Here is a 53596-nt window from a genome sequence, read left to right on the forward strand (position 1 = left end):
TGTGATATATTTCTCATAACATATTAAATTTTCATATTTACACTATAGTCTGCTATAAATATTTGTTTGGTATGATATTTGCAAGCAATAAAGATATACTTGCAATTTTTCAAGTCAATTGAATTGAATGGAATTTTTCTTTTTAATATGAGAACTTCTTCTATACGAGTATTACGCTCTTTTCAAAGAAGTCATATAATGTTTATTTAACCAGTGAACAACATGTCAAGCATTAAGTTGCAATATCATTTTCCCTGTTCGGGCAGCCATTGAAATTGTATCCAAATGTTTTCCAAATGAGCAATCAAAACTCGCGCCATAATCGCAATCAAATTGCATCAGGCCAAAGAACAAACAATGGCCCGAGGTCACAGGCCATGGTTGCCTTGAGGCTGAAACCGAAGCACAACAAAATCTCAGCTCAGTTGAGCTCAGAGAGAGAGTAAGGAGTGCGAGTTGAATGGCAAATACATAGATTTGTATAAATGGTTAAATCAAAATTTAATAAAACTCAGTCAATTGTATAGTGGGGCGTCGCTGTCAACTGTCGACTGTCGTTGGCTTTGGCTTTGGCTTTGGCTTTTACCAAGGAATTTTAATAATGAGCACGTATCCTGGCAGCGCTGTTGTTTTAGTGCACGTGTGCCAATTGCCAACACTAAAGGGATTCATTTGTGAATTATCCAATGCCAATGCTGCCCCATCAGAATGCTGAAATCAAAACCCAAACTCAAACCCAAACCCAAAAACCGTTTCCGAACTCAATCCCGTACCACGGTTCCTAAGTAAACAACGTGTCCGGGGGTCAGAGTCTGGCCCAGTCCGGCTGACTGGCTGCCTGGGCTGGGAATCAACGAAAACAAATTGCAATTGAGCCTGTAACGGTGACATTGGCGGCGGCTGTTTTGGGTGACAAAGTGGCCACCACATCACACAGACTGAGACTGAGACTGCGACCAGGGTGGGAGGAGTTCAAGGGATGGAGATGCGCGCTGCGCATTTGACAGCTCAAGCGAAATGCACACAGACGCCCAAAGCCAAGGCAACAAGCCGTTACATGGCTGTGGCTGCCACATCGTGAGGCATGATAATCATGTTGATGTTGATGATGATGATGATGTTGATGATGATGATGCTGACGTGGGTGAAGCAACCCTTAAGTCTGCTTTTCAGCTCAATTTGCGGAATTTTTATGAAGTTGCCAAATGTGTTTTTCTCTTTTTCTGTGGTGGGGAGAAGTTCATCAAAGTGACCAAAAACTATCTCTGGCATTAATTGTAAATTAGTTTGCCAGTTTATTGGATTTGCCTTTTGCCCTTCCTTCCTCTCTCTCCACATATTTGTGTAAACACGCGTGTGAAGCAAACAATCGAATTGAATCGCATTCAAATGGAGTGAAAGGGTTTTAACCACAATCGCCCCTCTTTGGTGGCTAATTGAGCTAATCGCCATTGTCAATGCTGATTGTCATTGATTTGCTTAGCGCATTTGTGGTCAAATTCACACTGACCGCAGTCCGGCAGCATCGAGTGTGTGTGGCAGCTGGAACGTGCAACGTGTGCCACATGCAACTGCCACGGCAACTGCAGCTGCATCTGCTGCCTGTTGTTTATCATAAAATGCGCCACTTGGCAGCTAATTTGAGGCAGCGCCTGAAGCATGTGGGGAGGGGAATCGGGGGAATCGGGGGAATAAGTAAATCAGGTCAACCAGGCGCATAAACACCCGTTCTCCTACAACATATCGGAATCCCAATCAGAATTCGATGCCGCATCCAAATTAGAATTTCGATTCGTGGAGAATTGAGTGCACTGCCTCTGGAGATGGTTTCTATTTTTAATTTAGTAAAAGGAACAAAAAAGATAGAGTGTATGTGTGAGAGAAAGGGAGAAGCTAAACATTTTCCAGAGTCTAGCATGGAATATTTTTGAAAGAGCATTCGAGTATCTGAGTTTCATTGTATTCCCATGTTCATATGCTCGGTTTGTTTAGCTAGTTGCTGAAATAATAATAAAATACTCAGATACACACATAGACACATATATCGCATTTCAAATCTCGAACATAAGTATTGTCTGCATACGATTTATTCCCCAATTCAATTGAGTTTTTCAATACGACAAATATTTAGTCATAAATGGATTCACGTGCTGCCTGCAATAATTTAAACCCAAAGCAGACAAGTGGTCATATCGAAGCCAGTGAAAACACACTCAAGAATATGACTATATACCTATATATCTACATATCTATGTATATGTTAAATGCGACGAAAATACAATTCGCATAGCCTATGAATGCCGCACTGTACTACGAGCATTCGACTCCAGAGCGATGAAAATACATTCAAGAACACAAAAAACGAAATACGAAAAAAACAAAAAAAAAATAGAAAACGCATACGAAATAGAGAAGCAACAGAGAAGCAAAGCACTATTTGAAGAGAGAAGGCAAAATGTTGAAATATTTTTATGGCAAATAAGCAGTATACACACGGATCTTTCTATAGATTAGAGTGGGCCTAAGCAAATGGTTCAGCTAAATATTTGAAGCGATTCAAATTCCTAAAGAATATTAGATCATATTATAGGAAAATATAAACAAGTTGTAGGAATATGTTTAATAACAATGAAGATACTTTCATGATTTCATTATGTTTTAATTTTAAAAGCCTTCTTTCATTATACTTAACATTTCAAACAGTCTTTTCGAATAAATATTAAATTTATTATACATAAATATATTTCTGTAAATTTCATCAGTATGATTATTCTTATTATTATTATTTTCAGAAAATTGGTTCAACCTTAGATATAAAATAAAAAGGTATAATCTATTTTATTTATATTAAATTTGTATTTCCATTATTAGAAATATCGCCAACATCATTTGAACAATAAAATAAAAGCGAAAATCTGAATAAATCTTATGAAATTAGTATTGATACTATTCAATTCACAATTTGTTAATGTTTAATTTATAATTAACATATCTTAAATTTTAATAATGAATGCCAAAAATGATATTGGGCCCAACCTAAAGCGTATAATCAGCATATGCTCTCTATAAGCAAAGGAAATAAATGACGCGGACATTTATGGTGTGCGGCCAGAGCAGAATATTTTTCAGTCAGATACATCTATATGTAGGCGAAGATATATCTAATATATAGATATTGTATGTATAGAAAATGCTGTTCGATAATTTGTTGTGTTGTGTTGTGTTGTGCGCTGTTTTGGCGCTGGTTTCATTTCGTGCTGAAGATTTTTATTTTTAACATTGTTATTTTATATACACAACAAGCAGCAAGCGCATAGAACAACAGCAACGCTAACAGCAACAGCAACAGCAAAAATGAAAGAGAAAAAAGAATGAAAGAAATATGAAAAGAAATACCGCCAACGCTTTCATCATCGACCAAACGGGCGCGATCAGCTGTATGTCATCAATATGCGATATATCTTGTGGGCAGCAAAATCGAATACGATCCAATTGTGGATGCGAGTGCAGATGTATGAATTATATATGTGTGTGTGTGTGTCTGTAATGGAATATATGTGTAGAGTACATATTCATGTAGTTGTGCATTTGGCTGGTTGAATCGGAAGTTATATGTTTGAGGGCAGCTGCTTGCTTAGCATTGACTCCCCCTCCCTCCCCTCGTTTGCCTTGGCACAACGGCACTTCCCTCCACCTGCTCTCCACTCTCCTCTCTCCACCCCGCATGGCCATGAGGCGCCATCCATTCGGACTCGGTGGTTTTTGACAATTTCTATTTATAGGCTAAAGAGTGTGAGAGTAATAAAGAGAGAGAGGAGAGTTGATTTTTTTTTCTGTGCATAGCTTCGCATTTTGCTGCATTGAATTGTGGAACACTTGTCGCTGTCTAGTCGTCTGGTCCAAAAGCTGATCCCAATGTTGTTTTGCGCAAAAATGATTCAGGAATTTTAATTCGTCATTTGCTGTTGGCGCGCTCTTTTTCTTGTTTTTCTTGTTTTTTTTTTTTTTGTATTATTTGTCTTTCAAGTTCAATTCACTTGGACTTTGTCTTGCACTTGGCTTCCACTGCAATTTGTATAATGCACTTTATTTTTGGTCCAACGCTGACAAAGCAGACGACTATGTTAAGTGAGAGGGAGCGAGAGGGCGATATCTGCCCATTCCAATTGTGCACATGTGTTTTGCTTCTGCTTGATCTTGGGGGAGGCTGTTTTACTGTATATTCGCCTTATATGGTGCTTGGCACCTACCACAAACATATCTGCTGCTGCTTCTTGAAATTGTTTTCCTTTGTGTGTTGCCCTTTATTTTTGTTTTTCTTTATCACTCAATCAGCGTGCAGCTAATAATAAGTGCACTTATTAGTTGACTGCACATTTCCTTCTCATGGCTCATTTACAGTTTGACAGCTGGGAAATTGAATGTGCACGAAATTGTCTTTTGATTGATTAATGCATATTGAAAGCTCACATGCAGTTTGCAGTTGTGAAAGCTTACAAGTTTTAGAAGCTTTGAACAGTCTAAAATTGCACTGCTTGCTTGTCAAAATTGCAAAATAATTTATAGTATTTTTTAAGCATTTACATATATAAACATAGATTAAAAATTAAATCAAATAATAGTGAAGTCTTTTGTAAAGATAATACTCAAAATTATAAATATAAATATGTATTTGAATGTGTTATACTGCTTGCTGCACTAATTCAAGCAGTGAACATGTAAACTGCTTGCGCTTTGTTTGTTGTCTATACACAATGAGCCATAGATGGCGCCACTAAAACAATTTGCATGATTTCAATTTCAATTTGTTTGAAATTTGTTTAAAATGCTTTTCTACAATATAAACTAAGCAAAGTTAGTAAATGAAAACTCCTCTCTCCAACTGAGTCTAATTCGCAGTAAGCAATTGTTTTGCTGCTTAAATTGATATTACTTTGCATTATTTATGGTTTAATGCACTTCCATTTAGGTGTATAATTTTCCCATGCATTAATTAAGTGTCTCAAATGGATTGCAACGCTGCAATTGCCGCACACAAAATAAACACAACCTAAATTCACCCCTAGCATGTCACAATATCCCTCAACGAGTAAACTACGAGCTCTACTATAACTATAACTAAGTATAACTGTCCCTATGCAACATTTTCCCGTTCATTTCCCCTGGCGATTTACTGCTGTTGTAATTCCCTCTTCCCCCCTCCCCTTTTTATGTGCATTCGAAAGAGATTTTTCCTAGATTTTGTGCGTGTGATAAGCGCCTGGTGTAATTGCCTGCAATTATCATTGTGCACATGTGCGAGTGAGATGGCAATATGCCGAGGTCGAACTACGCGTGTGTGTGTGAGTGTGTGTGTGTGTGTGTGTGTGTGGATTGCGGGAGGTGGTCAGCGTGCTTACATTTTAATTGCCCGCGGCGTTAATCAATTATAATTTATTCATTATTTTATTAGATTCGACTACTGCTTTGTGGCCATGCAAATACTACAAGCAAAGACTAAGACATTCCCTCATTCCCTCCTTTAACCACATTCCCTCCCTCTTACTCCTGTCAATTATGTGTCATTATGCGCCTTTGTTTGCTGTGCATTTAGTCCCTTTTAATTGCATTTAATTGCTGCTTGTCAGCCATTTCAATTTGTCTCCACTCGTGCTTTTGGTTTTACTTTGAGCGCCTGAAGGACTTCAGAACTTGCAGCTTGGGGCTTTGATTATTAATTGAGTCATTAATGAGATTCTGACAAGGCGATTAACAATGCTGATAACGTTTTGATAGGCCTAATTGCAAGATCGAGCTTGCCTCATTACCCAATCACATATTTCACCATTCAATTACGATGTGTGAACAAGTGAAATATTTTAGCTACCCTTTTTTTTTTGGTAGATTTACTCAGCAGCGACAAGTTGCGCCATCTGTCGGACAGTGGAAGCACGTTTACGCAGCTTAGGCGCCTGCACTGCTTGCTTTCTTAATTGATCATTCTAGTTAGCTTTCTTTAGAGGCCTTCAATCACGTAACGTAAGAGATAAGCGATCTAAGATAGTTTTTCTACAAAACACTTGTCAACAATTAAAGAATATTTTTTAAATGAAGTATATTGATATGACTATCATAGTAATTTAAAATTTGCAACCAAAAATAGAAATTAAATAAACAACTTAAGCTAAGTAAATTTCCATGCATCTACTGCTAATGCATCAACACAAATGAAACCCGCAAATCAATACCACTAATCGCATTATATCGCAATCGATTGCTCGCTATGCGAAGCGTTCACAATTTGCGGTGGCCTCATTTGGTGGTCAGACAAAATTGTGCTTTGCATTTGATGCCATTTCACACAAAAATAAAAGTTCATCCCCCAGAAAAGACAGCGTAAATAATTTAGAAATTGATGTGAGCTAAAACTTGTTTATTTATTTTGTGCTAATATGCATTGGGATTAGTTGCAGATTTCGGTCTGTTGTAGGATTTATTCAAATGTTACAAATAATGCTAAGTAGTATCTATTTAGTCGGCGTATTCCGCTTAGCACTAATAATAGAATTGGGGAACATATAAATGGGAGTTTTTAACAAAGACTTAAATAATTACTGGGGAATGTGGAATGGGGAACACGCCGCTGTTTTAGTTATGAGACTGGGGAAACTCTTGGTTCACTGGTTCTTAGCTATACAATGTGAAGGATTCGCTAAACTAAAATACACAATACGATAAACGAATATACGATAATACGATACGATATTAGGACTTTTGATTGGAGTGTGCGGGACTTTGAAACTAGGCTTAAACTAGACCATGGACACAAGTCCCTTGTTCAGATTATCGAGATGTTCCTTCGCCTTGATGCGCAGCGTGGCAATCGAATTGCTTCTCATGTCCACCGACGGAGCACCAACAACGGACTGTGGCGGCGTCGTCGTCGCCGTCGGACGCTTTAGGGCCAGCGAGGAGGGCGGCGGCGGACTCTCGCGTCCCACATCGAGCAGCTCCACTTGGCTGCACTTCTCCAAACCGCCAGCGCCGTTGCTATTACTGCCTCCATCGATGTCGCTGCAGTCGCGCGGATCGCCATTGGAGTCGGCATTGGAGATGCTGAGGTTTTGCGGTGACATGCAGACATCGGGGCCGCTGCACTCCAGCGACGAGGAGGAGGACGAGGTGGTCGAGCAGGCCGTGGTCATTGTGGTGCTGGTGGGCGTGGCACTGGGCGGCAGTGAGGCGGCGGCGGCAAGTGCGGCAGCATGATGCGGCGACAGCGACGTTGCGTGTGGCGACATCCGTGACAGGTGCGGCGAGAGATGCGACGACAGCGACGGCACCGCATGATGTCCTGCTGCATGCGAGTGCGCGTGTGGATGCGAATGCGGTGGCGGTGGTGGCGGCGGATGCGGTGGTCCAGCCACCGAAGAGGGGGGCGCCAGTTGCCCACTGTGCGGACCATGCGGTGGCGGTGGCGGTGGTCCATGATGATGACCCATGGCAGCCAAGCTGCTCATGGTCAGATTTCCGGGCGCCAGACTCAAAGGAGGCGTCAAATAGCTGGGATAAACAGTTTGGGGATGCGACAAGAAGCCTGAAAGAACCAAGTTTATTAATTGCAGTTCAAATTACAATTGTGGATCGTAAGTTTACCTGGCAACGCGCTCAACAGCGGCGGCGAGAGCCAAGGATCAACGGGCAGTCCTGAAGCGCCGCAGCCCAAGCGATGCGGCAGCTGAGTGAAGTGCGTCAAGCCAAGACGCAGACTCTCCGACTTCTCCTGGCGACGCCACTTGGCGCGTCGGTTCTGGAACCAGACCTACAAAAGAGATAGAGAGAGAGAGAGTGGGAAGATAAGTGTCAGTTAATTCCGAGGCGAGCGCAAGGCAATTAAACGCTGCGTAGGGGAATTTGGGCAGCACAAGGAGACGCGCTAATTGAATCAGGCGCAAAATGCGAGAGTCTAAACAGACAACAACAACAACGGTAGAAAGAGAACTGACAGCAGCAACAACAACAAAGAGAACATCAACGAAGGTCATCAAAGATAATTGGAAAACTGAATGAGCTTAATTACACGTGCCAGAGCGAGCAAGACAACGAGAACGACAGCAAAGTGTGGAGCAAAAAAGCAAAATGGCCGCCGCAGCCAAATTGTTAATGAAAACAGCCGCCGCCGCACACAAAAGTCAGAGCGAGACAGCACGAGGAGAGAACGCACAAAGCAGCGCAGCAGCGACGCCAGAAGCGACAGCAGCAGAAGTAAAGAGACAGCCCAAACAAGCAGAAAGACAGACAGACAGATGGACAAACAAAATGGCGTAACAGCAAAAAGCAACAACGATTGACGTGGCCAAATGCTGTAGAAATAAAATTCAATTAGTGCCCGTAGCTCTAATTAGAATTATCGTTACAATGTGTGTGTGTGTGTGTATGTGTGTGTGCAAAGCTTTTGAGCAGCTCTGCCAACCAGCGCGCAGCCCAAGCGTCTGTCTAATTAGTGGCAAACGCAAAGAGAGCAAATCGAAAGCAGAGAGAGCGAGCAAACGAAAGAGAGAGAGCAAGTGCGAGTGGATGGCAAAGAGAGGCAGGGAGAGAGAGTGTGTGTGGTGTGTTTGCGTGTGGGCTGCAAGTGGGTGGCATATTTTGGATTTCCGTTATGCCGCCGGCAACGCTGCCGCTGCGCTCAAAGTAATTAAATGCAATTTGCGCAAATTAATAAGAAATTATTTTTGATGGAAATTTCATTACCATTATGTCGCTCTTGTTGTTGTTGTTCATGTTGTTTTTGCAGTCGTTCGTTGCTGTCGTTTGCTCTGCTTTCAGTTCACACATAAACAAGTCTCTGTGTATTTGTTGGTGTGCGTGTGGAAGTTGTTGTTTGTGTGTGTGTGTGTGTATTCTGTGTGTCGCTTTGGTTGCTGCGGCTGTTTAATTAAACATAATGGCGCGTAAAATTATTTTCGTTGTCAATTTGGTGCTCAGGCAGAAACTGATTTGCATTTCAAATTTGCCAAGCGTGCAGCTAACTGTCTGCCTCCCCCACCCCACCCACTTTTACCCGCTTCTGCTCCATCATGTTGACAAACAGAAAAGCGAAAAGTGAAAATGTTGTGTTGTGCTTTTCCAACGAGCAAATCAACTTTGGCAACTAATTAAGGCTAATAAGTAGTTGAGGCTGCTGAATAATTGCTTATATGTTGTGTATATTCGTGCACACAGCGATGAATGAACAGTTAACAGCTCGTTTAAACGTGACTAATTAAAAATATATTATTGCGCGCCCAAAAGCATGCTATAAAAATTATAAAAGAAACTATTTAGCAGGACTTTCACAAAGAAATTCTCTTCAAAAGAAGTCTTGACTCAAATGTTGTCAATATTCTTGTTTATGAAATCTTTACTTAAGACACAATGTTATGTATGAATGTTGTGTAGCGATTTAAATTAGTATTTTATATCAATGCATGCTAGTTGGAATTATTTTGATTTTAAGATATTTCGAATACTTAAAATATTCGTATTTAAGGTAAATTTATTTATTTGAGGAAAGCTTACTTAACAAAACTATGATCGATCTCTCTTTTTTGCTTTATTTTATTTTATTTTATTTTATAAAAATATGTATTACATATGCAACAAAAAATTACAAATTTCAAATTTAAAGTTGTAAAAAATTTTAATTAATGAATGCTCTAATAAGTCTCTTCACAACTACTTAAATTTTCTTTTGATAATGCACAGAAAATTGTGTTTGATTGATTTGCTTTATCTCGTTAATGAAAAAATGCATAATATTTATTGAATTTGTTAAATATGTTAATGAATTCATTTTGTTTTAAAATATTTTATTGTGTAACTTCATTTATTTAATGAAAATATGAATATTATTTCATCCTTTCATCCTTGTTTTCAAATATTCTAAACAATTCAGTTAAATAAATGTATAAATAATAAATCAGCAATTGCCTTGAAGAAAAGAATTGTGTGATTCGTCAAATATTTATATGCGTATGCAGTTTATTTTGATTAGGCATCAAACAGTTTGTCTTTAGTTTAATTGGCAGCCACATTTTGACTTTAACTTTTGGCTGTTTAGTAAGTTTTGGCTAAGTGGCAAATGAATCTATAACATAGTTCAATTAGCATAGATGAGTGACAGTAATAACAAAGCTCAAGGAGCAAAAACCAACTCAAAGTCTAATTTCCTGTCTCTCAAATCTGTACGAAGAAAATAAATTAAAGTTAGCAGCTTTAGGCCACATACAAACACACACACACCCACACACACACACACATACATAGACAGAGACACACACTAGCCGAGTTTCAAATGTTAAATGAATATTGACATTCGGCAGTGGGAGTCGAGGATGTAGAGAAAAGGAGGGGAAAGGGGAAAGGCGAGGCAACTTTAGTGGGAGGCCACTCAAAAGCCAGCGCCATGTTGCTGTTGCTGTTGCTGCTGCCGGTCGCCGACTGTTATAATTTGAGTTTGTGCTTCTTCATTTTAATTAAATCATCAAAATCAATTTTGTAATTTCCATTCATGGTGCGTCATAAGCTCCCAAAAGAGTGACAGCGACAGAGACATCGACAGTGGAGCGATGAGGAGAGAGGAGAGTAGAGGGAAGGGGGGTGGCAGCATAGTATTGATGGGTGGCACGCCCATCGTCATCGCCAGCGTCATCATCATCATCATCAACGTCCTCGGCATCCACATCATGATGACGATGGCAAATTGTCTGCTTTCATCTTTGGCTCTTGATGCTCGCCTCGCTCTGTTGTGGCAACAGCTCTTCCTCTTTCTCTTTTCCGCCCCCACTCCCCCTTTCACCAACGTGGCACCAAACTCAATTTTCCACCCCATAGACACAAATACAAACACCCGCACACACACACACACACACACACACTCACACACACACAGTCCATTTCAGCCATTTTCAATTTTGCTACATTTTGTGTTGCCCGCCCATCTTCCTCTTCTTCCTCTGCTTCTTCCTCTTCGCCCCCGCCTGCCTGCGGCATTTGGCATTCATGTGGAGCCCGCGCTGATGCTGATGCTGATGTTGTTGTTGCTCTTCCACCAGAGCACGCGCCAGGCCACAACCCCCTCCCCCCCTCACTGTGCCCAGTCAACCACTTTTCAACTTTAATCTTTTTCATAAACTTCACATTGGCAGCAAACAATTTGCGTTGCCGTGTATCCCGAAAAATGGTGACGTTGATGTTGTTGCCTCCTCCCTTCCCCCTTCCCCCTCTCCCCTTCCTCGTTTACCCCCCGCTTAAATGGCGTTCAGCATCATCATCCCCCGAAAACAAGGAGAGCAACAAGAGCAACCCCATGGGCGACCGTTATTCTCATCGTCATCGTCGTCGTCGTCTTCTTTAATTTTGTTCGCAGCAAAGTTTTGCCGTTTTATTGGAAAACTTCTGCCGCAAAGTGTCGTCGCCCAAAAGCATACAAGGCGTATACGCAATTTGGCTTGTACTCTCAGCAGTCGTGCCCTCTCTTTCACTCTCTTTCTCTCGCTGTGTATGTGTGTGTGTGTGTGTGTGCTATGGCACAAATTGCTTTTCGAATGTTTTTGACAGTTTGCAAATTGGAAAATTGACTTTTAACACACAAGAGCTCAGCAGCTTAATAAAACTGTTTGCAACTTGAACTACGCAGTGAGCGAGACAGCAATAAAGATAGAGAGTAAGAGTGAGAGAGAGAGAGGGGAAGTCGAGGCAGACATCTTGTCATTATAATGGTCATTGTTGAGGTTCCGTGCACATATTCTCGTATTCATTGGAATACTTCCGTCTCAGTCTCCGTTAGTTTTTTGTGGCTAACAAATTGGAAAAAGTTTTGTTGCCATTTGCTTAACTAGCTTTTGGCCCAAAGGCTCCGCCATTTATCGTCTATCGTAGCTGGTTTATCGTTTATCGTGTTGAATCTATTCCCATTTGAGTTCGCATGTTCATGCAATTCAATCAATTTGATTGAAGCCGAAGTTGCGATAAGAATTTAATTGCATGGAAAATGCCAGCGAGGCTTCAACTATATAATTAGAGCAAGGGCTGCGCGACAACCCGTTGCGTTCAAGGATATTGATAGCGGCGCCTAAGCTAATGTCCCGTCGAATGCATCTGCATTCACCACTCTCCCTTCTCCCTCTCCCTTCTCCCTCTCCCTTCTCCCTCTCTCTCTTTCACTCTTTCTCAGCTCGTGTGCAAGCTTTAATTCAATTAAAAAACTGCCAGAACCGAACTCAAACTCAATCGCAAACTCGAACTCGACCCTAATTATATGGCTGGCAGGATTTTTACTTTGGCACACACACATACAGACAGACATCAGTCATATCCTTGCCTGTCATAATTTCAGTTGTTCCTTCAGCCCTCGGCGCTGCAAACAAAGACTCAGCGTGGAGTCCGCTTGGCACTAGTTTATGACATGTTTTTTCTTTCTCTTTTGTTGGCTTTTAGTTCCGGCCCTCGATTCGTACCTCAGTCTCAGTCTATCCCCAGTCAGGATCGCTGCTCGGCATCCTGCTTCGACTGATTTACTTCTGTCTTCTACTTTAATTTTCGGGGGCAATTTTACGGAGGCAAACAAAAGCTTTGCTGCGGCCTCAAAGCGCACAAGATGTTTTAATTAGTTTAAGAGCCGACAAGCATATTAATTTACACTTGATGCCGCTTTGTCCTTGCTTCACGAGCGGCAAAAGCTTCTTCAAAAAAGGGATCGAAGATCGTTTCGTTGAAATTCCTCTGACTCTGAAGAGTTTAGTGAAGTTTTAGAGATTGGAACTTGTTTAAGTTTCTGAAGCAATAATTAAAATTTGATCAAACTGACTTCGATACAGTTGTACTTTTATTTTTTATTTTATTTTTTGTGATTGAATTTTTCTATTTAATCTGATCGACAATTTTTAAATGATAGTTAATCTTTAATTTGGTATTTTTTGGAGATTTATGAGCAGTATTTTAAGTATCTTATCGATTTGTAGTCAAACTTTAAGTTTTTAATTCATTAAACCATTTTAAGACTCTATTTACAAGATTTTGAAACAAAATTAATATGAAAGCTGTTCCGATTTGAAAATTGAGAAAAATAAATAATATGATCTGTCTTACTTAAGACTGAGATGATTAAATTACTTTCTTATTTAAACCTGAATCATAATATAAAATTTAACCCATTCTATTCTATATTACAAAAAAAAGTAAGACCGTATAATTTGGCACAACTTCACAGCGCTTATTACGCATTATGCAGAGTTGTAATTTATAATGTGAACAGAGAGGTAGAAAATATAATATATTAAATAGCTGGGTAAACTCGGCTTTCATTCTTCAAAATATAATTACTGTTTATATTTTTGGTATTTGGTGTAATTGAATTTTCACACTCTCTTTGAAAAGTATTTACCCTAATGGCATGGAAATTTTCCCAGGGCTGCTAAGTATGTTTAACCTTAGCTGGCTGGCTCATTAGCCTTAATAATAGTTTAGCTTGCATTTGAATCGCAGTAACACAAAGCGAGACACACGACTTCCTTCCCTCTTCCTGCCCCTCCTCACCCCCCCTCTATATTTGTGACCGCTGCCAGCCGCAGACAAACTTATCGGTTCAAATATCGCATGTGAAAAGTCAAAGGCAAAGGCAAAGGCAGGTCCTTCTGTTTAGTCCTTGGCTTGGCTCATTTAACACCCACTCGATCAACGCGCTCAAATTTCCTTTCAATTTCAATACGAATTTGTGATTGTGGCCTTCTTCTGCTCAACTTGAGCTGACTTTGACTGCTCCAGCGAGAGATTGACGAGGCAAACCAAGAGGGGGGAATTATTCGACTTTAGTCGCTGGCACTGTTTGACAGGGCGTGTTTGCTTGCGCCACGTGTCACCCTGTATTTAATTAGCTATTTATTTACTTGCTGACATGCGGAGCACCCGAAAGAGAGAGAGAGCGGGAGAGAGCGAATGAGATCTGAGGAAGGGGAGGAGCACAACGAACAGTCGCACGCACAGTTAATAAGCAGTTAAATCGGCTACAAAGGACGACAAATATGCCCAGCAGCTGCTTGGCAAATAGTCGACTGGGAATGGGCATTATTAAGAGAGTGGCTAGGGCTTGGAGGGGGGCGTGGAATGTGGGCTGTGGGTCGTGGGTAGCTGGTAGTTGGACTGTCACACGCTCTGCTTGTTTCACATTTTGTTGACACACACACACGACGCATTTTTAATTTGCAACAGTTTCACGGCGGGTGGAGGGGGGGGGGGAAACAGGTACACAGGGTGCACAGGGTGCACTGCAGGGGCAGTATGAAAATGTCGCTGTTTTCGATGTGGCCATTAATTTTTTTGCTTTGATATCAATAATCATACCTTTGTCGAAAATAAATGTTGTTTACTTAAAAGCAAGAGCAAGAAAACAAAATTAACGGTGCTCAGGTTTAAAGTGTGCTAAAGAGACTGAGAGCACTGCAATTAGAATCCACTATGTTACCTAATCACTATAACTTGTTGTTGTGGAAGCTGAGAGCGTAAGTGAGCGCAGTCTGTACTACAGTTATAATTGAGTTCCACACCATCCAAAGAGTGGGAGCCGCACAGTGTGCGTGCAAAGCCAGCCGCAATTAGAGTCCACAATGAGAGCACAACTAAAGCAGCACTAATTGCAGTCCACATTGCGATCCCTATGAGTGCGAGTGCGTGCGCTGCAAAGCTTAGCTCACTTAGCAGAGGAGCAGTTTGTATTTTTCTTCATTCGCTTTGTTGATCACTTTCCTCCTTGCTTCCACTGCATGTGTAACTAAGCTTAACATTTCGGGCCGCCCTCGCAGACAGGTCTAAGCACCCGAAAAATTGCCAGCGGTTATTTTCGCTGGCGTTTGCCACGCTGGCTGATTACGCGCATAATTTGAATAATTCCTTATGACAAAATAAATTAGTGCGCTGTGTAGTGTGTGTATCCTGACTGTGTGTGTGTGCGTGAGTGCAGTGGCTAAAAGTTTGTTGCATATATTAAAAGTTGTTCAAGCTGTTCCCGTTGTTATTCTCCTTGTTGTTCTCGTTGTTGTTATTATTGTTGCTGGCTTTTGATAACTTAATTATGTATTTTGCGTGAGCCAAAAATGTGGCCTACAGTGGGCCAAAAAGCAGCAAAGCGAGGCCGAAAAATTGGTTAGGTGATTAATTAGCACATAATAAAGTGGCAAGCGCACGGAAAATTATTTAAGTGTTTTATGATTTATTCATAGAGGTCGCGCAACCACCAAGAGCAGCAACAACAACCGACCACAAAATTGGAAATAATAATTAAATAATAAACAAGCGATTTGAATACGCGTAAAACGCATAAAACCAATTAGCATGTTACACAAATTAATTAAAAGCGGAAATCAAAAGCCCCAAGAACCATGTCACACATTTCAGCCCCCAACAAAAAAAAATACATACATGTAATTATAATAAGCCGCTTGTTATATGTGTGTGTGTGTGTGGGTTGATATCCAAAAATACTGGGAAAGAAGTTCAAGCTGAGACGTCGTTGTCGTTGTCAAAACAAGCATTTATATAAAGCTGATTAAGTCACATTTCACAGAGTGAGGAAGAGAGAGCGAAAGTGGAGAGTGGTGGAGAATGAGGGAATGGGGGCAACAGGAAGGTAACCCATAAGTATGTAGTACCTGCCTCATTTCGTTGAAAATTTCTTTTGATTGACTCCACTCTCTGAGTTGGCTGAGTCACATGAGCCCAAATTGAAATTGTTCTGTTTTCGGGCCTAATTTGACAACTTAAGCCCAATGCTCATTTAAACTGACAGCGTTTGGTATCAGAGCGTTTTGCTGGGAGTATCTCACAGATTGTGTATCTGCGGCTCTCTTTGATTGAATTGATAAAGATTGTACCAAAACACGCGCACAAACTGAATGTATAATCAATTCCCTATTAGATGCCTATAAGATCAATTTTTGGAATAGTTTCTTAGTGCAGCATGTGTTGTTACTTATATATTTTATAGTAATGAGATGAGAAGTGATTTATTTTTATATATTTTAACATTTTGGGAATTAAATCGCTGCTTTCAACTGTTAAGATTAACAGATTAAAGCATGACATAAAATAATAGTTATTTTAGATTATATCTTTCTTCAAAAATTTTGGTTTTGAAAACTAATACAGTATAATAGACGAGAAATATAAAACCATAACCTCAATAAAGCCATTATTTCCAAAACAAAAATAATACTCTTTATTTCGAATCTAAATTATTTTATCAAGAAATTTTTCAACTTTTCACTATTTTCAAGATTGCTTCTTTCTTTTTAAAGGACTTTTTAGATACCTTTCGATTCCATTAATAAAATGCTTGTTTTTATAAATCTTGTAAAGATAACACAACCACTCTTAAATCTCAGTCAAATCATAACTCTCTTTCAAAGATTTCATTAAATATCTTCTTCATCACACTGCTTAACAAACTTGCATTCAAAGTTAAATACAATTACACGCAATTTCATAACTTCTTACATGCATCTATAGAAAGTATCGTTAAGCTTGATCTAATCAGTTTATTTGACAATTTTCGGCTCGTTAAAAATGAAAGAAAAACAATTTTTGCCGCTTATTCGATTTGTGCACGAATTTAAAGGGATATTCTCCGTGTACACTTGACATCTGACACATGAAAGAATGAAGTGAAATGAAGGCAAGTGCCATAATACGATAATAACAATAATGCGAGCATTTTTGGACAACACAACAGGACTTGATGTTGATGTTTGACTTGTGTCGCACTTGAAACCTTCAGCGCAGCGAACAGATGTGCAACTCATTACACAGCATTTAGGTACTTAAATTGAATAATATTCATAATTTCATTGCAGCGTCGAGGGGTGGCAAATCACCCACCCCTGGCATGGCATCGAATGCCCCGCACTTGACGTCTCAAGTGGACTTTGAGTAGAGTTGAGTTGAGATGAAACTTAGCAGCTGCTTGGTGAAGAGATTTCCCCAAAACAACTTTAGTTACAGCTGCTAAGCTTAAGCGAAAGTCTCTCACTCTCTCCCTTCCTCTCACTATCATTCTCTTCTGCTTTCTTTCTCTTTGCAATTTAGCATAAAAAACGGCATAATTTCATTGTAATTGTAATTGTATTCGCTTGATTACATTTGATCGTATTTTGTTTCAGTTTAAGCCAAACATATTTCGAGTGTTCGCCCTCAGGACAGACGCTGTCAGGGTTGACAGCAAGAGAGGGGAAGGGAGGAAGGTAGGGAGTGGGGGAGAGCATGCAGCGCAATGTTTGTTGCCCTCTTTTTGCGCCGTAACCCCTAATGTCAAGTGAGGTTATGTGCGTGCGTGCCAGGGGTGGAAACAAACACGACTCTCGACTCTCGACTGTCGACTGTCGACCGTTGACGGGGGAGGTAAAATGATTTATAATTTCATTCCTTTTGATTTATACATTTTTATTGAAATGTGTTGACAGGTTACGCCAAATTCGATATGATGCCTAAAACAAATTGTGCCCAGGCTTTGTTTTTGCTTGCTTCACTTGACAAGTGGACATGCCCAGCATGCGGGGTGGACAGCTCTTAGTGGCAACTACTTACTAGTAAACAACTGAGACTAATCCGCAGCACGCGTGTGCGTCTCAATTTGATTTCATTAGCTGGCAAAAAGCGCAATCATTGTCGTTCGACGTGAGTCGAGTTGGCAGGACACGTTTCGCAGCTTAAATTACGCACACGTTGGCAGTGCCAGGCTGCAGTCTGGCAGTCAATGCTCGAGGCATGTGTAAACTTGCTGAGATAAAAGGATGCGGCAAAAGCGCTTTAAAGTTTTGCCCCAAAGGTAAAGACTGCGACGACGACTCGTAGACAACGACGACGACGAGGACGATGACGATGATGACACCCTTCTGGATACCACAAGGACAACGTGGAGCACAGCGTAAACTCAATAAGTCGCATAAAGGAATGAAATTGGATGCCATTGCAGCATCAACAGAGCGGGCAGCATTCGCTCTGCCAAACAAACAAATAACTGAACAAACGATGCCGACGATGAAGACAACGGAGTTGTTGTCCTTGCGGCATCTCCTTCTGCACTTTATTCCCATCTCTCTCTCTCTCTGTCTATGCCTGCCTCTGTCTTGGCATTGCCAACTTAATTAATTGCGACACGCATTTGCTTAGGCGTTCCCGATCTCAGGTAAAGCTCCATCAAGGCGGCATCTCATTCCGTCTCCTTTGTGAAAAGAGCCCCTAATGAGGGTTAATTGAAAGCAGCAGAGCTCTCGGTTCTCTATTCACTGCTCAGTGTTCTCTGTACTCTGGTCTCTGCTCTGTGGCTGCCACAAAAGTGAAAGCTGATAGCTGATAGCAACTACGCTGCGAGCTGTAATAAGCTTGGCTATGCAAATGCCTTAGAGATTGAAGTCGAATTCGATGCTTACAAAAAACATAATCAAAATGAGGGGCAGCTACTACATTGTGTTATTTGACAAAGAAAAAGTTGAAATTTGGAATAAGAAATAGAAAAAGAATACTGATAAAAGAATATATGTAGAAAGAAAATATTAGGCAGGCTGTGAATTCAAAATAAAATGTATAATTTGTATTCTGCCCTTTTATTATTGTAATTTGCGTCTAAGTAGCAACGACTGAAATTCTGTTTTAATTTTGTACTTTTCTATAATTTCAAAGTTTCTTTGATGAATAAATTCAAAGTTTATTAGAATATTTAACAAATTATCTATAGAGTTTATTAAACTTTTCAAAGATACACAATCTATAAACAATAAGGGACAGTCGTCTATTTGAGAATTTATCGTTTGGTACTTACAAATATAATAAAATAAAAATTTTTAGTGCTACCTTATTCTAGGGTAACTCACTCATGATCTAGTAAAATACTATAATATATATATTATATCAATTTTCAATTATTATTCATTTGAAGTTTAGAGAGGTGTAACCCAATAAGCAAAAAGAAATAAGAAAAATCTTACTCCAATTAAATTTAATTATTTCATATGATAACTTTGCATAATGGAGTGAAAATATGATTTTCAAAGTTGAATATAGTAATCTATATTGTATTGTAGTGTTCTTAGGCTATCTTCACTGTAGCTATCGGCTATTTTCGGCCATTTTGCATGCAGATCAAGAGTGAGCTGGAGGAGAATTTTGTTGTGGTTTCATTGTTCGCTGGGCAGACTCGTAATTAGGCAGCTCGCTTCAAGTGTTTGCTGCTTGCTTTGTTTTATTGGACAACTTAAGCAGCAGATGTGCAACAAACACACACACACACAAACATATATCGACTACCCTCATACTTGACTTTGACTGCTTTTATTATTATTTATTATTGTTTACCCTTGCGCTGCGCTTTGTTGTGGCTTTGTTGTGTGTTTGTGTCAAAGGTGGCATAATGTGTTAATTGTTGTGCCCCTGCCACATTCCACACACCACACGCCCACGCCTCACACCACACTCGCCTCAGCGAGCAGCTGTCGTTGGTATTTTGCATTAATTATAAAAATAAGCGCAGTTAACAGTGGGATAACAATCGAAAGCGGCTTCAATTGGATCCACATTTTTGGAGCTGGACAAATCACCGATATTGACCCGATAAATGCTCGGGTATTGAAGGCACATTTCCCCAATGGCAATTTCACAATAACTTGAATAAACTGAAAACTCATTGCCCCCAGAGAGAGAGAGAGGGAGGGGGAGAAAAAGAATGAAAAGCGAGGGAGCAGCAAATGAGCCCATTCATGCAATTGTCAAGCTCAATTTTGAGTATATTTCATTTGATATTCTGGTTTGTTTGATTTTTACGACACAACTTAGCCGTAGTTTGTGTCGTCCTTTTGCTTTTTGATTATTTTCATTATTAGATTTGTATAGGATTTCAATAAAAGCGCACAAAATGAACCTAATATGCATTATTATTATTATGACATGTGAAAACGAAAGCGAAAGCGATTCAAATCGAATCCAATCGAATCGAGTTGAATCGCATCGATTCGATGGACGGAAACATATGAAGAGATAGAGAGAGAGAGAGAGAGAGACTGTGACTGTAAGTATAATAATAATAAAAAACAAAGCGAAAGCAAAAGCAAAGGAGAAACGAACATAAAAAAAAGTAAGCAGCAACAATAACAATAACAAGAATAACAACAAGAACTTGAGGCCAGGCCATGGCAATGTCGCAAGTGGAATGCAATAAAAATCTATTTTATTTGTTAGTGAAATGACATTTTTATTTGTTTGCTTTTTTATGCACACATACGCACACACACATAGAGAAGCACAGAAAAACACGTCTCGCTGTCACGTCACACACGTCGTATGCGCAATATGCAGATAAATAACTATTTTTCTCTCTCGTTTATTATACGAGTACGATTGTTATGCCAGTGCCGTTTGTCCTTTGACATTTTTACGATATTTAATCATTTGACTATGCTAAATAATTGACAGGCATTCATTCACATTCATTCATTTGTTTATTTTTGCTGCTAATAATATTAATAACAATTGCCATGCTCGACAATTTCACTAAAAGCTACTCAAAACGAGATACTCGTATGTTATTCTTTCGATTCTCCCCCATTGTTTTCTTTTCAAAATGTTCTCATATTACTCCAACTCGTACTTGAACATTTGGCATTTGATTTACTTTTGGCAAACAGGCAAGAAGCCAGATCACGCAACGCATGTTCCTTCAAATTCTCTTATTGAACTTCTTGACTTTCGTTTTAATGATTTCTCATAAATAAATCGATTACATGTGTTCTGAATACTTTCACAAAATTAAGTCTCAATGTAAAACTATATTAAATGATCTAAACAAATTAAATATTGTTTTTGATATAACAAATTTTGATAATTTGCATTTTTGGCATTAAGAAATTTAATTAAAAATGTTATTTGGACTACACAACAATGCAAAGTTAGATAATAATTTTTTTCCTTATTTAAAATCAATTAGTCAAATAGTCAGCGGATAATTCTCAACGGAATTTGTCGTGTGCGACACTATTTAAAATGATAAAAAACATAAACTAAAACAATTTTAAAAATATGTAAAGGTTATTCTTATAGCTCAGGGCTATATTTGCAGCTAAGATTAATTTTAGGACCTTTTTCTGTTTTACAAAAATAAATATATGTTATCTATATATAAAATCGTTCATTTTCTGAGAGCTTGAGTACGAATTCGTGTATTTTTACAATTATCTTAAAGAAGAAAAATATTTTGAAAATCAGTTTTAACTCTAATTAAAGTGATAAATAATCAAGAGCTATAAGATTGATGTTATTCTCATAATAAAAATTTTGAAGGTATTTGTTTTGTCATTGTAGATAGTATCGCAAGCGACATTTTCGTCAGAAAATTACCCATATATTGTTTCTTATTTTTATTTCTGACATCAAAACAAGAGAATTATTATTTTGAGTAACCCATAAATGTTATTGAATCAATATTCTATAAATTTATTTTAATTTTCACTCCTGTTTTGTATTCTGTAAATTATTGTTATAGGCTTTTGTTAATTTGTGTATTTGCAATTAAGTTAGAAGTTAAATTAAAAATTGTATTAAAACTATGCATTTTTAGTGAAGCCAATTAATTTCAAAATATTATTTAAACTAACCACAAATGTTAGTGAATCATTTTACCCAAAATCCATCTCAATGCTTACCCCTTTGAGGGACTATCAGTCAGTCATACAGTCAGCCACAAATAGTTGCAAATATCTATTGAGCAAATAGTCGATCAATCAACAACCCCTATTGAAGGGTAATCGTTGTGCTTAAAAGGCTGCAATTAGCTTTGCTTTGCCATGGCAAATTAGGTTTTAATTAAACTCTTTTTTTTCTGAGTCGAATGTGTGAAGTCTTTTGCACTCGATTGTGTTTAATACGGCGTATGATTGGAGCACGTTTAACCCTTAAAAACGGAGCAAAGCACGCTCGAAGTGTAAATGTAAGCGAAACCAATGGCAAAGCCAAAAGACCCTCTCAACGCAAATTGTTGGCTGTCAGCGTGTAATCCAAATAAAATAATTGTCATCTATGAGGCACTTTTCGGGCCATATGTTCTGGCTCACATCATAAAGGAAAAGGAATGGAAAAGGAAGAAAAAACAGAAAAGTGAGGGGAAATGGCAGCTGATGAACTCGCAATGTTTTTGCAGTGTTAATGATGTGCCTGTCTGTCTTTCAGTCTTTGAGTCGCTGAGTTTTGTGTTTTGTATTTTGTGGTTGTTTAGTCCGTTAATCTGTTGTTTAATTTGCCGGGGCTTAACGCGTCTCTGTTTTGGTTACCATCTGAGATAAGCCCTAAGCCGAGGATATACCAAGAGGATATAACTTCTACTTCTCCTCCTCCTTCTGCTGCTTCTTTTAATATTAATTGCTTTGCCAGTGCCAATGCAATATGCTAAAAATAAAAAAAATAACCACAAAATGACACAATTTCAATTTCATTTAGATTTCTTTTTTGCTGGTCGCTGAGTTCAAGCTAAGAGAAGCGGAGCTGCTCCATTACAATGTAAACGAGTGGCAGGCAATATTGCCATTTAAACAACAATCAAACAAGCCACAACAATACAACAATGCGACGACAGTAACAATAACAGCAACAGCAACAACAACAACAACAACACAATGCATCAAATGCAAAATCCAATCAAACTTTTTAAACAAACATTTAGCAAATCTATTACAATGCACGTGGCATAACCAAAACCAATACAGCAACAGCTACAGTAACAGCAACAGCAAATAGCAAAGCAATGCCAATGACAATACAATATGAATACCAAAAGCAAAACCAGAAACCAAATTCAGAAATAGAATCCAAAATGAACTCATCTAAACGAAGAAATTGTATTGCCAGCTGCCTTCTTCCAACCAAACTTAACTGAACTGAACTGAACTGTACTGAACTCAACTGATTGACTGACTCCACGCTTCGGTTGTGGGTTGAGTTCGGTCTCGGATTCGGATTCGGGTTTGAGTTTGAGTTTCAGTTTGAGTTCTGACTGCGCTCTGAGTTGGCCAAGAAACAACTCACTTGGTATAGCTTTTAATGCCCTATGAATGACAAGAGTATTCAACTATTTGTGCGGATCAACAGAATTATATATTTTTTGCTTATGTGAAAATTGATTTTACAATATAAAAAATAAATTGAAGAGAGAGGGAGAGAGAGAGCTTCATATTCTTTCTTTGTTTTAAAAATAATGCAAAATATTAAATGCAAAGAGAAACACACTAATATTATATTTGAGGTACTAGCAATAAACTAAAGCTTAAACTTTACTAGCTTTGTTAGCTATTGAAATATTAGAATGGTTTTCATTTAAGTTCAATATGTCCTATTATATCTAAGGTGTAACAAAGATGAGTATTGTTTTTCTTTTTCGATTTATTTTGAAAATATAAAAGTTCAATAGAGTTTTATCAATACTAATTATATTTTTGATGGGATATTTTGCATTAGTTTCAAGTTTATAAAGTTCCAAAAAAATGGGTTGATGTATTACTTTATGTATCTGTATTATTTATTTTAAGAACTTACAATTTTCTAAGATAAGAAAAGATATCATAAAAGTTGTTTTCTACAATTTTTCTTTTCATTATTTTCTTTTATTTAAAATTTTCTAAGCAAGCATTTTCTCTCTTTTTTCCATCACAAATATATGCATATTTAAAAGCTGTGCTAAATACTAATAAAATTAAATTTTAAGTATGCAATTTAGCAGGTATATTTTTAAAATAAATTTGTGTGTTCAAGAATAATGTTTTTATCTTCTCTGGTCTAATTTATCTCTTAGTCAGTGTATTATATTTTCGTGCTGTGCTTTCTTATTTTTCCTTCATTTTTACTCTCCGACTTCTTCTCAGTTGTTGTTGTGTGTGTGTGTGTGTGTGCAAACTTAATCAAAACAAATTTCCACCTTCAACGAGTTGCACACCAAGCAATTTCCCAGCCCGTAACGATAACTAGAACTTCATGCAAACTAACCGCAAATACGATTACACACATACATTCACACACACACACACACATACACATTTGCAAAGTGGGGGAAGCACCCCAACAAAAATGTGCCCACTAAATCGAAAAAACGAGTTAAACTTTTTTTATTTTGGGGGAAACGCAGCGCAGTTGGAATTCTGAGAGTGCTTTGCCAAAAGGGGTGTAACGAAGGGATGAGAGAAGGGGAGGGGAGGGAGAGGGTAGCTTGGGTGGGTGGCTGGGCTTGTGGCATAATTTGAATTCGTGTCAATTTGACAAAGTGACACATGAGGGCCGTACGACCATCTAGAAAAACGCTGATAAATCGCAGCGCCGTCGGTGCAAGAAATTTGTATGCGATTTTCGTTCATTACTTTTGTATTTCGTTTATATACATATACATATACATATACATATACATATACATTTATATAGTTCTGTATTTGTTTATTTATTTATTTATGTGCATACATTTGTGTTGCCAGGCCGCAGACAGTGTCGCCAACGTTGCAACGTTGCGGCACGATAATGTTTAGTCAATAAAAATGATTTGTCGTCTGAGGAAACGAATTCATGAAATTTGATATTGTCCTCAACCGACGTTCCACCTCCTCCCCTTCCTCTCTACCTTCTCTCTGCACTCTACTGCACTTTATGGCTTAGAATAACACATAAAAACTATGCCAAGTCAGTCTGGTCCACTGCAATTAGATGGTTCATGCCACTCGAACCCTTCAATACAACTCGCGCCTAGTTCTACTTTGTCCTTTAACGCGTTTGCTCCTTTTTAATTTTTTTCGAGTATTTTTTATTGGCTTCTCCGATTGCTTTTCGTGGGGGCCAAACAGGCGTCTTTTATGCTACACCGCTGTGAAAGGAATTTACGAGGCGCCCCGCCCGTTAACGTCGCAATTTGCCACCCGAAACGAATGGCTGCCAGACATGCATCGCCTGCTGCCCCGCCCCGCTCTGCTGTGCTCCAGGCAAAAGGCACACAGTCTCATAAAGTGCATTATTTCCTCAGCATAAATGCCTTTCCCCCCCCTCTTCGTCTTACTCCCTTTCTCTTGCGACTAACTTTTGGCCTGCATTGTCATTTCGCAATTGAGACATAAATTTTAATATGCACTGAAAGAAAGTTATGGCACTTTTTGTCTCTCTGCCTCGGAAAGTTTTTGTGCTGGAGTTTGTTAAACAAATCGAATGGGATTGGAGCTGGTGAAGGGGAAATGGGAATTGGGAAAGGGGAAAGGGGAAACGAGGAGAAAGCAAGCAAGCAAAGCACTTTGCACTGCGAACTGAAAGCGGTTTCTATGATGGCAAGTGACTAAAGTACAATCAGTAGCTAACGATATCAAATCGATAAGGAAAACAAACAGCAGTTACTTATTCTCCCGCTCGCATGTAACCGGATATGATTTAGGATTAATGATACGACTGGGTGTCGAAATTTGAAGCATACTCAATGGATAATTACTTAACTGCAATCGGCTGCTTATGGTTTCAAAGGGAAAATATTTGTTATCTATAATTATCGAATTTCAATTTGATTTATATATAATATATACAAATTCTTATTAACTTCCGCATAATGCGGAAACAAATGGTATTAATTAAGTTTCATAAATTAGAACTAACGATTAAGGTATATAATTGCGGTCTTCTGGAATTAACAATAATTGTTGAGACCATATTCAACAAAAACATTGAATAGAAAATGTATATAACATTTTTATGAAGAGAAGAGAATCAAAACATTTTTGAGAAACTTTCTTGAAGAACCCATATTATATCTGGTATAAAAACATAGTTAAAAACATAGATTGAATATACACGTAAACTTTAGTTTGTTTTCTTCTTTAAGAGATTTTAAAAACACTTTATAATGTTCAAGTAAGTGTTATTAAATTAACACATAATTTGTGATTAAAATAAGATATTACGTATACGTTTCTGTTTTGATTTTTACTAGGAATGAAATGAGTTTGTTCATGCAAAACTAAATTTTTTTTTTTAGAAATATTATGTTGAGGAATTCATATTAACTTAGCTGTAAATAATATTGCAGAATTTTTAAGCTTTCTGTCGAAATATATTATTTTCAGCGAAAGGGAACTAAGGAAGACAAACATGATGCTTAATATCAATGCAAAGTTAATACAGATATGTGGCTAATATTTAGAGAAGAGAATCAAACTATTTTAGTGCAACCTTTTTGAAGAATCACAATTATTTCTGGCATTAAAAACATTGTTTAATACAAAAGTTTTTTATATAACAAATTTATATTATACTATGTTCCTTGATAAATATTTTCAAGCTGCGTTATGATAATATGATGATTAATAAGAGAGGTATGAAGAAGATGAGCCAATAGTTAGTTTTGAGATTTATGATGTTTTTTTTGAAGATATACTTTTCCTTAAAATTGTACATAATATTTCCTAAATGGTTTTGAAGCCAAGAAAAGTAGAACAGATCAAATTCGTCTGTACTTTTATTGTTCTTCTCTATAAACATACATTCGCATACTAAAACGTTCAAAATATTTTTATTATTGTTAATACTTAGTGAAGAAAGCCGTTCACATCGCAAGCGATTAGACAGTTTTGTACTTTATTTAGTAAGTGACGTAAATTGCACAGCAATGTAAATTGCAAGTGACGAAAGCTGCTGGCAAGAAATAAATGCAGCAAATTATTCATGTGAGCACAACGAGTTACAAGCCCTTATCTATGAGTGGTGTGTTACTATATGTTGTGTTGGTTGAGCAGAAATCCTTGTCAAGTTAGCCCAAACATGTTAACAACTGGCAGACAACGGCAGCTGATGGAGGGAGAAGATACTGAGGGGGGGATGTAGGGCGCTTAGTTGGCACAACTTAATTTCGTTAAAATAAATAGCAAAAGGAAATTGTTTAATTTCCGGTTCTGGGGCTCTGTGTGGCTCAGAGACAGACGTGTCCGACACGTTGATTGCACAATTAGCCAATGTCAGGCAACTTTTGCTCGGTTTTGGATTCGGATTCGCATTCGGATTTGGATGTGGATAACTCACCTGAACACGCACTTCGGGCAGATTCACCTTCATGGCGAGCTCCTCGCGTGAATAGACATCGGGATAATGCGATTTCTCAAAGGCACGCTCCAGCTCATGCAGTTGATATGTGGTGAATGTGGTGCGATTGCGTCGATGCTTCTTCTTGGCGCAGTTATCGTCCTGACCTGCTTAGGACGAAGGCAATCCTTGAGTTGAAAAGTGAATGAAGAAAGATTTCTTAGACTCACCTTCATCGTCGCTGCCGGATGTGATCTTCTCGCCCTGTTCGCTGTTGTTGGTCTGATTGAGATCCTCGCTGGAGGCACAGCTGCCGTTGACCAAACTGTCGTTGTCCACATGCTCCGCTTGATTGTTGTTGTTGTTGTTATTGCTGTTGTTGTTATTGCTGTTGCGATAGTCGTGCTGAAAGTGTTGCTGCTGCTGCTGTTGTTGTTGCTGTTGCTGCACTTCGTCCAGACTGCGCGCTCTGATGCTGTAATTGCCCAGCTGCTGCTGCTGCTGTTGTTGTTGCTGGCCGTTGGCTAATTTCGGCTCATTATCATCACAGTAGGCGGAGGCGGCACCCGCTTTTCGCTTGCAGCCAACAACAACAACACTTCCATTGTTATTATTATTATTGTTGTTGTTGGGGGGTCGCGGAGTTGGCGGCGAAGTAACATCAATGTTGCAATCGCTCTGCAGCTTTGCCGCATCATCTTCATCCTCATCTAGTTCGCTATTCGAGGACATTGAACGCTCATCGTAGTCGCGCATTCCTGCCCCTGCCCCTTGGACTCCTCCCGCTGCTCCAGCCGCTGTTGCTGCTGTGGAGCCAGTCGAAGCATCCGGCACGAAATAGTTGCCACCGACAGCGGCAGCAGCCGCAGCAGCAGCGACGGCCGCAGCCGTTGGTGTTGTCGGCGATGACTTGGCATATTTGTTGTGCTGCTCTTGCGCATGCGCAGCCAGCGCCGCCAAATGCTGCTGGTGGCTGCCATAGGCGCCAGGCGGCGGTGGCGCCACCGTCACTCCCTGCACTCCGGCGCCCGCTGCCAGCGACTGCGGCGGCGGCGGCTGCAATTGATTGGCCTCGACCATTTGGTGCATGGAACTCAGGTAATTACCCGCTGCATCCTCCTGTCCATGTCCATAGCCATGTCCATGACCATGACCGTGATTGTGATGACTGTGACCGTGACTGTGAGCGTGACTGTGACTCTGGGTGAATCCAAAGGCATTGTGGTAGCCAAATGGGGGATGCCCCGCCATGCCGCCATGATGATGACCAGCTGGTGGCTGTGTGGGCGGCGGTGGCGCTGCCGGAGTCGGTGGACCGTAGCTCAGCCCGTTCTTGGCGTGCTGCTGCAGCATGCTGGCCATGTGGTTGTCCATGTTGCGCAGCTGCGTCAGCGACATGTTGCATCGCAAGTCGGTGGCATCGTCGTCGACCATCGAGCCATCGCCATCACCTGTAATTAAAGGGAATGAAAGTGAGTCCAAGTTAGTAATGCGCTTGTACTTAAATACATACTAAATATGTAAATAATAAATTGATAATTTAAGTGACTTAGTGATAAAATAACGGACAAGTATAAAACATTCGAAAATCGGCTAATAATTATATGTGACAGGCCTTTATATACTTTCTAAACAAATAAGAAAGCTACAGTCGAGTGTGTTATTTTCTATAAATGCTAAACTATGCGGTATTATTATTATTCTTAAAAAATACTGAAATCTACACTGAATATTATAAGTCATTGCGGTAGACATTATACCAAAGACTTTAATTGGTATATCGATAAAGTAGTTATAATATACCAGATAATATACCAAATAAAATTATTTCTTAAATACCTTTTACAATTTCTCTCTGATTGTAACTAAATTATCTGGAGTCCTTAAGAAATTGGTTATTTTTGTATGTATCAATAATCGACTCTATCTTTGAAATTACGCTTTCTGTTCGCTATATTTCGATTTGAAAGGGGCGAAAATGAGCGTGGCTAAAATCTAAATACTACATAATGAAAGTGCAAAATAATAAAATGCTAAAAATAAACATAAATAAATTCAATACATTGAATTATCGCCATTGGTAAAACTACTATTATTATTATATCTTTGCTTTCCTTAGCTGTCGCAGCTTCATGTCAACCATTATATTGTATTTTAGTTACGGCTCATTAGTTGTATATTAGTTACATAATCGAATCATGTAGCACAGTGTACGCTGACGACTGGTGGAAACTGTCAGCAAAAGCATTGCTGCAGGACTGATTAGATTTTAATTAGACAGTTGGCCAAGTCATAAAGCTGTCGCTGCCCATGTGGTTAAAAGCCTGCCTCGGTAATAACAATGTGTTATTTAAGCGCACCCCATCCAACCCGTTCCCTCAACCCCTCCCTCAAATGAGGAATAACCTCAACTACCCCCCTACCTGTTGGCTGCCCCATTAATAAACGGCTTTCAATTAGTCGCCTCGTATTTACAATGTGCGGCAATAAAAATTCTGAGAAAGGCCCCCAAATGGGGGCGTCTGAAGGCCAAAAGTCTGGGTGTCAACTAGGATGAGTTGAGTTGGAACTAAATAGTAGTGGATAGGGGGGCGTGGCAATAGGTATTTGGCTCTAATGGGCGTACCGACTGCCGACTGCCGTTCGCCGTTCGTTGTTGTTGCTGCCGCTTGCACATATCACGTGACATGCAAGGAAGTCATTAGTTGTCGCCGAGTTGAAGTTGCCAGAGAAGGGGAGGAGTGAGGAGGAAGAGAGGCAAGTGGGTGGTTACTGTTTGCACTGACTTTTGCTGTGTGAACTCGAACTGCTTTTGTTTTTGTGTAACCAAATTCAATTTCTGTGTTAAATTGGCTTTTCCAAGAGAGGCAGGCAGCAATCGAGTTGCCCTCAAAATATCTGAATATCTGTAATTATTTGATAGTCTTTTGTGTAATTGCTTTTTGATGTAGCCCAAGTTGGATTTAATTTGCATGTACACAGCGAGAGAGAGACTGAACTATCAGTTCGATTACATAAACTCCCCATTTGAATCGAAAACGAGAAATCATTCAACTCTGGCGATTGTCTAATGTAATTATGTCTGGCACAAATGGCCAATAATTATGCGGCTAGTGAACTGACTAGAATTTAGTTCTTGTCTCTCTATTGATTTTCTCAGTTCTCTCTCTCTCTCTGTCTCACACAATTTTCCAGACATTAATTGGGTCAAATATTTGGCTAATTAAGCATAAACACATCGGCTGTAAATGGCCTGAATTAACCTCAGCTGCGTTTTGCAGCAATCAATCGAAATTTACACGCACCGCATGCATTTTATTTTGAGCCACTGTGGCGTTAATGAAATTAAACTTGAAAACTTTACACAAAGAAATTCGACAAAACATTAGCGAGCGAGATAGCATCAAGCATCAAGACAGACACAAATGAGGTAGCACAAAGGCAATGGCAAAGGCAATAACAACAACAACAACAATAATAATAATAATAATCATAATAAATAATAGAAAATACCATTTAAAAGGCGTGAAGGCGCCACATGAGGTGCAGAGCCACAGTAGCCGCAATCTCAGACCCAAGACCCGGACTCGAGCTCAGACTGCGAACGAAGCCCACACCGAGTGCGTGAGTTAATTGCGTGAGCTTGAGACCGAAATGAGCAACTTCGAGTACAACAACAACAACAAAAACAAGAACTGCGAAGTGAATGAATGAATGAAGTCGCATGTGAATATCCACACAGCAGCTAAAAAGAAGCCTTCAATTTCAATTTAGCCTAAAACTTTGTTCACACGTGCCAGTTAGCTGTCTTCTCATATTATTCGCATAACCAACAGATTTCTAATGACTTTATTTCTTTTCCTAACTTTACCTTTGGAACACAATTTTCAATAGATAAATAATTGCAACAAGTAAGTCAATATTTTGAGTAATATTTTAGTCATCGTTATACCAAAAAAAGGTGGCTGATATATAAATCATATGTGTATCTAACAAATTTTGAAATTTAAAAATGCAAAGTTAGAAACAAAATTTACAATGCATAAATATTTCTCACAAATAAGGAAGAAATGTAATACATACTAAAAATGTATAAAGTTTCTAAGTAAAACGTTTAAAAAGTTATGAATATGATTCTTTTCTATTCTTTATGATTTCTCAAAGCTTGGATACGATCAGATGAATAACTTAAAAATTGTATAAGATAAAAACCGTCTGCAGGTGTCGGGTATTAATTACTTTAGTTCACAATATAGTATATTTTTTACTCTATGGTATATTTTGATAGCAATAGTAAGCCGCTATAGCTGTTGGTATATTTTAGAATCTTTTTATCATTTTAATGTCGTAAATTAATTTATTATTTTTTGTAAATTGACTGTATTTTTCTTACTTGTTTACAAACAAGTATTAGTGGTATTTCTGGCATTTATAGCTTAAGCTTTTGTAGCTTAAATTATAATTATGAGCTTATTATAAAACCCACATAAATAAGCTGGCCTTGACGCAAAAAGTATTATTAATCTTTGCTTAACAAATTTGCAAAAATTTAATTTGCAATTATTTCAATTAATGAATTTTAATTATGCCATTTTAATATCAATTAAAATATATTATTGACGCACTAAGAGTTGCTCTATTTATAATGAAAAGAAATTGCAGCATAATCGAATAGTGAATGAATTGAATTACACTTAAAATGAAACAACATTCGTTCCGCTATCACATGTGAAAGTCTTCGTTGAATTTTAGATATTCATTCATAGATTCGAAATAAAGAAAAAAAGCAGCAAATTGCCTGATCGACAGTTCAATTAAGAAATGATTTTGAATTTGAATTTAAATATGAAATTGTCTATTGGGCCATTAGCTGTGGCAATTAAAGTTGGCAGCTGGAAATATTGGGTTGTTAACAAATTGTGAACCACGCAACACAACACAAAAACGGGCAAGTTGAAATGTTAAAAGGTTCAAATTAAGCCAGCTACTGACAAGACAAGACAAGACAAGATGAGTTTTTGGTTACGGCTAATTGAGCGTGGTCCGCCTATAAAACAGATGCTTGTTGGCCTAAACAATAGACAAAGTGTTCTGGTTGTGCTCTAATTTGCGGCAATATGAGCTGCGAGTATTTTGTGTAGTAAGAAGTAAAGTTAAGGACAAATTGACGTTAATCGCGTCACTCAGATGATTTGACAGTTTCTCCTCGGTTCAGGCCATTAGGCGGCGGCCTAATTGAAATGTTATTAGCCGAAAACAAGTTCGGCTTATGCTCGTCATTTGTCGGCAACAGGTATAGGAAATGCACAAACTCATGTAAAATGTGCTTAACATCTTCCGGCGCAGGCGCAACGCAGAAAGATACAAAACGAAACGAGATATAAAGATACTGAGATACTCTCAGATGCAAGATACACGAGATATCGAGCTCATATCAAAAAACGAAACAAGCCATAAACAAAACTGTCAATCAAGCGTGTTAAAGTGAAGTGGATTGAGGTGGCTCGCATTGTTGTTGTCGCTCTTGTTGCTGTTGTTACTCTTGTTGTTGTTGTTGTTATATATGTGGCAACAAAAGCGGCTAATAAGCCGCAAGCCGCAATCCACAGGCCGCAACACCGACGCGCGTTTAGCTCGCTTCGGACACGCATTAAAATCATTAAAGCGACTTAATGCTCAATTTAATGCCGCGTCAACTCTGTGAATGTGAATGTGAATGTGAATATGGATGAATCAATCGGGTTCGCTCTCTCTCTCTCTTTCTCTTTTTAGCTCTCGCTCTTTTTGAGCTCTGTTTATCTTGATCTTTAATAATGCAGTTCAACTCAACTCAACTCAGTTCACATCACTTATTGACGCCTAATGCACTTGTGCAGCCAACGCTTTTATGCGTTTAATGAGCACGTCTCTCTTCCCACTCTCCTTCCCCCCCTCTCCACTTCTACCTGCATCTCCTCTCTCCTTCTCTGCTTTGCTCGCTTGACGCCACCTCAGCCAGCTGTCAGTTTAAATGCTTTTTGACAGCTTGTGTCTAGCCGCAGTTTAATTATGATTATGACTTTGTAGGCATCAGTCCGGTTTGGCTGGCTTTAATGCCCCACCTCCTTGCCCCCCTTTTAGCACTCCTCCACCTCCTCTCTCTCTCTCTCCCTGTTAACCACTTGCAACTTAGCCGGTTTATTTGCTTGCCTCTAATTAATTTGCGGCCATTTAACCTGCGCTTTTTTTTTGCACAAAACCATTTTGTTTGCTCACTTTATTGTCGCTTTTATTCCTCTCGTTGTTGTTGTTGATGCTATTATTGCTGTTGCTGCTGTTGTTTTGTTTTTATTATTGCTGTCGCAGGTGTCGTTTCTGTGTTTTGTCTTTCATTGGACAACTTTTTCGACTTGGCGCTTTAATTGAATTAATTGCTACTTATTTAATTGATTTCGTCTTCTTTTTGTCTTCGTTATTTTCAAATCAATAAGGAAACAAGTGGGTTTCAAGGCAAAATAGCAGGAAGATCTTTGTAAGAAACTCATTTACGGATTAGTTAAGCAAACGCTTAAAAATATGTTTTAAGATCCAAAGATAATTTATAATAAATTTCTTGTTAAACTTATATTCCTCAATTGTAATAAAATTAATGTAATTTTTGTATTAATGGTTGAGTTGCCACAACAATTTTCAAGACCATTTAAATTATAATAATATATAATATATAAGAAATAACAATCGTATAATTATATAAAAACTTTTTTTGCATACATCTTTGGGTGACTCTAAAACATTTTATTTTTAAATTTTATTACTCCAAAAAAGTGGGACTTACTAAATAAATGTATTTTTTTTAAATGTTCCAAAACTATTGAATAAATTAAGTTCACTTCTTTGGTGTCAATTATTCCGATTTTATTAATAAATGTATAAAGCTAATGAAATTTAATTTATTTTTAGGTGTCAAATATAAGAAATCTCATATCAATCGACCTAAAATTCTAAATATCACTCGTTTGCTTTTGTTTTCTGCTGCCGCCTCTTCATTCACTCCTTTTCATTTTGCAATCAAGAAATGCACATAAAAAATTATTAAGCTGACGCTTTTGGAAATCAGTTGTCGCAATCATCGCAAAAAATAGAATGTAACCTCCCATTTTTCGCAAGTTGCGAGTTGATGGGTTTTGGGGGCGTGCGACAATCGCTTTTCGGCAATCAAAACAAAAATGAAATAAATTATAAATGGCAAAGAGCCGCCAGAAGAGACAGAATAGACTGAAGAGAGGGGAGGCATTAGGCCATCCATTAGATACAACGTTCATTTTTTCGTTTGGTATTTTTGGGTGCGAATCGTGTGCCTGACGCCGAGTGGCACCGCATTGGCAACGGTGCATAAATCCAACTATAATCCAGTTAAAAAGCCTTCAAGGTAACGAGCTGTTTGGAAGCCAAGCAAGAAATATGTATGCAATAAAAGTTTAAATTGGCCAAAGAATAGGCAAAAGGCAAGACGCCCTCGCATCCATTCTAATCCCCGTTGTTGGCCATGTTAACGATTACCGTTGACTGATTTGAAGCTTATCAGCTGTCGTGCATCGAGCCAAGGCGGCGCTAAAGTGCAGCCCCGGCATTCGTCAGTTCGCCAGTTACAAGTTACAAGTTTTTTTTTTAGCTGCTTCTTGGCCAAATAACAACTTCAAAGGGGGAGTCAGAGAGAGAGAGAGAGAGAGAGTGGAAAGCTATTGTACATAAATGCTAATATAATTTTGCGATTGTGTTTGTTGATTGTTTGGCACAAAAGGTTGCACTGTAATTGAAATCGATTTGCAGTTTTGCTTATCAGCAAAACACTTTGGCAGCCTGCTGAGTTGAGCTGAGCTGAGCTGATGATGTGCCGGCTAATGCGTAAATAATAAAAATAATAATAGAGTATTTGTTTTTGATTTGTGAATAGTCCTAATTTAGTTTATAATATGAAGTCGTAATTTATGCTACAGAAAATAATAACTGCAGAATACACAATATAATTCTTTAAATTTCACTTGCGATCAGTTGAAAATCTTAAATGCTAAGATATATTAATCTGGTATATTTTCTAATCTCTCTCTAATGGATATACCAAATATAGCTTTTTACCTATCATAGTATTTTATTGATAAACTAAGTTTAGTATATTTTAAGGATAATTCTGATTTCACACTGATTCGCTTTGATTGAATATGAATTGTAGGTCACAGAGCTTTCTCACTTGCTCTTCATTCTCCTAAGAACAAAATTTATTAATTTCTTCATAAACTTACCATCGCTGCCCTCCGTTTGCAGCTGGCCCTGCGTCTGTTGGCCATTGCGATTCTTTAGGCCAAGTATCGCGTCGATTGTGTGACGCGGCGTCAAAGTTTGACCGCCAGCGCCAAATTTGCGTGCGTTGTCCTTGAGCGACAATTCGCTGTCTGTAAGAGTGAGAGAGAAAAGGAGCGAGTGAGCTGGATGAATTAAAAGCCTGTTTGCCAACAGTTTGGAAAGTCAATTAGGTGCACGGCAGCAGTAGCTATGCAAATTTGTCAGCTATTTTGAAAGTATTAAAATGCACACACACACACATTCACATGCACGAAGAGCTTTATTTACAGTTTTAACGAGCTAAAAACTGTAATTGCATCTAAGCGACACATGCCACACACACACACATAAGTTGTGTGTATTTATTCTAATGAGAGTTTGTCATGCGCTGAAAAGTAGGCAATGATTTTTTTTTTATTTTGTCGTATGTCGATCGCTTAATATAGTTTTAACGAATTTCGAAATACAAACTGCAAATGTTTTCATATTCGAGAGTTGTTCGCATGCCTTGGCAATTAGTTCATAATTTGCAAATTATTTTAAATGCCGGCTACAGCCACATTGTGCATGTTAATAAGTCAAAACAAACGCGGCCCCAAAATGCAAAACAAGAACGCGAACACGCAGCAATATAAAACATACATTGCAATTGTGTGTGTGTTGCTTTTTCATGTGCAGCAACAATTTGTGTTAATTAAATCGGTAATCCTTAATGGCAAACGCTTTCCGGGAACTAAACATGCACAACAAGAAAATGAAAAAACCGTCGCTTCCCACTCACCCTCTGTAATCACAGTGTTGTTGTTGCCCAGATGCGCATAATGCTCCTGGAACTGCTCCAGATTCTTGAACTTCTCGACAATCAACTGCAGATTCTTGGCATCCCGCACATTGCCGAGAAGATGACGCAAATGGTCGAGCTGCTTCGGGGCCAGCTTGTGATTGCCGCCGCTCTGTTGCACCAGCTGCTCGAAGATGTGCTGGAATGTTTGCTTATTGTGCTGCAGTTGCTCCATGCTGCCCGTCACCAAAGCAGGCGATGCAGGCGAAGCGGCATCCACATTGCCAGCTATGGGCGGTGTCACGGCTGTTGTCTTAATATCCATCTTATAAAACTATTTCTTTATTGTTATTTTGCGATTTAATTGAATATATTTGAAGCTCACTTAACACTCACACACACACTAGCACAGTAAATTGTTGTTTTGTTGTATTGCATATAAATTGTTATTCCACTTTGCGACGGCGTTTAGCTTAGCGAGACTTTTCACTACTCTCAAACACTATGCTCAGTTGCTTGCGAAGGCGAAACCGTAACTCAACCGCAACCGTAGCGCACCGTGCCAAGGCAGAGTTGGCAATAAACAACGCGCCACGTTCAACAGACGCTGACAGCGCTTTGAGCTCGAGTTCGAGAATCAAATTGGAAACCGGTTGCACGTAACCTGGGAATGTCTTTGTGTTAAGGGGCGGAGCTTGCGCAGGATTGCAGAGAGAGAGAGCACAACGGGGAGGAAGTCTATGGAAAGGGATGAGAGACAGAGGGAATGGGAGACAGAGAGAGAGAGGCAAGCGCACGCGCGCTGAGTTATGATGTGGCATGGGGCAGTTGTCGGTTGTCTTCCAGCACGCGTGCCATTGTGTTGTGGAGTTGGCGATAACTTTTGTTTGCCAGCTGTTTGATGTGGCATCAACTAATAGCACAGCACTCTCTCTCTCTCTCGCTCTCTTTGTCGCTCTCTCTCTCTGTACGTGTGCAACAAATTATGATGCAAGATTATTGCCAACAATTACATCACAAACTGATAACTTCCTTCCCCAGTTCTACACTCACTCTCACTCTCTCTCTTCCTCTATCTCTCTCTCTGTCTCTCTATCTACCTCTCTCTTTCACTCTCTCTTCTACCCTCACTCTCTCTCGACATAAGTGGATTTTTGTTAATATCCTGCTATTGTTACAAATTTGCAAACTGATTGCGCCGCAGCAAAACTTGCAACTTGTCGTCAACTGGCAACTTGAGGAAATCAACTTAAATCTGCTGTTACAATGAAGCGAGTGTTAGTTAGTGTTTCTCATATCGAAAGCGTTTACTTACCTGTTGTCATGAGTTGTGGTTTTTTTTGCTGTTCGCCTCGTTTCAGCCCAATTCAATTCACTTCATTTCACTTGACTCGACTCATTTGCTCGTTTACGCTATCTTCCATTACACGTTAAATGAAAATGCCAGGCGATGGCAGAGGCCCACAAACACACAGACACATCGACTTCCAGACAGCCACAGAGACAGACGGACGGACGGACGAAGATATTGACTGGGAGCCAACCAGGCAGACAGTCAACCATTCAACCATTCCGTGCTCTGCTATCCTGGCCAGGTCCTTTTGCCAGCGATTCGATTTGTGCCAACTAATGAGCTCTTAATGTGCGTTTATTCTTACGCATAACGAGCTTGCCAAACGTAATTATGTGCTCCATGTGTGTGTGTGTGTGTATGTGTGAGAGAGCGCAATGTGCTGTTCGTGTGTGTCTGTGTGGCAGAGAGGCTGGGTTCTGCCATGTTGGCGCGCTGCTTAATTGAAGTGGAGCGTCGACTGCCTTTGCTGGGGCGTGTGTATCTGTCTATCTATCTATATATAATATGTATGAAAGTGTGTGTGAGTAAGTGTGGGTGCTAGTGTCTGCGTGTGTGTGTGTGTGTGGCTGACAAGCGCCTTGCGTCATTTTCATTTGCGCTACATCCGCAGCATTTACGTGTTTTATTATACCCAGCAAAAAAGCTGAAAAGGTGTATTAAAATTCATTTTAGTTGTAACGCAATTGAACCAATAAATTCAACATGTATAGAAATAAGTTTTCAATCACTATTCATTTATAATATAAAGTTAGAGATTGTAATAAAATATAGTTTTATGTACTCAAATCAACATAGCACTTAAGTTTTCAAGATTCAGCAATGCAACTTTTACATTGTTAGTTTGAGTATTTTGTTTGCTCATACAAAATTCAATAATGCTATTATATATTTCATTAAATTATTCATCTGTCCAACAAATCTCAAAATACTCATTTGATAAGCAGAGAATATATGCTTTATGATAGAGAAACTTATTTTTAATAACAAGATAATTCCGTATAAAGCAGTGCAAAGTTCAGACCTAAACAACACTGCTTGCTGCTAGTGAATCTAGTACAGAAAGCAGTGCAAGTTGAACACTGCATTAAGAATGCATTAAATTAAAGAAGGGATTCATAAAACACTTATAAATCGATATAATCTAATAAATACACATTCAATGTTGACTGTTCATTGCAACCCGCTAATAAATGCATCGCTATAGAGTATCTGTTAGTCGTCTACCACCACACTTGCCCTTTATTGCTATGTTTTAAATTAATTTGCTTTTAATTTGCTTTATTATGTGGCAATTTCTCCTGCTTCGTACTTTTAATTAGTTTGCTTTTATCGTTAAGCTGTTAAGGGGTTGCCTCAACTGTGCGCTGTGGCATCTTTTTCCCCTCTCGGCTTCCACAGTTTCCTGTTGTTGGACGAGATGTTTGAGTTGGCTTCGCTATCTGCCTGCCCGTCTGTGTGCGCATTTAATGCCAAATTACTCATACGAAGCGTTGGCTGTCGCTTTAGCTGCTGTGGCCATAGTCTCCCTTAAGCCGACAGTAATAATTGTGTAGAATTAATTTAATGTATTTGCAGTAGCTTTGCTTCCAATGCGCTTCCACTGTGCTATTCCATTAGTGATATGATCTCTGCCTCTGTGGCTGTGACAAGCTAAGAGTTGGCTTGAAGGTCTTGCAGCCTTAGCCTGGGAGCACTTAGTGTTATCTTCTGGCTGACATCAAATCGGGCTGCGCATGCGCAGCAAATCAAACCAGTTTTTAAGCAGACTCGTTCTACATCTCTCTCACACCTTACACAATGCTTTCCCTCTCTTTGTCGCACCCCTTCCAGCCGAAATTTAGCGCTCTCTCTCAAGGAAGGCGTGGTCTAAACCAGTCGCTGTTGCTGCTGCTGCATCAGAGAGTCAGACCATCGAGAGAGCAGATTTGTGAGCGCTTCGACGCAGTTTGTCAGTCACACACACACACACACACACACACATACTATCACACACACTCGCACACACGCATACCTTGTGGTAGACCATTGAAAAAGTGATGAAAATAACTCTCTGTCACTTTATTGGCGCTTAACGAGTTTGAGTTGATGAAGAATTTAATTTATGATGCTGCTCACTCCACACTCTCTCTTTTTGGGCATAGCGAGAGAGGAAGGGAAGTGGGCGGTTTAAACGCTCTTAACCGCAGTGAGCACAAGTGCAGATGCAGACCCAAAAGTTGGCGCTGAGCAACAGCAAAAAAAAAGCCCAGAAAAAAAAATAGACTGAGAAATTAATGAACTCGTAACTGTCGCTTTGCCAAATTGGGCCGGCGCTGGCTGGCGCATGTGTGTGTGTGTTTGCTATAATGTGTGAGAGAGAGAGGTAGAGTGTGGGAGAGTGAGAGACAGAGACAGAGAGAGAGGAGACTATGGCAACGGCAGCAGCAGCCGCTGCCGCCAGACGTCAAGCTTTGATGATTTAATTTTCTGGTCTTCTAATTTAATTTTATTATAGAAATACAGAGACGATGTGTGAGTGTGTGTGTGAGCGAGCTAGACACAGCGAGTGAATGAGAAAGAGTGTGAATGGCAAAGAGAGAGAGACAGAGAGTGGGCGAAAGAGAGGAGGCAGACTGTCACACACACATACGAACAAGCATAGACATGCATGCAAATTCGTTAATGGAAAATGGTGGCGTTTAATTGAAAAAGGAAGTGCGCCAGGGGCTGGGAGAAAGGATGAGCGCAAGGACCAAGTACAGAGGAGCTCTGTATTCAGCTCTGCTCGGGATGAGTTCAGTTTTTTATCCAAATTAATTTCCATGTGTGCGTTTGTATCTCTTTCTCTCTCTTTCTTCCTCTGAGTCTCAACTGTCCCTTTCTGACTTGTGTGTGGTATTTTCGTAGTGCTGTTGCCTTTGCAATAACAATTTGCAATTAAAGTTATTTGTTTGCCACCGCACATTATTAATTGACAGACAGTCGATGTAGCAGAGCGCCTTTTATTTATTTTAATATTTTTATTTACATCTATATTATATGTTTGCCTCATACGTACATATTATTTTTTGAGTACCCTGCATACTTTACAAAGGAATAATAATAGTTTCACTGTAATGAAGCAATGCATATGATGAACTTTGAAAGCAATAGTACTTATTTAGTGTTGTCGATTTCTTTGTATTGTCTTTACATCTAGTTTTAACATATATTATAAAGTATGCTTAAATAACTTAATATAATATTAGATCACATATTATAGTTTTCTTAAATTCGAATCTCTCAAAAATGAGAATTGAAATAAAATTTTATATTCGGTTGCATAAAATAACAAAATGATACACAAGCTATGTGAATTGTTTACTTTTCTTTACTTATTTATAATAAAGAAAATAAAGCAGTAAAAAACCTATTCAATGTATCTTTTCTAGTAAGTTTACTCTGTCACGAAATTTTAATTTTTATCAGAACACAATTATTTTAAAATCAAAATTTTATATTTCGCATTCCATTTTTTGCTCTTTTTGAAAGTTAATCACGAACGTTGGCGCCATCTAGCGTTTAGGAGCGCTAACTAAAGGGTAACTCTAGGTTCAGCCATCAGCTTTGAAGTTCATTGTTTTTTTGTCGGCTTGCGTAAAGTTAATTGGTTTAAAAATGCGCAGATAATTACAAAATGGCGTTAATTAATCGTCAGCCGCACACACATATTGATTTTGCTGCAACAATATTTAATGATTAACAATTAAGTACGAAGCAAACTGCGAGTAGTGAACTGCGATTTATGATGCCGCCTCACTTCAGTTCTCTCTCGCTCTCGCTCTGGCTCTTTGCAAGCTGAACAAGCTTTCTGCCTTAATAAAACCAATTAAAATTCATTAGCAGCGAATTTTCCAACACACACACACATACACTTAGATTGAGAGTCTTATACAATCACACACTAATGCCATCATGCGCTCGTTTTCTCAATTATTCATTCAATTTTCGTGGCACAAAAGTCGGATCTAGCCACAGCTTCAGCTTCTACTTCAGCTTCAACTATATAGCTTGAGATTGTGCTTGGTTTCTATACATATTCAAGCAGCTAAATGAAAACGGCAAAACGGCAAAAGCGGCAACACTTAAATGCAATTTACCTCAATTTTGAGCAACCACTACACACAACTTCATCATCGTCTTCCTCTTAGCAGCAGCTATTCACATCGTCTTGGCATCGTCTTCAGCTTTCACTGCCTTCCCTCCCTGCTTCTCCATTCCGTTTAGAGCATCTTAACGTCTTTTCATGGCACTTACATCGTCATTCTATTCGTCTAATTTCATTTTCTTGCCATTTTCCATGAACGAAGCAAGCGAGCGAGTCGAGTGAGTCGCTGTTGTTGCTGCCTCAGCTCAACTGCTGCTGCTACTGTGCCACAATTTTGCTGTTGTTGCATCCACAAGATTTGGCAGCTCATGCGTTTTTCTAATTACATTCAATTAGAATGTTGATTGATATGTTTGTCTTGCCACAGATTGAGGCAACAACGCATCAGCAGGCGGCATTTTAACATTTGAATGCTTTTCAGCTTTAGTTTATTGACTCATTGATTCAAATTACGCATTTGAACATTTCTTAATCGAAAGATAATATTTTAAGAGAATTGTTCATCTTTTTGTGAGCATTTGTAGATTAAATAAAATATATAGAAAACATTTCGTTAATAAATAAAATTATGTGATTTACTCAATTAAAATCAAAATAGTTTAAAAACTGCTTAAAGTTAAAGTACAATCTGAAAATTTTATAAAATATATAGACAAGTTTATGTAGATTTATAGTGATTTACTAAAATATAACATATGAGAAAGTTTTAACTTTTAAAGAGAATTTTTAAAGGGAAGATTACATAAAGACTAGAGTTTAAAATCGAAAATTTTAATAGAATAATATGAAACTTATAGGCTTAAGTACTAGAATAACCTTTATTAAGTTAAACATGATTAAAGTATACGTATTTATACAACTCAGTTTGACAAGTTCCATATTATTTTAATTTGATATAATCCACATTTCACACCTCATTTATTGAACGTAAAACTTTTTAGTTAATTTTCAATTTAATGCCTTTTTTATAAAATTGAATCGCCACAAATTATTATGCATAAACATTATTAAAATATTTCGCTGGTGAATTTAATGAATAATTTACAAAGTATAGATTGTAGGAAATATGTTGCTAATTTGACGGTTTTGCGGCGCTGTGGCAACTTCAACTCGTTGATAAACAATTTAACAGTGATTAGATGCAAGTTGATTGTCTATTATGCAGACTATTTAGTATTCATTTAAAATGTATCAACAATGGATAAATGATAACAATTAGTTGTGTGTTCTTTGTTAACAATTTCATTAGTGTGTGCGCTTCAAAATGAAAACATTTTCTAAATCATTTGCATAAATTTGAGCGAAAAACAATTCGTGCATTTGCATTAATAAATTGAGTTATGCATTTTATAATTGCAAATTTTGGTAAATTTGGTGAACATTTTGGCAACATTTTTCCAGCGAGGTTTGTGCCGATAAATTCCAATAATTATTTAGCCAAAACAACAGAGAGAAGAAGAAATCGAATAGTAATGAAACGATGCGAATCGTGACCAAAAATTACGCTTTATTTTGTGAAATTGCAATTCAATTAAGTTCTCAAAACATTCAAATTGCGTTTGGCCAATGCGTCAATGCAATGTTGACCGTTTCGCAACGGCAACAACACCAACAACAACAAATGGAACTGCATTGAAATTTGTTTGTATAATTTCATTAGCGTTGATTTGCAGCAATTGCAATTGCAATTGCGAAATTGCGTGCCCCAAAAGCTGGCCTGTTTCTGATTATAGCAAGCAGAATGGACTACTTATGGAGAGGGGTAGAGAGGGAGGGAGGAAGGTCAAGAGAAGGATAGAGCATATCCTGCCTTGTCCCTTCCAATAAAAAGCAATTACCAGAGAACTTGCTTGCTTCCTGCTCCTAAACAGAACTTTGGCACAGTCCCAGCTCGAGTCTCAAACTGATAATTAGAAGCTACAATCACAGTTCTGCTTGCTTAAGTGTGTGTGTGTGCGTAAGAGAGTGTGTGTGTGTGTGTGCGGGTCAGAGAGAGATGAGACAAGGGTGCGTCACCACAGGAGGCCCAATCCCAAGCAGTATTTCGATTCGAAATGCCCAGAACCAATGCCATAACGTGCAACGGGCTGGGACAACATGTCCGCAACAGTTTCCGCATTGCACTAACACAATTATAGGTTGCAGACACACACACACATACACACACACACACAGTGAAATTCTAACACATGGCTGACTGAATGCAGAGCCATATCCTGCGGCGCTGTTGCCGACGCTGCCCCCAAAAGTGGAAGCAGCGCTGCTTAATTAGTGGATTACTAAACGCAGACTCTAAATACTCTAACAAACAAGAGCAACAGCAACAATCACAACAACGACAACAACAACTACAACTAAATAAGCAAGCAATAACTGCTACAACAACAAACAGCAAATGTAACTATAATGCGATGAAATTGTGTGGAAAATTTACTTTGAACCAGACGTCCTAATTAGCTGTTTGGCAAGGATTTGGATAAGACCTAGTGAGGGATGAAGTAGCCCTTGGAATCTAATAATTTTAATTAAATTTTCTTTAGCTTAACACAAATTTTATAAATTTAAATTATGATTATAATAAAATTATGCCTTTGACAACTTCTTGATAATTTCTACAAAATGTCTTCAACTTTATTATTGCCAATAATCCATACACAAAAAATAAACGTGGAATTAATATTATATAATGTAAAAATTAAACCCATAAGGTTTATTCTTAAATCATGATCAAAATTCTACAAAAATTCTAGATGCCGAATCCTTAAATTCAAATTATAATCTTGCTTCAAGAATGTATAACATCTACGCAAACGTGTAATAATGTGGATTACTCTTTATAGATATAGATATATAGGTTATGTTTATAAGGTCTTTACTAAACAAAACATATTCGACATTATCAATTTTAACAGCATATCGAAAGCGCCAAAAACTAAATTTTACTGGTGAATTTTTTTTTGTCTTACAACAATATTGATTGATGGTAATTCGCATTATTGTTATGCAAATACTAAATTGCTTCTGGACATTTTTTGCGTAGATGCGTTTGGTATTTTAATATTGGGTTAAAATTCACAGTATTTAGGAGAGATGCCATTAGCTTTATTTTTGTTTTCTGTAAAGTCCAAAGTACAATAGGAAGTGTAAGTTAAAAGTAATTGACACCTTAAAGAAAGTTGTAAAGTCTTAAGTAAATTGAATGCATCTTAATGTTTAAATCAGAGCACGAATTTTTTAATTAAGCTGAAAAGACAGAAATAACCCTAGTCTACTCATTTAAATGATATTGTTCTTAGCTCATACAGATATGAGAAAAAACAATCGATATTTGACAGTTCTCTTTTATGAAGTCAAAGATACATTCTCTTCAGTGATTGAACTGTAGCGCATTTATAAACTTTTTATTGGCAAGCCCGGCTACAAATTCGTATCATGGTTAAATTTCACAAACAAGCACAATTCACAAACTTGTTAAAAACTTTATCTTCTACGCGATTCATAGCGATTAAAGAAAACATCTCTGTCGCAAAGAGGCTGCACAGGACGCGCATTGCGAGAGATGCGAGCTCCGCTGCGATTGCGCAGTTTGCGGAACTCGTGCAGTTGCCGCTCACTGATGGCCAACGACATGGGCGAGATGAACCACTCGGCACCACGGTGGCAAGGTGGCTCAGTCAGCGAGCCGTGATAGCTGTAAAAGTCCGTTGAGAAGGCGGGCATCAGATACCGCAGCGGAAAGGGAGGAATCTCCACTTGCCTGCCTGCTGATTGAACTGACACCAGATGCTGAATGATCACATCCAAATAAGGATTCTCTGTAGATACAGAAAACATATAAGAGACAATCAGTATGCCGTGACTCGAGGCATGTTTGTGATCTGTGGCATCCGTGTGCAGACACTGCATCTCCATGGGAAAGTGTTCGTTATCCACCGTGTGCTCTGAGCCCGTTTCATTATACCAGCTCCAGCGAAAGCTGATCTCATGGAAGCTAAAGCTGCCCAGCAAATCGCAGCCATCTATGCTGGGTATCTCATCTGGATAGGCAGCATGCAGCTTTAAGGTTCGACCATCGTTCTGCAGGCGAATGGCCGAGGGCATCACATCGTATCCCAGCCACAACAAAGGATTGTCGAAGCAATGCAAAACTGCGTCCGATGTTTCAATGTTTATCGGACTCTGATTGTTGTCTGCACTCTGCCAGGTGTGTGGTCCATTACTGACGCCATAATCGAAGCCAGGTGCATCTACTAACCTATCTCCTGCTCCTTGCTGCTCATCACAATCAACACAACATATCAATTCATAGAATAAACGACAGTTGTAGAGCACCAACAAAGCGCCCACAAATGAAAAGAGCAGCAAATACACATTTAACTGCATTATGTTCTGCATCAAGCCAGAAAAGGAGTCGCCATTTATCCAACTTGTAATGCTGTCCATCGATTATAATTCAAATTTTATTTTCTTTTTATATTTGTGGTATAATTTTCGAATGTCAAAGCGAGTTGTTGAGATAGTTAATTCTGAACTAAGTTGATTTACTAACATATAAGATACGACTATTTGATTTAAATTCAGTGGTAGAGTAATAAACAAATTTAGACATGCTTAGCAGAAAAATGAATTATTCTAATACACAATTACTTGAATTATGTTTTGGAACAAGAGCAAAAAGATATTGCTATTCCAATAGATTTCGAATGACATTTTCTTGCTAGACTTTTAGTATAACTTTTTAATAATAATGAAAGATGTGAAGACAGCTAACACGAAGCATAAGTTCAGTTAATTTGCTATGAGACATAATTAGTCATAGTAGTAAAAGTAGTACAAATATTTAGTCATAGTAGAAAACTAAATTATCCTAATTATAAATATCACAAATTATGCTATTGAGTAGACTTCGTACTTCGCTAATTTTCTATATTCGTTTAGCATATGTAAATTTTGTGTCAACAAATAATTAAACATGGGTCAAAAATAAATAAAATAAAATGTTAAATTTTAAAATGTACCCAACAACACTATACTAAATATAAAGTTAGCTATTAATTAATGCAAAATATGTAAATAACCAAAAATCGAGGACTACTAAAGAGATTCGATAAAGAGCATTAGAATTTTGAATAGAAATATTAGTATTGACTGTTGCTATTAATTTGTATAATGGCATATTTAAACTACGATAAATTTATAAATATATAATTTAGAAGAAGAATATATAAAACAAAAGAAGAGTAGTACGAACTTTGAAAGAAATTATTGTTGTTGTTGGTGACTGTTGAGAGACTGTTAGAAGTGCATTTAGTAAACTCTTAATCGAAATTTTCCTACAAAAAAATACCTTTGGTTTAATCAAGTCAAATCAGAGTTTTCCATATAATTTGTACAATTGCTTAACATATCGAAATACTTGTTGAGCTGCTCTCGCCAATTCGCCAAAAATTTGTAATTAAATGCGCTGAAAAGTTAATTATTTTGAAAAACAAATTTACGCAATTTGCAATTTATTTGCATTTATTTTCGGCAGTTGTTGCCGTTGCTTTTGCTGTTGTTGTTGTATGTTTTTGCATAAATTAATTACGCGCGATGCTAAAACGCAGGAGAACTCTTTAGATACGGAAATGACTTGCACAAATATCCTGTAGCCCGACTGCAATTTTGTGGGTGGGTGTCGCAAGGATATTAATTAGTTTTGTATACAAAATACGAAATGAGCATTAAAAGCGGAAATTATTTTCAGCTCCTCCGCAATGAGGTGCCGCCAACTTTTCACCGTCCACTTTTTTATGATTATGATTGTGTCGTCCTTTTTTTGGGCAATCGAATTTTCGTAGTAGTTTTTGGGCTGGCAACAAATTGCTACTGAAATTCGACACTCTACGAGATTAGCATAAAGTTATGAAAAGCAATCAGAATGGCAGCAAACGCCCCCCGCCCCGCCCTCGTTTTGAGTACAAATTAAATAACGCACAAATTGCGAAATGCATTTAAATGGTGGAGTGTCCTTAAGAGTCCTTAAACTGCCCGCTGTCTAGCTCTCTCTCTCTCTCTCTCTCTCTCTCTCTCTCTTTCAGTCTGATTCAATTATGACAGTTTCATCAAATTGTTGCCTTGATTTGATGCAATGCTCTGCTCGACTTTTTGCACTTGCCCAGGGAGACGAAGAGAAGGCGTTGACATCTGCCAAATGTTACAAATATTTCATGTTGACTTCCTTTTGTTGCTGCTGCACTGTGGTGCCACACATTTGTGTTGTTCTTGTTGCCGCGGGCGTTTTGTTGTTTGCAACATGCACGCAAAATTGAGGGGGTAAGCATGTGGCATCAACGAACGTAACACTAACTTTGTTATATTAAGCCTCGATGCTCGTTGCTTGATGCTAGATGCTCGATGCTTGAGGGTGACCAATCACTGTAATAACTTGTCATAATGCCAACCCATAATAACCCAAGGCAGTTGTTTATATTTTTGATCAACCACTTTTGCTGGTTCATGCCTAATTGACTTGCAATTCAGACTCGAAACGAACGAAGTAAATGAATCAACCTATCAAACATCTTTCTATCAATACAATCTCTGATTGTTATAAAAACATTATCATTCTACTAAACTACGCTCTAGCTTTCAACAACGAGAAACGTGACGATAAACTTCACAAACTCACTTTTTTATTAGTCTGAAAACTTGCTTTGAATTCAAGTTCTTTTTACATATTTTATTATATTTTTTTCCTACTTTTCATACCTTTTGTTTTTTGTATCCAAAAAGTATGTCTGAAATAGACCAAAACAATAAAGAATTAGAAATGGAATGCTTGACAGTCCTGAGAAAATCGCATACCGAGGTCATTGGCGATTTGCGTGAAATTTGCGAGAAGCTAAAGTTGATCAAGTCAGAAACAGCAAATCTTCGCAATAACTTGGCTATGGAAGCGACAGAGGATAAACTGATTGGAGATCTCGTCCAGAATCAGACACTCTCAAGCATTATCTACAAGGCACTATTGAAGATGGCAAATATGGATGATAAATTAAATGTGCTCGAACAAAATATGAAAGTCACTTCAACTGAGGCTGAAAAGCTTGTACTTGCAGCGGATGATCATCCCAAGGAATTGGTAGATTCCGATTCTGATTCCGATGACGGATCTTCTACTTCAACTATAGTCGATGAGCCATCGAATGTCCCATACAGCTCTGAGCTGCAAACGCTGCTCAATTCGCTTAAGAATCGAGAGATTCAACTAGATTTCAGTCTAAAGTTAGAGTCGACGGTGAAACAACAACTTGTGCATCCCATTGTGCGCATTAAGGAGAGTAATGCTGCTGAAGATCAGAATATTAACTCTTCGGATCCCATTGATAGAAAACTGTTTGAATCGTTTGGAGATCATCGCAACAGGTTGCTGGCTCATTGCCAGTATGTGATGCGATCCTATGGCATTCCTATGTACGAGTTCTCGACGTCTTGGGCTAGTGGACACGCGCTTTGCGCCCTCATTCACTATCATCACCCGGAATTGATCGACGAGTCGTATTTGAAGTGCAAAAATGCTGATGTCACTCTGCAATATGCCAGCGATGTAGCACGTTCAATTGGCGTCGAATTCGAGGGGAGTTTGGTCCGATTGTATCGTCAAAAGCGTCCCAGCTATATCAAGGTGTTCACTTTCGTCCACAAGCTGTATAACAAACTCATCTCTATACCGATGCCCAAAAGCGAGTGAACTTTCGTAAATAAACATTAATATTTGACAAATAAGCGTTCCAGAACATTCCAGCCTCCCACGAACACTCGAAAATCTTCCTTGGCATTTAAACACATTAGACACAGAAACCCTTAATCCTAAATCCTAAGAACTCAATATCAAAGCAAGTCTTACCAACCACGCATTCATATACACATACGGATCCAACGCTTTTCACTTCTTTCCAACTTACTACAGAAGACCCAATATAATAATTCAAAACTATTCCTCTATTTTCGCATCCGAAATCATTGCTCCGACTCCTTATCTTCACTCTATTCCATCTGAAACACTACTACTTCTACTTCTCATCATCGATTAGGACACTACTTATGTCACATTACCCTAAATTCAGACTCCTTTGGTTTCCAGGTCACCAAAATATAGCAGGAAATGAATTTGCAGACAAAATCGCCAAATATGGACCCAAATTTCCACTTATCCTCACCTATAATTATTAATATTTTATACATAAATAAGCCTTAATAAGAAAATTTCCTTATATCAAAACTTATTCGACTGCCTGATGACCCATCCATAAGGTATCCACTTATTAATAAAAACACATCAAGTCCCAACAATTGTATTAGAAATATGTATAAATCATGCCGAAGTCCAAAGAAGTCAAGTTAAATACTAAGATAAAAGTTTTAGACTTGGACATACTCTGACAAAATACGAATATTTACTCAAGGGTAATATAATGCTAGATTTTATGGCAAGGGCTAAACTGGTTTGAAACTTATTGTTTATTAGACAGTGTAAAATTCGGGCCCTGATAAATAGCTTAATATCAAGATTTTAGTTTAAGGCCATCTAAAAAGTTCTTCAACCACATGAAAAATGAAGAAAATACATTGATTTCAAGAACATTTGATATAAGATCAAGTGAAACAAATCGTATACATTTAAGACCACAAATCTTATAAGATTAAAAAATATTGCAATCAATTTGTCAGATTAATGTTCTTAGTTTGAATAATTTGATTTTTTTTTTGTTCTTTTTGATTTAAGAACATGGAAACGTTAGTAATCGTAATAAGATTCAATCAGTGGTTTATTTTTTAAGCAATTCAGATGTTAAGTCGAAAACTGATTTAATAAAGTCATAAATATAGAATATTATTTTATGTCATATTCTTTGTTGTATGTGTTCATTTTGTTTAATATTAAACAACATTTTATTTAGCATTCACTTCCATATTGTCTTCGAATAAGTGCAACTGTAGTATTGCTTTGTCAAAGCCACTTGCGCTGAGATTGAAATTTCCCGTATTGCGAGCACATTTCCCAGGTGGGTTTCCCAGGTGTTTGATACTCACTTAACTGCAGCTGCAAAGCTTCAGCTTCAGTCGAAGCAAACAAATTGATGCTGACAAACATGCGAAAGAAATTTCCGTTTCCGTTCGAAAACTTCGTTAAAGTGACGCGAATTCAATTGCAAGCGTTGGGCAGAAAGCGTTTGCAAAAGAGCGACAGAAAAAAAAAATCGTTGACTGCGAGCTGCAGGCGTCAAATAAAGCTGCAGGACAAAGTCGCATTTCTCTGTCTACTGCCATTATTAGAGAGAGTTTTGCACCTGAAGCAGCCAATAGCTAACCATATTTGTGTCGAGATTCGATTTGAATTGAGTACGAATAAGATCCCTAAATCACTTAAACGCATTTGCTGATTAAACCAATGAGGAGACTGTCCTTCCGAGAGAGTCCCTCAGAGTCCTGCACAGCGGGCGCTTTCCCGTCAGGCGTAAAATTTCACACATTATTACTGTGCTCTGATAACATTCTATATAGTTTTTGGGTTATCTTCCAGCTGATAATGTTAATATGCGCCGCAGGACATCAAACACACACTCAACACAATTCAACTTTGTTTGGCCAATCCGCTTATCGTCCAGGACTTAGAAAGAGAACGAGAGAGAGTGTGTGTGTGTTGTCAATGGCAGGATTATCGCTTTACAAGCCGAGTGCGATTGTTAAATGAACAGCAAGGATGTGTCAAGCATATACTTGCTTACCTGATTGCCTGCCATGCTGTCTGAAGTGTCTGCCTCAATTCCTTTGCCATCACCACAATAAAAACCACATTTACTTCTGCTACTAAAGTATGTCTGACGACTTCTGTTCTCTGCTTCTCTTTGACTGCTGCTGCTGCTGCTTCTTCCTTCCTCCCTCGTCCTTCGTCCCTTTGCTGAGCGTGTGAGCAAGATCGTTTTGCAGCCATGTTGCAAATCAACAGCATTTCAGTAGCTCCATTTGCCTCTCAGCTGCTGGCTGAATGCATGGCTAGTAATCGTGATCCTTATCGCAGCATGCGACCTTTGTGAGGTTTTTGTCCTTTGTCTGCGCTGCTTCATTAGCAGCTTAGGGGCGTTGACGTGTTGGTCCGCTTGTTTACAATGTTGTTACTTGCCCTCATTATGGCCCGAAGACGCTCAAAGTGTACATTTCCTCTACGCATTGTTGTTGTTGTTGCTGTTGCCGCTATTCTCTTTGGCACAAAGGAAAGGAAAGCAATATGTATCATCGAGTCCTTGAAGTGCATGGTATAATTGACAAACCTGAGACTGTAAAAACAAATACACCTACTTGAGTTTGGAAAATATATCCATCCTGGAGTGAACAATTAGTGAAAGTGTAGTGGAGTGTAAGAATAAGAACACTCTATAATAACAACAACAGCAGCCTTGAAAAATAAATACGCAGTTTTAATACGATATGGCAATGCCTAATTGCAGAAGAAAAACAAAAGAATATTAAGAAAAATGATCGATTGTTTTTATTATATATTGGTCCTCAAAGGGTTAAAATAAATAATATTTTTAAATAAATGTTTATAATTTAAACTAACGAACAATTTAGCGCCATTTTAAAATGTTCTTCACCTTATTTAAACACACAACAGTTGAGTATCCAGAACGCTCATCACGTATGCTCTGAGAATTCGGCAATAAACGTTCTCAACTGTTGAGTTTTCTGAACGCTCACCACTGTTACTTCGCTGTGTTGAATTTCTGTTAACTGAACACTCATCAGTTGAGTATTCGATAAACAAACCTAAGCACGCATGTGGAGTTCACACGCAGCCAAGACACAAACCAATAGAGTCCACAACATCCACCATTCATGTAATTTTTGGCAATGTAAAGAAATTGGTAAGCGTGTGGAATTTAGTACATTTTAGTACAATTCACTACTGTCAAAGATAATCATCTAATAATAAAGGTAATATACTTTGCTAAGTAAAAGAAAAACTGAATTTGAAAAGCTATTGAGCTTTTGTAAGAAATTATGCTATGAAGAAGCTCCATACATGCGACTGCAAATGAAGGAACTCATTTCAGAAATCAAAAAGCAGTTATTACAGATTTGATGAATAGGAAAAATTAAATGGTAAGAGTACGCACATTTATATTATAGATAACTAAATATATCTTTGTTGACAAAAATTATGTTTTTGTTTTTTTTAGTAATAATAATTTTAATTTTGATACGACAAAAAAACAAGATAAGAAATTGAAGCCAGTAATTCTAATTGAAGCAGAATAAGCAAAAAGCTTTATTATAGTTCAACATTTTAATATCAGAGAGTAATATAGTAGTACTTATATGGATTTTTTGTATGTCTCATAGCACCAAAATTCTTTTTAATTTTCCAATACGGGAAAAAACAAGATAACAAATTGAAATCTGTATCTCTAACAGAAGCAGATAAAAAGATATAAAAAATCTAGAAAGATAGAGAGAGAGAGAGAGAGAGAGAGACGGAAAAACGGGAGAACGAGAGATAGACAGAGGCACTAAGCAAGAATAATGCGTTACATGAAACTGCACTAAGCTCAACGTTTTCGGCTGCCTTTTGGCTTGCGAATTTATTTTTTATGCGTCAGGCTGCACAAAGCAAAGCGACACAGCGATAGAGAGAGACAGAGAGGAAGGTGGAGTGAGGGTGATGGAAGCGATAGTACAAGTTGAATTCCTTGAAGGAGACTGGGCCTAGGCAGAGATGGAAGCACTAGACAAATTACCGATGAGCAGCGACTGCAACTGGAGCCATCCGTCAAGAGCCCTTGGCCCATGTCAGGCAAAAGGGGCCACTGGAGGAGCTGCTCAGGATGGAAAGGATGGGGAGGATGGGGAGGAATCTGATCCTCAAAGGGTCTATGGCAAACAGAAAAAAAAA

At 38.4% G+C, this 53596-nt stretch overlaps 3 protein-coding genes across 3 annotated transcripts; 1 reads left to right on the forward strand and 2 right to left on the reverse strand.

Annotated features, from left to right (window-relative positions):
- Nucleotides 1–6382: 6382 nt before the first annotated feature.
- Nucleotides 6383–36752, reverse strand: LOC133843615 (retinal homeobox protein Rx). Its single transcript, XM_062277245.1, has 6 exons — nt 36182–36752; nt 35361–35510; nt 27312–28532; nt 27082–27248; nt 7636–7801; nt 6383–7576 (listed from the first exon to the last, which is right to left on the reverse strand). The coding sequence occupies exons 1-6, from the start codon at nt 36504–36506 to the stop codon at nt 6792–6794; spliced, it is 2814 nt and encodes a 937-aa protein (XP_062133229.1). The 5' UTR covers nt 36507–36752; the 3' UTR covers nt 6383–6791.
- Nucleotides 36753–45034: 8282 nt separating this feature from the next.
- On the reverse strand, nt 45035–46204 carry LOC133844984 (carbonic anhydrase 1). Its single transcript, XM_062279284.1, has one exon. The coding sequence runs from the start codon at nt 46102–46104 to the stop codon at nt 45142–45144; it is 963 nt and encodes a 320-aa protein (XP_062135268.1). The 5' UTR covers nt 46105–46204; the 3' UTR covers nt 45035–45141.
- Nucleotides 46205–48472: 2268 nt separating this feature from the next.
- LOC133840013 (cytospin-A) lies at nt 48473–49393 on the forward strand. Its single transcript, XM_062271665.1, has one exon. It carries the CDS (start codon nt 48473–48475, stop codon nt 49391–49393), a length of 921 nt encoding a protein of 306 aa, XP_062127649.1.
- The last annotated feature ends 4203 nt before the right edge of the window (nt 49394–53596 follow it).

The sequence above is a fragment of the Drosophila sulfurigaster genome, chromosome 3 (genome assembly GCF_023558435.1).
Source record: "Drosophila sulfurigaster albostrigata strain 15112-1811.04 chromosome 3, ASM2355843v2, whole genome shotgun sequence".
Taxonomy (NCBI): domain Eukaryota; kingdom Metazoa; phylum Arthropoda; class Insecta; order Diptera; family Drosophilidae; genus Drosophila; species Drosophila sulfurigaster.

What these genes read in the sequence shown, in the direction of transcription:
- LOC133844984 (XM_062279284.1), bottom strand. Translation starts at nt 46,104, where the DNA reads ATGGACAGCATTACAAGTTGGATAAATGGCGACTCCTTTTCTGGCTTG.
- LOC133840013 (XM_062271665.1), top strand. Translation starts at nt 48,473, where the DNA reads ATGGAATGCTTGACAGTCCTGAGAAAATCGCATACCGAGGTCATTGGC.
- LOC133843615 (XM_062277245.1), bottom strand. Translation starts at nt 36,506, where the DNA reads ATGGATATTAAGACAACAGCCGTGACACCGCCCATAGCTGGCAATGTG. An exon ending in GCAAACGGAGGGCAGCGATG is followed by an intron (nt 28,533 to 35,360) that starts GTAAGTTTATGA and finishes CTTTAATTACAG; the next exon opens with GTGATGGCGATGGCTCGATG. An exon ending in ATCCGGCAGCGACGATGAAG is followed by an intron (nt 27,249 to 27,311) that starts GTGAGTCTAAGA and finishes CGTCCTAAGCAG; the next exon opens with GTCAGGACGATAACTGCGCC.